This window comes from Octopus sinensis, linkage group LG2 (assembly GCF_006345805.1).
Source record: "Octopus sinensis linkage group LG2, ASM634580v1, whole genome shotgun sequence".
In the NCBI taxonomy this organism is placed as follows: domain Eukaryota; kingdom Metazoa; phylum Mollusca; class Cephalopoda; order Octopoda; family Octopodidae; genus Octopus; species Octopus sinensis.
Window position 1 is genome coordinate 20849930 of NC_042998.1, and position 72089 is coordinate 20922018.

General features: G+C 39.1%; 2 protein-coding genes across 3 annotated transcripts in view; both read left to right on the forward strand.

The window, feature by feature from the left end:
- Positions 1 to 4514: 4514 nt before the first annotated feature.
- Positions 4515 to 40192, forward strand: LOC115232676 (arsenite methyltransferase-like). The gene is made up of 10 exons (XM_029802694.2): positions 4515 to 4759; positions 15425 to 15575; positions 17696 to 17832; positions 24110 to 24179; positions 29879 to 29960; positions 31642 to 31773; positions 32959 to 33101; positions 35052 to 35141; positions 37141 to 37176; positions 38613 to 40192. The coding sequence occupies exons 1-10, from the start codon at positions 4587 to 4589 to the stop codon at positions 38691 to 38693; spliced, it is 1095 nt and encodes a 364-aa protein (XP_029658554.1). The 5' UTR covers positions 4515 to 4586; the 3' UTR covers positions 38694 to 40192.
- An 8737-nt stretch (positions 40193 to 48929) lies between these two features.
- LOC115229965 (arsenite methyltransferase) overlaps positions 48930 to 72089 on the forward strand; it is a 33455-nt gene continuing 10295 nt past the window's right edge. Inside the window, exons 1-6 of one of the 2 annotated variants that reach the window (XM_036511754.1) lie at positions 48930 to 49077; positions 54053 to 54224; positions 58544 to 58694; positions 64078 to 64214; positions 65777 to 65846; positions 68339 to 68420. In XM_036511754.1, coding sequence (XP_036367647.1) covers positions 54175 to 54224; positions 58544 to 58694; positions 64078 to 64214; positions 65777 to 65846; positions 68339 to 68420 — 490 coding nt within the window. In that variant the 5' untranslated portion in view covers positions 48930 to 49077; positions 54053 to 54174. The remainder of the gene's footprint in view (positions 49078 to 54052; positions 54225 to 58543; positions 58695 to 64077; positions 64215 to 65776; positions 65847 to 68338; positions 68421 to 72089) is intronic. The other variant, XM_029800226.2, reaches the window with a different exon arrangement.

Here is a 72089-nt window from a genome sequence, read left to right on the forward strand (position 1 = left end):
GCTCCTTTAAGCTTTTCGCCGACACTTGTAGATAATACCAACTGTTGTTTCTCTAGGAATAAATATAAACATGCGTGACGCAAGTGAAGGAAAAATCCACGATCAAGTGAAGGAATATTACGGGAAAACCGTTAAAACAACGGATGACCTAAAACTTAGTTCATGCAGTGTATCACTAGGCAAAAGGCTTAGCCCACGGGTAAAGAATGTCATTGCTATGGTCCACGAGGATATCCGTAAGAAGTAAGTAAACAATTATAAGATCGAAAATTACAAAGTTTGCCTTTCAGCTACTGAAATCGATAAAACAAATCCTATTTACCGTATTTTAACGTGTTAAAGGAACCCTCTTGTATAAGGAATCCCCTAATTTTTCGTGCTTAAAATTTGAAGAAAAAAGTTTTGTAAGGGATTATAATACTATCTATGTTTAAGAAACTCCCATATTTTTTTAACCTAATTTTTGACAAAAAAGGGTACCTTACGTTAAAATACGGTAAGTAGAGAGATCGATAAAAATAGACAAAGGTGATAGGATGACCGAATCGTTTGAGAATCGAACGAAATGTTCGTGGTTTTTTTAATTATAGCTGTTAAACGTTTTGCGTTCAAATCTCACCAAGGTTAACTTTGCCTTTCATTCTTTCGAGGTCGATGAAACAAAGTATCTGTCAAATACTGGAGTCGGTGTAATCGAATCAATAATACGGATTGGTAATCCGGTTAATATAGGGCGTAACAAATATCAGAAAATCAAAAAAAAAATGTGTGTAATAGGTGTAAAACAACTTCCTATGAACGAATATGAAAAAAAAAATTCGCGCACGCGAAAGGGGGGTGGGGGAGAGGCCTCGGAAAATTCACATCGGGAAGTTCCGAAAGCGTCTGAGGAGCTGACCCGGGCACCAAAACAAAAAAAAAATAGTGTAATATGTGTAAAACAACTTGCTCTAAACGAATATGAAAAAAAAAATGCGCTCTCGAGAAAGAGGGGTGGGGGAGAGGCCTCGGAATATTTATATCGGGAATTTCCGAAAGCGTCTGAACCGGGCACAAAAACAAAAACAAAAACAGCGTAATAGGTGTAAAACAACTTGCTCTAAACGACTATCATGAAAAAAATGCGCGCTCGCGAAAGGGGGGTGGGGGAGAGGCTTCGGAAATTTCACATCTTCAGTCCACGGCCTTTAAACTAAGAAAAAATAGTGTAATTGGTGTAAAACTACTTGTTCTAAACGAGTATCAAGAACACACACTCACACATGAATCATAAACTCCGTATTTCGCAAAAAAAAAAAATAAGAGAAGAAATTCTGGAAAAAGTGAAGAAATGTTGGATCTCCGCCATGTGAATCAAAATACGTGTCAGAAACATCTTGAAATACTACAGAAATTATGTTACGAAAATGATAATGTATACATACCTCTTTGAGTGGTCCATCGATAATGATGATAAAGAAATGAGTTGGATTTGAACTCAGAATATTGACTAACACAACTACATACTACAAGACTCAAAATATTCAGCCAAGTCACCACCCTTTAACTAGCAATAATAATAACATCAATAACATAACAGCCAAAAGATTTATCTGTTCTGAAAATAACAATCATAGTAAATAAATATGTTCTTTAATATTCACATTCATGTGCACAGTTAAACACACTTACATACAAACAGTCACGCATGCATAATACAGAACGGAACACATAAATGAAGGATGCATTACTTAGTATATATTACATCTAGAGAATTTTGATTAATAAGTCAAATATGCAAATTATAAAGATAATTAATTGCTTTACTAAACAGTGTTGTAAAGGTGAAAAAATAAATTTGGGAAAAAAACACGCCAAAACTAATTAATAAAGGATAATTAGGGAAGGATTGACACAAAATAATAATTTTTTCTGTCTCTTTTTTTCTGATAAATGCATCTTAATAAGTGAGAAGAATTGCATATATCTGAACTATTTCAAAGAAAAGCATAAATTTAATGTTTAAAATAGCTTTAACCAAGGAATGAGATCCAACATTTCTTCACTTTTTCCAGAATTTCTTCTCTTTAATTTTTTTTTGCGAAATACGGAGTTTATGATTCATGTGTGAGTGTGTGTTCTTGATACTCGTTTAGAACAAGTAGTTTTACACCAATTACACTATTTTTTCTTAGTTTAAAGGCCGTGGACTGAAGATGTGAAATTTCCGAAGCCTCTCCCCCACCCCCCTTTCGCGAGCGCGCATTTTTTTCATGATAGTCGTTTAGAGCAAGTTGTTTTACACCTATTACGCTGTTTTTGTTTTTGTTTTTGTGCCCGGTTCAGACGCTTTCGGAAATTCCCGATATAAATATTCCGAGGCCTCTCCCCCACCCCTCTTTCTCGAGAGCGCATTTTTTTTTCATATTCGTTTAGAGCAAGTTGTTTTACACATATTACACTATTTTTTTTTTGTTTTGGTGCCCGGGTCAGCTCCTCAGACGCTTTCGGAACTTCCCGATGTGAATTTTCCGAGGCCTCTCCCCCACCCCCCTTTCGCGTGCGCGAATTTTTTTTTTCATATTCGTTCATAGGAAGTTGTTTTACACCTATTACACACATTTTTTTTTTGATTTTCTGATATTTGTTACGCCCTATATTAACCAAAACTTTCTCTTGGCCTTTAGAAATTGATGATACGTTGTCAAATAATGTATTGTAAAGCGAAAGGACGAGGGGCGGGGTAAACGCCGGCAGAAGCACCAACGAGCGACGTGCTTGCTCTACTTTATTCTCCATATAAAGCTGAATTTCATTAATCGCTCTGTACTTATCTATTGTCGTGGTCCCGGTTTCGCACACGCGAATTCGCGCGCGCGCGCGCCAGACGTAGGTACTCGATACTCGAGATCCTACGAGGTGACTTGCGCATGCGCAGTGCAGAATTCGCGCATGCGCGTTAACGCCCCCCCTAAAAAAAAGGTGTTGGATTTCACTAAAAATATGTGTGTGTGTGTGTGTGTATATATAACATTTTCAATTTTACACAAAAAAATTACATAGTCGCTTTCCTCGCGGATTTACAGATAAATGAATTAATTACTATTTTACAGAATAAAATTAATGAATTAATTATATAAATTAAATAATTCTTGAAAATTAATTAATATCAATAATATTTTTTGAACAAAGTAAATAATTTATAAAACTTGGTTAATAATTTTTTTTACACAAACGCGAACGTATATAATTTGTGAAACTTTTTTTTTTTTTACAGACGTATATAATTTGGTAAACTTAATGAATTAATTTCTTATCATCATCATCATCGTTTAACGTCCGTTCTCCATGCCAGCATGGGTTGGATGGTTCGACCGGGGATCTGGGAAGCCAGAAGGCTGCACCAGACTCCAGTCTTATCTGGCAATGTTTCTACAGCTGGATGCCCTTCCTAACGCCAACCACTCCGAGAGTGTAGTGGGTGCTTTTTACATGCCACCCGCACAGGTGCCAGGCGAGGCTGGCAACGGCCACGGTCGGATTGGTGCCAGTCGAGGCGGCTCTGGCATCGGCCACGATTCGGATAGTGCTTTTTACGTACCACCAGTCCAGGGGTCCTGGCATTTGCCGGGTGTCACACTTGCCCCAACATGTCTTCGCAAGCAAAGGGGGTTGGCATGGGTGCCTGTCGTGGGATGAGGTTCGATATCAACTTCGCTTGCCTCAACAGGTCTTTGTGTATAAATGTATAAATTTTTCGCACTAAATTCTTTCCGTAGAATTTATCAAAAAACGCGCAAAATTATTCCGTAGAATTTATCAAATTAAAAAACGCAAAATTAATATATTTTTTGAAATTGCAAATTATTTAGAATATAAAACAAATGAAGTTAAATTTTAAAAATAAATGTCATATACTTATACTCTGTAAGGTGCTGTGTTCACACTTCAATTTACTATTTTCTAGAAATGTTGCTTTTCTAATTGAAACAATTTTTCTCAATCTCCATTTAAAAGTCCATCATGTCTCTTGAGACATATCAAAATGAACAACTTTGAATTACGTCTGTAAAAAAAAAAAAAAGTTTCACAAATTATATACGTTCGCGTTTGTGTAAAAAAAATTATTAACCAAGTTTTATAAATTATTTACTTTGTTCAAAAAATATTATTAATATTAATTAATTTTCAAGAATTATTTAATTTATATAATTAATTCATTAATTTTATTCTGTAAAATAGTAATTAATTCATTTATCTGTAAATCCGCGAGGAAAGCGACTATGTAATTTTTTTGTGTAAAATTGAAAATGTTATATATACACACACACACACACACACACACACATATATTTTTAGTGAAATCCAACACCTTTTTTTTTAGGGGGAGGCGTTAACGCGCATGCGCGAATTCTGCACTGCGCATGCGCAAGTCACCTCGTAGGATCTCGAGTATTGAGTACCTACGTCTGGCGCGCGCGCGCGCGCGAATTCGCGTGTGCGAAACCGGGACCACGACAATAGACAAGTACCAATCGCTCCTTTAAGCTTTTCGCCGACACTTGTTGATAATACCAACTGTTATTTCTCTACGAATAAATATAAACATGTGTGACTCAAGTGAAGGAAAAATCCACGATCAAGTGAAGGAATATTACGGGAAAACCGTTAAAACAACGGATGACCTAAAGCTTAGTTCATGCAGTGTATCACTAGGCAAAAGGCTTAGCCCACGGGTAAAGAATGTCATTGCTATGGTCCACGAGGATATCCGTAAGAAGTAAGTAAACAATTATAAGATCGAAAATTACAAAGTTTGCCTTTCAGCTACTGAAATCGATAAAACAAATCCTATTTACCGTATTTTAACGTGTTAAAGGAACCCTCTTGTATAAGGAATCCCCTAATTTTTCGTGCTTAAAATTTGAAGAAAAAAGTTTTGTAAGGGATTATAATACTATCTATGTTTAAGAAACTCCCATATTTTTTTAACCTAATTTTTGACAAAAAAGGGTACCTTACGTTAAAATACGGTGAGTAGAGAGATCGATAAAAATAGACAAAGGTGATAGGATGACCGAATCGTTTGAGAATCGAACGAAATGTTCGTGGTTTTTTTAATTATAGCTGTTAAACATTTTGCGTTCAAATCTCACCAAGGTTAACTTTGCCTTTCATTCTTTCGAGGTCGATGAAACAAAGTATCTGTCAAATACTGGAGTCGGTGTAATCGAATCAATAATACGGATTGGTAATCCTTAACCAAAGCGGTGTCAGTTTAAATGAAACTAATATTTCTTCTATAGTAGTTGTTTTCATTCTGGGTCCACATGAAATTTTTGGGGTCCACGCAACTAAATAGTAAATAGTAAACTGGGGATCTTCAATAGTATTTTAAGAGCCCCTGAAAAAATTTTGTATGTATTGTAAGAAGGAGCTAGGTTTCTTTCTCTAACATATGTAGTTCAACCTACACAAGTTAATGTATGAAAAACAAAAAAAGAATTTAGTAAGTTACTATAAAACTAGTTTTTAAACATCAAATGGCTATGGGGTCCACCAGAATAAAATAGTAATCAAAGGGTTTCATAGATAAAGAAAAATGGTCAGGAACCCCTGTTCTATTGGGGGATAGACATATGTAGAGGTATGGCATAGACATACGTCCACATGTGTGCCCCAACTGTTTTCTCTATTCACTGGTGTAGCCTCAGATTTACAGTGATATACTTATTTCAAAACTCCACTTTAGCATTATTACAAATTGGCTCCCAACCAGAATATTCTGAAACACCCCCAAGAACCGAAGTCTGGCGACGGGCCTGGTTGCAGAGTAAATTGAAAAATCTCATAAATTTTGAAATGCGTAATAGGACCGCCGTAAGCCTAGTTTGGCATAATTTCATTTATTATTTCGTTTTGGATTTGGTTTGCAAGATTCTTTATTATGGTCTCTAGATTTCCAGCTGGTTGTTCAGCAACTTCCGAAAGAAGTTATATTTAATTACTTTTGTTTTCGTGTCCAGTTTGAAGGCGACATTTGCTCTGAACTCGGTGAGATAGGTGAAAAGTCGAACTTCTAGGGAATGTCGCATTCAAGGGGACATGAAAACTGAAGTAAATAAATTAAAATTATTTATGGAAATAACCGAACAACCAGGAAATCTCCTGACCATAAACGAAACTATTTCGTCCCCACTTTTTTTTTTTTTTTTAATTTTATGAAATGAAAATATTTCAATTCATGATTTTTAAATGTCTGCTTCTCCCACTTCTCATACCTTTATGGCAGCTACGTTACTAAAAAGATTTTTCCCTTCACGTTGGTGTAAGTTTATCATATTCTGAAACGTATTTTAAACGTCGTGTCCTTCTTCACCCTCACTTATCATGCCTATAATAATAAACACTACTAGAATCTACAGGTACAAGGCCTGAAATTGGGGTGGAGGGTCTTGTCGATTATGTCGACTCCAGTACGCTAATGGTACTTAATTACTTAATTTTTTTTTGTCCATCTCGAAAGAATGAAAGGTTAAGTCGACCTCGGTGGAATTTGAACTCAGAACGTAAAAACGGATGAAATGCCGTTAAGTATTTGGGCCGCGTTTCTGCCAGCTTGCCGCCTTACACCTTAGGAAGAAAAAAAACTGAAATGATATCCAATTCAGTACCTAAAGGGTTGCAAAAAGAACTTAACCTTTTCGCCCTTCTGCACGTGTACACGCACAAAAACACATACAAACGTGTAAGTGCCCACTGGTGGGAGGGAACAAACACACCCACACAAATACATACACACACACACACACACACCACACACACACACACATATATATATATATATATATTTCTTTACTACCCACAAGGTGCTAAACACAGAGAGGACAAACAACGACAGACAAACGGATTAAGTCGATTACATCGACCCCAGTGCGTAACTGGTACTTAATTTATCGACCCCGAAAGGATGAAAGGTAAAGTCGACCTCGGCGGAATTTGAACTCAGAACGCAGCAGCGGACGAAATACCGCTAAGCATTTCGCACGGCGTACTAACGATTCTACCAGCTCGCCGCCTTCACACACATATATATACACACGATGGGCTTCTTTCAGTTTCCGTCTACCAAATCCACTCACAAGGCTTTGGTTGGCCTGGGGCTATAGTAGAAGACATTTGCCCTAGGTGTCATACAGTGGAACTGAACCCAAAACCTCATAGTTGTGAAGCAAATTTTGTAACAGCATAGCCATGCCCGTCTCAACGGACGTCGGAGATAGATAGCACCAAGTTGGAATTTCTCCGTTTTGACGGGGATTTTTCCGAAATTTCTTTCATGGAGTCTTTGGAAATGATCTGAAGCATCTTTTTACAGAAAATAAATTTTTCGGAAAATATATTTTTTAACCCCTTCCCCCCACAACTTCCCCTCTCTTGACCAATTTTGGTCGAATTTGTGGGCACTATGCTCTTAAAAAGACCTTTCAGTAAAAAAAAAAGTAGATATTTTTAGATGAATAGGTGTGTGATTTTAAGGGAGATTTGGTTGTTGTTTCCATGACCGGTAAGGTTGGTTTCATAAAAATCATAAATTTTCAAAAATATTCTTTTTAGTAGCATAAATGAGTTTAACTAAAAAGACTACAGCAACTCAGGGAAACTAAGCCAGAACAACCTGCCATCCTCTACACACCATCATAAACTGCGAGCAGGGTACAAATTGTTGTCCTTAAATGCTCGCAGTTTATGCAACAAAATACATTTGTTCAACGCCTACGTCAGAAGTGTTGACCCTGACTTCATCACTGTCACGGAAACATGGGCGCATTCCTTACTCTGTGATGGGGTTTTCAACATTACGGGGTACAACCTCTTCCGTAAGGACCGCACTAACTGCCGTGATGGTCTACGTTCGTTCAAATTTTTTGGTAATTCCTTGTGCCGATTTGAACGAATCACAAGAAGAAGTTTTTTTCTATGATGTGCGTATGACCATGTCAACACTCCTGCTTGGCGTTGTTTATCGTCCCCCAAGTTACCATCGGGACACACAGCTTTGCAATGTCCTCCGAGCTGCTGCCAGGAAAACAGCCACTTATGTGTTTATTGCAGGCGATTTCAATCATCCTGAGATCGATTGGGAGACCTTCCATTGGCCACAGAGTGCAAACGATTTTGTTGAGCTTGTGCTGGACTCAAACTGGTCACAAGTAGTCACCTCTCCAACAAGAGGCGACAACACCTTGGACCTGCTCTTCACCACAACTCCTGAAGCGGTTATCAATTGCACTACGGAGGAACCTCTAAGTGACTCTGATCATGCTATGATCATCGCCAATCTGGCTCTTGCGGGCAACAAAAACCTGAACCATCTCCAATCTGCTTCCTTCGATTGGAAGAGAGCAGATTGGAACCTGTACCACACTGAACTACAGCACCCAAACTGGCGTGAATTCTACAACTCTGAAGATGTGAATACTATACTCCAGAGTATCCTGGACTCAATATGGGCAGCATGTGCAGCATCAGTGCCACGTAAACAAAAAAAGAAGAACCGCCCCAAAAGGGCAATTTGGGAAACTTCAGCGGTCCGACTTGCCAGGAGGGAACGTCGGACTGCTGAACAGGAATACAGGTTGCATAAATCAGACACCAACAGGAAGAAGCGGAATAAATCCTCCAACCATCTCAAGCAAGTAACAAAAAAAGCAGTGCTTGAATTTGAACAGTGCATAGCAGCCAATCCTGACAGTAAGGTTTTCTGGAAATATGTGCACTCAAAGCAGAGACCTCACTCTCCAGTGGACCCTCTTCGCAACCCTCACACAAACCAGATCACTGACGACCCCAAGGAATGCGCAGAACTCATTGCCGAGTGCTATGCAAACATATTCACTGTTGAAAGTCAAGATGTACCATCTTCACCATCACTAACAGCAAACTCCATAACAACTATGGAATTTACACCTGCAATGCTGCGACGTCACCTTCAAAGTAAGCGCAACTATGCCTCCCCTGGTCTCGATGGAGTTACATACCTGCTTCTCAAACGTGGCAGGCACTTCCTTTTACACCAGCTTTCTATTTTCTTCCAGTACTGTCTCAACAATGGTGCTACTCCGGAGCAGTGGAAAACTGCCAGTGTCATTCCTCTGTTCAAAAAGGGCGACCGCACATCACCTGTCAACTATCGCCCAGTCAGTCTCACTAGCTGTATTGCAAAACTGATGGAATCGTGTGTCAGAGAAACACTCTGGAACTTCTGGAGCTCTCACAGTCTCATCCGACCCTCACAATATGGATTTGTCCCTAACTCCAGCTGCAGTGACCAGCTTGTCGAGTTCCTTGAGGACATTACTCAGATTACTGACAGTGGCTCATGGGTGGATGTTGTCTACCTTGACTTTGCTAAGGCTTTCAACTCTGTGCCACACAAAAGGCTTATGGTGAAACTCTCTGCAATGGGTGTGGGGGATGACCTTTTTAACTGGTTGAAATCCTTCATCCTCAGCCGAAAGGAGGTTGTCACAGTTCTAGGACAGCACTCTACACCATATGAGATGTCATCGGGTGTACCACAGGGATCTGTCCTTGGTCCCCTCTTGTTTGTGGCATACATTAACGACATAGATGCCAATTTAAAGAATGCCACAGTATTGAAATATGCAGACGACATCAAGCTGTACCTTGAAATCAAGAGGACAGATCCTGATGTCTACAACTCTTTCCTGCAATCAGACCTAGACACAATGCAGCAATGGATCACAGACTGGCAACTGAAACTGGCTGTGGACAAGTGTACCACCATGCATTTTGGGAGAAAAAACCCTGCGTTCACATACTCCCTCCACAACACTGATATCAAGAAATCCTCTTGCGAGCGTGACCTAGGCATCACTGTCAGCAGTGATTTGCGTTGGACAAAGCATATCTCTAAGATTGTCAGGAAGGCCGAGGGTGTCTTGGCATCACTCAGCAGGTCTTTTGTTAGCCACTCTCCAGCCATCTATTTAAAACTGTATACAGCTATGGTACGACCACACTTGGAATTTGCATCATCAGTTTGGAATCCCTATCTTGCACAGAACATTGACCTCCTGGAATCTGTCCAGAGACGTGCAACCAAACGCATACCCTCCATCAGACACCTACCATATTCTGAGCGCCTTGTTTCCCTGGGCATGGATTCACTGAAGCTCCGGCGTCTGGCGACAGACTTGGTAAACACCCACAAAGTTATCAACCACCTCACCAACAACAACACTGAACACCTTTTTGATCTCCATGTGTCTAACACACATGGACATGCCTACAAAGTCAGAAAACAATACAGCTCTCATGACTTTCGGAAACATTTTTTCACGCTCAGAGTTGCTGAAGCATGGAATAAACTGCCTGCATCAGTTGTTGACTGCCATGACACTGCATCTTTTAAGGCCCTCATGCTTTCCGAAATCCGCCGAAACTACACCTGATTATATATACACTTTAGATGAGTTGTAGTGCACCTGAGCACTGTACACAATTATTATTATTATTATTATTATTATGTTATTAATAGGAAGACAATATTGAAAAACACCAACACTTGTTAGAGTGAGAAAGAAACGAGGAAGGTGGTCATGAGATATGCTAGAAACAACAGCCAAATCTTCCTTTAATACCACATATTTTCGTCTGAAAATATATATTTTTTTTTCCTGGAAAGGCTTCTATAGTTAAGTGCATAGTGCCCACAGAATCGACGAAAACCGGTCCAGAGAGGGGAAGTTGTGGTGGTGGTTATGGTGGTTAAAAAAACAGATTTTTCAAAAAAAAATCTTGGTTAATTTTTCTGTCAAAAAGATGCTCCAGATCATTTCCAAGGACACCATAAAAAAACCCCCAAAAAACTGAACAATCACCATCAAAAGAGAGAAATTCCAACTTCTTGGTGCTATCTATCTCTGACGTCCACACCTGTCTCTTACGATTTATTGTATAAATGAAAATCATCATCATCATTTAATGTCCATTTCCCATACTGCATAAGTTGGACAGTTTGACCGGAGCTGGCAAGCTGGAGAGAGCTGTACCAAGTTCCAGCTTGATTTAGCTTGGTTTAGCTATGGATGCCCTTCCTAATGCCCACCACTTTACAGAGTGTACTGGGTGGCACCAGCATGGGTGCATTGTATGTGGACCAGTACAGGTGTAAGTTTTGAACTTGAGTTTTCCTTTGATTTATTGTCATCACTTCTGGTCATTTCTTTGTATTTTACTTGTACTTTTGTCACCTAAAAGAGGACACAGTGCTCGATTTAATATACAACTGGAAAAAGGGGAAACAAAAATTGATTCAGGTGCAGGAGTGGCTGTGTGGCAAGTAGCTTGCTTACGAACCACATGGTTCCGGGTTCGGTCCCACTGTGTGGTACCTTGGTCAAGTGTCTTCTACCATAGCCTTGGGCCGGCCAAAACCTTGTGAGTGGATTTGGTAGACGGAAACTAAAAGAAGCCTGTCGTATATATGTATATATATATATATGTATGTGTGTGTCTGTGTTTGTCCCCCCAACATTGCTTGACAACTGATGCTGGTGTGTTTACATCCCTGTAACTTAGCGGTTCGGCAAAAGAGTCTGATAGAATAAGTATTAAGCTTACAAAGAATAAGTCCTAGAGTTGATTTCTTCGACTAAAGGCAGTGCTCCAGCATGGCCGCAGTCAAATGACTGAAACAAGTAAAAGAATTAAGAGCCAAACTAATTCCAATCCTTAACAGCATTATAAGCCCTGGGTAAATTAATACACTGGACCCATTTATTGACAGCAAACAACAACATGTGTAGCTCAGAATTGGGACCCCTAAACCCATGAGGTCCCCAGTCAACTGTATTGTGTGCTCATGCCTTGATATGGCCCTGGACTGAGTACAATATGTGTCCACAGAGACTCTGCTTATAAATCTTTATATATAAAAGTGAAGTTGTGTGTCTGTCTCCTACGATTTAGATTCCTAACTACTCCCACATTTTGCGGTGCAGTGTAACCAAAAGTGGGTATCTTATAGTCGTGATTCATATCGAGCCCTTCTGGGTATTAGCATGAGTCTACGATTTAAAAAAAAAATTTAACATCATTTTTTCCCATTTTTAATGCATTTTTTAGCTATTATATAAGGGAAGTAACTCTCTAAAAATGTATTATTAAATCTCAGAATGTAAAAAGCTACAGTAACACCCCCCCCCCTTTGTGGTTAGCCATATTGAGATGGCTATTATACTTTACATCTCTAAAAATGCTTATATAGTTATTTCCCTTACAAACCCGAGCAACGCCGGGCGATACTGCTAGTCCATTATAAATTTCTTGTGCTTGAGCAGGTTTCACAGTGTGTCCTTTCAATGCTATGCTTGACTGCAGAATATATATATTCTTTTATTCTTTTAGTTGTTTCAGTCATTTGACTGCGGCCATGCTGGAGCACCGCCTTTAGTCAAACAAATCGACCCCCCCCCCACCATGACTTATTCTTTGTAAGCCTAGTACTCATTCTATTGGCCCCTTTTGTTGAACCGCCAGGTTATGGTGACGTAAACACACCATCAGTTGTCAAGCGATATGGGGGGGGATAAACAAACACACGAATACATACACATGCACACACACATATATATACACACGATGGGCTTCATTCAGTTTCAGTCTACCAAATCCACTCACAAGGTTTTTGGTTGGCCTGAGGCTATAGTAGAAGACATTTGCCCAAGGTGTCATACAGTAGAACTGAACCCAGAACCATGTCATTGGGAAGCAAGCTTCTTACCACACAGCCATGCCTGCTCCTATGACTGAAACAAGTAAATGGAATTTTATGCATTTCAGCTTATAGGCGCAGGAGTGGCTGTGTGGAAAGTAGCTTGTCTACCAACCACATGGTTCCGGGTTCAGTCCCACTGCGTGGCACTTTGGGTAAGTGTCTTCTACTACAGCCTCAGGCTGACCAAAGCCTTGTGAGTGGATTTGGTAGACGGAAACTGAAAGAAGTTCGTCGTATATATGTATATTTATATATATATATATATATATATATTTGTGTGTCTATGTTTGTCCCCCTCGCATTGCTTGACAACCGATGCTGGTGTGTTTATGTCCCCGTCACTTAGCGGTTCGGCAAAAGAGACTGATAGAATAAGTACTGGGCTTACAAAAGAATAAGTCCCGGGGTCGAGTTGCTCGATTAAAGGCAGTGCTCCAGCATGGCCGCAGTCAAATGACTGAAACAAGTAAAAGAGTAAAGAGTATAGTTCGCAACAACAACATCAGCATTCTTCATAGAACACAGATGCTCCTCAATCAATACTGTGTAGACATATTTGCTAAGGTAGATATTCTTATTTTGTGATTTCTTCCACAAAATTTCCTTAGCCAGGTCACTAACTATTTACTCCACACATTTCTTCCCTTTCCCGATTGACACTGAATGCCACCGATGGATAAGACACCATCAAAAGGAATTGTGTACAGAAGAATATGGCAATCTTCATGACGAAGTAAGACGAAATGATCAGGTTGCTGCTTTGAATATTGGACGTTCTGTCATTCTCCTATCATCATACACTGAAGGCCCCTAGTACATGCATGAAAAAATGCAGGATGCTCTCACTTATGTCCACCACAGTGGCTGTCCAGATTTTTTCCTCACCTTCTCTTGTAATCCCAAATGGGTTGACAGCCAGTCTCACTTTACGGCCCAAATACTCCAGATAGGCATGATATCACATCTAGAGTGATATCACATCAAAAGGCGGCGAGCTGGCAGAACCGTTAGCATGCCGGGTGAAATGCGTAGCCATATTTCATCTGCTGTTACGTTCTGAGTTCAAACTCCGCCGAGGTCGACTTTGCCTTTCATCCTTTCGGGGTCATTAAATTAAGTACCAGTTATACACTGGGGTCAATGTAATCGACTTAATTCGTTTGTCTGTCCTTGTTTGTCCCCTCTGTGTGTAGCCCCTTGTGGGTAATAAAGAAACAGATATTACATCTAGAGTGTTTCATCTGAAGTTAATGAAAATGATGGACGTTATAAAACACGGATATGTTTTTGGACCATTAAGTTGCTTCATGTACACTGTAGAATGGCAGAAAAGAGGACTCCCTCATGCCCATATCCTCCTCTGGCTTCAAAACAAACTCATGTCAACAGATATTGACTCCGTTATTAGTGCTGAGCATAGCAATTTAAAAATATCACGATTTTTTTTTTAAAGTTGCCAGATCTTTCATCTACAAAGTTTGTAAGGTGCTGGAGACTGAAGATGGAAATGTATCACAGCATCAAAGCATAAAAAGCATTTTGAATGCTCTGAAATCATCAGACCACCTGAATTTATCCAGCAAGTTCAACAGGTCATTGATTACAATCCCAGAAACCATTAAGGTCAATTGCAAAAGATCTCCATGTGTCAGAAGGAACGATCAGAAATGTTGTCCATGAAGACATCAGATATAAGTCTTATATGATGAGGAAAGGTCAATTTGGCAGAAAAAAGCAAAAGAAAATCACTACATCAGATCTAAAAGGCTCTTAAACAAACTGAAAAATCCAGCAATATATTTTTTTGGTTTTTCTCAAACAAGAAAATCTTCGACCAAGATCAAAAAGTTAACAGAAGAAATGACAGATGGTTATGTGCAGACCCTTCTGAATTTCCAAGTGTTATGCATACAAAATTTCCTGCCACTGTCATAGTTTTAGGGGTTGTCAGCAATAAAGGACATGTGATGCCTCCTTACTTCTTTTCAGAAGGCCTTTGAGTTAACTCTGATGCCTACATTGAGGTCCTGGAAATAATTGTTAAGTCCTGGATAGACAGTGTATGCAATGGAAGGCCATGTGTGTTTTAGTAAAACTCTGCACTATCACACATGGCTCCAGTAGCACAGGAATGGATGGCTGAAAATTTTTATGATCACATAACCTCTAACGTTTGGCCTTCTAATTCCCCAGATCTCAATCCATTCGACTATTACATGTGGAGCATTGTTGAAAGAGAGATCAATGAACACGCCCATAACACCAAAGATTCTTTGAAAGCTGCCATAGTCGGAGTAATGTCCAAAATGAATCAGGACCACTTGATTTGAGCATGTAAGCGATTTAGATCTCATATAGAAGCAGTTGTTGAAGCTGAACGTGGCTTTATTGAATAACATTATAGAAAAGAAGGTTTATTGTTATTGTCATAGTATTTTTTGATAAAATTATCTGTCATTGTATATCTGGTTTTTTTTTATAAACATAAATCTCTGTCATTGTATATCTGTTTTTTTCTTATAAACATAAATCTCTGTCATTGTATATCTGTTTTTTTTTATAAACATAAATCTTCCCTGTATATTTATATAGATAGATACATAGATGCACACAATCACACCATATATGTATTTTATTCAGATATTATGGATGTGGACTTGTGATTCCTGAAAGCCTGGAAGGTATGAAGATCCTTGATTTGGGAAGTGGAAGTGGACAAGATTGTTTTGCATTATCAAAACTGGTTGGAGCTGATGGTTATATAGTTGGTGTTGATATGACACAAGAACAGGTAAGACAATTCTAGATTATTCTTTTATTTTTCTAGGACTTGGCAATTTTAGTTGTACTCTTGCACAAATTTTGTAAAATGCTGCACTATTTTTGATGTGCTCTGAACATGTCCTAATGCTATTAATAACTTGTAGGGACATGATATTTCATTATGCAACTATAATATAATTGGTTGTCTGGAAAGTTTGTGCCGATTTTTAAAGGAAAGAAAAAGGTTAATAAATACTTGCTATTACATTATTAATCAACCAAATATGAACCATTTTGTTGCACAATGCGTTTCCATCTTTCCTTTAACTTGAAAATACCCTCTTCCCAGAATTGAGGTGGTTTCATGGCAAAGAATTCATCAAGGTGTCTTTTTACATCGTTCAAGGAATTGAAATTTTTACCATTAAGACTATTCTGAAGAGACCTGAATAAGTGGAAATCCGAAGGAGCAATATCTGGTGAATATGGAGGGTGGGGTAACACATCCCAGCCGAGCTGCAGCAATTTTTGTCTGGTTCCCAAAGCATCAAGTGCCAAAAATGAATTTTCTTATCTTCCATTTTAAAGGGTTACAGAATTAACACAGGTTATAGGAACGTAAACCTTCTTCCACGAAAAGATAGCTTAAACTGTGGTCTAAATGGAGGTGTAGTCAAATCCTATTTTATGAACTCAACCATGTTCTAAAATAAGTAGAAAGGTAAGCTACTATAAATCGGCATGAACTTTCTGGACAACCCAGTACTACAAAGTCTATTAAACGTTTTTATAAGCCAGTGCGCCTCGACTGGCTTCTATGCCGGTGGCACTTAAAATGCACCAATCCGACCGTGGCCATTGTCAGCGTCGCCTGGCACCTGTGCGGGTGGCACGTAAAAAGCACCCACTACACTCACGGAGTGGTTGGCGTTAGGAAGGGCATCCAGCTGTAGAAACATTGCCAGATAAGACTGGAGCCTGGTGCAGCCTTCTGGCTTCCCAGATCCCCGGTCGAACCGTCCAACCCATGCAAGCATGGAGAACAGACGTTAAACGATGATGATGATGATGATGATGATGATGAGTTCTGTGTTCTCCTATGTTAGCAGTGTTATTACATCACTTGTTAAGATTGTCTCTACAGATTTTTGTATAGAAATTATAGCCAACACTGAATTTGTTTTAACATTTCATATCTGGCGTCTTGGATATGAAACATAACACAATCAATGCTGGCTATAATTTCTATAGAAAATCTGTAGAGACAACCTCAACAAGTGACCCAATGCTACTGAATGTGGCCAGTTGTCCTATGCCAAGTCTCCATTGCTTTCACAGTAATGTGCTTGCTCCAGCATTCAATCCTCAGAAGAGTAGATGTTGGCAAAAAAAAAAAAAAAAATTTGTTATCTTCAGTTCAGTTTCCATGCCTATTCTCATCTATGGTCATGAATATTGGGTAATGACTGAAATTGTATTATGTTATACTAGCAGTATCGCCCGGCGTTGCTCGGGTTTGTAAGGGAAATAACTATATAAGCACTTTTAGAGAGTTATAGCCAAAAAATAGCAAAAAAATGTATTAAAAATGGAAAAAAATGATGGTAAATTTTTTTAAAAATCGTTGACTCATCGTAGACATTTTTAGAGAGTTACTTCCCTTATATAATAGCGAAAAAATGCATTAAAATGGAAAAAAATGATGGTAAATTTTTTTTTAAATCGTAGACTCATCGTAGACGCGTGCTAATACCCAGAAGCGCTCGATATGAATCACGACTATAAGTTACCCGGTTTTGGTTAAACTGCACCGCAAAATGTGGGAGTAGTTAGGAATCTAAATTGTAGGAGACAGACACACAACTTGACTTTTATATATAAAGATTTACAATAATAATAAAGGACGTTAGCGTATACAGTTTTACAAACCTAGGACGTTATATAGACCTCCCTGACTCAAGTTAGAGAAGGGATGCGTATTATACACAAGGTTTAGGTTTTTCAGAGGTACAGCCCCCTAAAAATCCCCTGCATATTATACTTAAGAGCGGACTATACTCGAGGATTTACGGTACTTACAAGTAAAATTATTCATAAATGCACCTGAATTTCAATGTCATATGCATATATTTTTTCTCCTTATTCCAGCTTGATATTGCTAATCAGTATATAGACTACCACACCAAACTCTTTGACTACAAAACCCCAAATGTTAAATTTGTTAAGGGCTATATTGAGCACCTTACAGATGCAGGCTTCAAGGAAAATTATTTTGACATCATTATGTATGTATACAGACTTTAATTTTAATCACTTCAAAATTGTATTCCAAAATAATATTTACTGGGGATTCTGTAACCCTTATTTTATATGTCAAAGTTTATATATAGCCCTGAATAGAAAGTGTTCCTTGTTAAGATATTTTTGCTGGCTGTTTGATCTAACTGTAGAGTGGTTGTTGTTGCTTAGAGCTAAGTTAAATGTTGACTTATAATAAAAGAGTAAACTTGATGGAGTAGGCTCATGATAAAAACAGGCTGTTGTTGGAGGTGATGGCAAATTGATCACTGATGTGTAGGATGTGGGCTACAAACCCTTGGCTACACCTGAGCTGATAAAAGTATTTTATGTGCATGGCGGCACCATTCAAGCATGGTCGATGCCAGTACCTCCTGACTGGCGCTCATGCTGTTGGTACATAAAAAGCACCCACTACACTCTTGGAGTGGTTGGCATTAGGACCCTTTTAAAAGTATGCTTCAGTTGTCAGGCAATATACTCTGCATGAGAAGACCTGTTGAGTCAAGTGAAATCGTTGTCGTGGCCATTGTCAATGCCGCTGACTGGCACCCATTTCGGTGGCATGTAAAAAGCACCATCCAAGTGTGGCCAGTGCCAGTGGCACATAAAATGCACCATTTGAGCTTGTTGATGTCAGTGCCTCTTGACTGGCCCCTGTGCCAGTGGAACATAAAAAGCACCCACTACACTCTTGGAGTGGTTGGCATTAGGAAGAGCATCCAGCTATAGAGACCTTGCCAGAACAGATTGGTGCCTGGTGCAGCCTTCTTGATTGCCAGTCCTCAGTCAAACCGTCCGACCCATGCCAGCATGGAAAGCGAATGTTAAACGATGATGATGGTATGTAACCTGGTTCAGAATACAACCAATGATTAACTAGTCAATTGTGTTGTAAATGCTTTTATGATGATGATGATGAAGCATTTGATAAAAGCTGAAAAACTCTTTTGAATACGTCTTTCCTCTGACATTAATTTTGCTTTCATAGGTGAACAATTGTGAGAAATTTCTCACACTTGGGAATGAAAGGGCATAATGTCCTTAATCAGAAAACTATTAAGATGTGTAGTAAATGTTATTTCGACTTTTTGCATTCATTACACTATAAATTCTGTTTATATTTTTGGTTTCATTGTATGGTTAAGGTTCATAAACAAGTAACACTCAGATATTCAAAATTGTATTCCAAAATAATATTTACAGGGGATTCTGTAACCCTTATTTTATATGTCAAAGTTTATATATAGCCCTGAATGGAAAGTGTTCCTTGTTAAGATACTTTTGCTGGCTGTTTGACCTTGCTGTAGATCGGTAGAAATTACAATAAATTATTTGAGTTCAGCATATATATAGTCAGTAATAAATTACTGTGACTCTTTGTTACACGTGTCTCTTGTTTCAGGTGGATTACCTGAAAAAAAATCACACTTTTTCTCCTACCATTTCCCATCTTCCATGACATTTTGATATCATATATATGTAACTCAAAAGGCGCAGGAGTGGCTGTGTGGTAAGTAGCTTGCTAACCAACCACATGGTTCCGGGTTCAGTCCCACTGCGTGGCATCTTGGGCAAGTGTCTTCTGCTATAGCCCCGGGCCGACCAATACCTTGTGAGTGGATTTGGTAGACGGAAACTGAAAGAAGCCTGTCGTATATATGTATATATATATATATATATATATATATGTATGTGTGTGTTTGTGTGTCTGTGTTTGTCCCCCTAGCATTGCTTGACAACCGATACTGGTGTGTTTACGTCCCCGTCACTTAGCGGTTCGGCAAAAAGAGACCGATAGAATAAGTACTAGGCTTACAAAGAATAAGTCACGGGGTCAATTTGCTCAACTAAAGGCGGTGTTCCAGCATGGCCGCAGTCAAAATGACTGAAACAAGTAAAAGAGAGTAACTCAAAAGGCGGTGAGCTGGCAGAACTGTTAGCATGCTGGGCGAAATACGTAGCTGTATTTCATCTGCCGTTATGTTCTGAGTTCAAATTCTGCTGAAGTCGACTTTGCCCTTCATCCTTTCAGGGTCGATAAATTAAGTACCAGTTACGCACTGGGGTTGATGTATCGACTTAATCCGTTTGTCCTTGTTTGTCCCCCCTATGTTTAACCCCTTGTGGGTAATAAAGAAACATATATATGTAACTCATCATCACATGAGTTGATCAATGTATGTCATTCTGGGTTGTCCAATATAATCATTCCTGTGGTTTAGGATCCACAAAAGGAGCTCACTCACTAATTTATCTTTGCTTCAATAGCAGTGACCATTATATCTTGTCCTCAGCTCATGAATGATTGATGATGTGTTGGAGGTATTTCCATAAAGCTCATCTTACATTGGATGTTGTTTCCATGATTTGTTGAGAGCAGCATGCAACATATGTACATAGGTCCCATCAAGCTTGCTTTCTTTATTTGTCAGCTAAAATAGCTAAGATAATGCACGGAACGGCGAGCGCGCGCACATGAAGAGATAAAGTACATGATAGCGAACGTAAACATACGTCAGCCGCTAAAAAGTCCGTGATAGATGTAGGGCAGCTCTACATCATATATTTGCGTTAGCCGTGGGTAGGCAAGCAAAAGTGTGATCGCATATTTGCATCGACCATTGTCAAGGGGTTAATAATCTGTAATTCATTGATATAATAACAATAATTCGAATAATTTTGATTGTCTTGAGATTTGGTTATATTTAACTCTCTTGGAACACTTAGGCTGATTGATTGGCCCAAGCTGAAAGGACTTTGAGGCTGATCCATCGGCCCAATGAAACAAACGTTTTGAAATGTAATAACCAATCAGAGATCATCTTTCAGTAGATATAATATAAAATTATATAATATATATAATTTTACATACTAATAAAGTAATTCTAAGTACTTTATCCTTTGTTTTCAATATGTACAACAGGAAAAAATTTTGGTCTTTTTGGCTACACATACCAAAACCCTGTATGTCTCAAAAGGGTTACACATGAAGTACTGACTACTGTCATTTAAGTCTGTTCTATATTGAATGAAGTCCAGGCTTTCTGGGGAGACTTGCATAAGTTGAAAAGGGTGGACAAATTGTTATTCTTAATAAAGCTAATAGAATTTTAACTAATACAAAATCACAACAAAAGTTTAATGATGGTTTGGATGTGAATTCTGTTTTTACTTTTCATTAATGAAAAATATGAGGAGCTGATAAAATTGCACTTATATTTTTGGGGAAGACTTGGTCACTTTGAGAACTGCTGATTCAAACACATGAAAGCAAGGGCTTCTAAAATGGTCTCTACAACCACTGGCGGCACCATTTTGGAGGGAACTGTTGCTGCTATCACATTTGCCAGATAAAAGTGGGTCACTGTCTGTTTGGCAATCAAAATAGCTGGGTCTCTTAAATTTACATTTCTAATCCTTTCACTTCTGATGATAGGCCTTTGTGCTTGAAAGGTTACTCAACCTTCATCACATTGCTAGAAGCTCTCTTTTTTCAGTATTTGTTATTTTGCTCTTGTATCACAATGCTTCAAGCAAACAACAACACACTACTTTATTCATATCGAAGCTTAATTTCATTTCATCATTTAAAAAAAAAATTATTTGCATATGAAATTAACTTACCAATTATGATTTAACAGCCTTCCTACTTACTAAGACTTTGGCTTTGGCTAGGTTAACCCTAAGGACCTCTGATTCTAGACCTTGCTTCCACACCCTAAACTTTGTCTCCAGTTCTGGCAGTGACTTGGCTATTAGAGCAAGGTCATCAGCATAGAGGAGCTCCCAGGGGCAGCCTGTCTTGAATTCTTCTGTTATTGCCTGGAGGACTATAAAGAATAAGAGGGCACAGAGGACTGATCCTTGGTGGACCCCTACTTCTACTTGGAATTCTTCACTATATTCATTTCCAACCCTCACCTTACTGATAGCATCCTTGCACAGTTCTTACCAGCCACTTGTCTATCCCCAGTTTCTGCATTGACCACCAGATAAGGGATTGGGGGACCCTGTCAAAGGCTTTCTCCAAGTCAACAAAAGCCAAGTACAGAGGTTTATCTTCGGCTAGATATTTCTCTCCTGCAGTTGCCTTACCAGAAATATAGCATCAGTGGTGCTTCTGCCTGGCACAAAACTGAACTGCATCTCATCTAGGCTAACTCTCTCCCTAATTAATTGGGCTATGACCCTCTCTGTAACTTTTGTCACCTGATCCAGCAGTTTGATACCCCTGTAGTTATTTCTATCTAAAGCATCACCTTTTCCCTTGTAGCAGTTGACTATGGCACTGCTGCACCAGTCATTGGGTATGACTCCTTCATAAACTACCTGATTTACAATGTGGGTGACAAGACCATAACCCACACTGCCCGATATTTTAAGCATCTCTGCAGTGATTCCTGATGGGCCATGTGCTTTCCTTGTCTTCATATCCTTAATTGCTTTATCTACCTGGGTATTGTTGATTCAGATAGCACCTGGGTACTGTCAGGTGCAAATAAGTGGAATTAATTGTAAAAGCTACTGCACCATAAGTATAGTAGCTTTTATGCTTCACTTAATACTGCTGTTCTCAAAATATGAAGTATAATGCATCTATTATATTTTTAACATTAGTAATTGTTTCGTTTTTAGATTTGGTTTGCAAGATTCTTTATATGAGTTTGTGTTGAAGCATATTCTCTTGTGTCTGGGGAGAGTCATTTTCTTTTTGTGCCTTATAATGTAACACACTCACCAGTAAAATTTCCACTTATTTCTTATTTTTATTTACCTAAAATTTTCGTTGTGTCTTGCAACCTTTTCAGTACTCTTGATAAGACATAAGTGGAAATTTTACCGGTGAGTGTGTTACATTATAAGGCACAAAAAGAAAATGACTCTCCCCAGACACAACAGAATTAGTAATGGTGTTTCAGATAAAGTCATCTTGTATGTTTGTCTTTATTTTTTAGCTGTTCTATTTTTGAAAATAAAACACTTAATTTGTATTAGTTTTAGCCAAAAACAGGCTAGGCCAACTAGAATTACAATGCGGGCCACTTTAGTCATAGAAAGTTTTCTGAGGGCTGCTTATATACTGACAGAATTGAAAGCATTTTGCTTTCTCATGCTATTATTACAATAATGAATCAATGATCGTTGGTTCAATATGAAATATTATCGTTGCAAAAACAGTACTATCTTTCTTCTTTTACTTTACATTACAATCTTTAATTTTTGATGAAATTTTAAAACTGTTTGTTTAAATAAACCCATTTGAAGAAAGTATCAAGTGGGCTGCGAAATACTAGTCTGCGGGCCACATGCAGCCTGTGGGCCTCAGGTTGGCCAACCCTAGCCTAAAACTTTTCAAAAGCTAGGTGTCTATGTTTTTATTCAATTTATCACCATCTTGAGCTAGACATGAAAGACTAATTTTCTTTTTTCAAGAGACTGTGTGTGTGTGTGTGTGTATGTGTGTATGTATGCATTTTTCTTTTTTAATTGAGATTTAGCCACCTTTCATTTTTACAGGGTTTAAATATTCTTTTCTTTTAAATCTTTAAAAAAATTTTTTTTTTTTTAATATCCTGTTAAAATAGGTCTTTCTTCAGTTCAGAAATGTCAGGAGGTTTCATCACCTAAAAATTAAAAAATAAAGGTTCTTAGTTTAAAATTCATCTGGAAAATATGCATATATGGAGAAATAAATCATTTATAATTATCTTGATTATAGTGCTTTGTGTGGAAGCGTGTGGCTTAGTGGTTAGGGTGTCAGCATCATGATCGTAAGCTTGTGGTTTCGATTCCTGGACCGGGCGACACGTTGTGTTCTTGAGCAAAACACTTCATTTCACGTTACTCCAATCCACTCAGCTGGCAAAAATGAGTAACATTGCGATGGATTTGCGTCCCGTCCAGCTGGAGAACACATACGCCATAGAAACCAGGAAACCGAGCCCATGAGCCTGGCAAGGCTTTAAAAGGGCACATTTATTATTATTTATAGTGCTTTGTATCATAAAAGTATTGTCTATACTTATGAGGTGACAGTTTTTTTTTTATATATATATCTTCATTAAGAAACATTTCTCATGGCCCCAGCAAACAAAATAGAAAAGGTATTGTCCCAATGGCAAAGAAGATGTGTATACTTTCAGTAAATATGCTGAATTGATATAAGTGAAGCTAAAACATTAATAATTCACAAACTGTAATATAAACAATATATGGCAGCCTAAACAGAATTCTTTTTGTTTTTTTATGTTTTAATTTTAGCTCCAACTGTGTTATCAACCTGTCAGCTGACAAAAAAGCGGTGTTGGCACAAGCTTATAAGATTCTAAAAGTGAGTTTTTGCCTTTATTTAAAAGTATAATCCACTTTTTTTTCCCCAAAATTTAACGGTCAAAATCCCTAGTTGCATATTATATACGAGGTTAAAAATGAAAATTATTTTCTAAGCAATGTCCGAGTCTCTATTTGCTGTCCGGCAATATTTTATTCAGACGCATTTTGTGATGTCAGGAGCAAAAATACCTCAAGCTAAGCCTGAAAGCAATGAAGTCATAAAAGGATCATCCAAAACTTGCAGTAACCAATATTTATTAAACGTTATTACTGTTATTACTGTTATTTCTTTATTTTCTGCAAACAAAATGCACAAAAAAGCTACACGTTTGCATTATGTTATATATACAACTAGCAGTATCGCCCGGCGTTGCTCGGGTTTGTAAGGGAAATAACTATATAAGCATTTTTAGAGAGTTATAGCCAAAAAAATAGCAAAACAATGCATTAAAAATGGAAAAAAAAATGACGGTAAATTTTTTTTTAAATCGTTGACTCATCGTAGACATTTTTAGAGAGTTACTTCCCTTATATAATAGCGAAAAAATGCATTAAAATGGAAAAAAAATAATGGTAAATTTTTTTAAAATCGTAGACTCATCGTAGATGCGCACTAATACCCAGAAGGGCTCGATATGAATCACGACTATTAAACTGCACCGCAAAATGTGGGAGTAGTTAGGAATCTAAATCGTAGGAGACAGACACACAACCTTACTTTTATATATAAAGATAATAATAAAGGACGTTAGCGTATACATTTTTACAAACCAAGGATGTTATATAGACCTTATTGACTCAAGTTAGAGAAGGGGTGCGTATTATACAGAAGGTTTAGGTTTTTCAGAGGTACAGCCCCCTAAAAATCCCCTGCGTATTATACTCAAGGGCTGACTATACTTGAGGATTTACGGTAACTGAAATCAGAAACAAATTTTTATACATTTAAACCAAAATGGAATCTATTTGTGTTTTACAAACACTCGCAGGCATGGCTGTGTAGTAAGAAGTTTTCTTCTCAACCACATGGTTCTGGGTTCAGTTCTGCTGTGTGACACTCTGGGCAGATGTCTTCTACTATAGACCAAGGCCAACTAAGGCCTTGAGAGTGAAGGATTTGGGTGATGAAAACTAAAAGAAGCCCATTGTATATATATATATATATATGTATATGTGTGTGTATATGTTTCTGTGCCTGTGCTTGTCCCCCCCCCCCCAAATCGCTTGACAACCGATGCTGGTGTGTTTACATCTCCCGTAACTTAGTGGTTCAGCAATAGAGACCAATAGAATAAGTACTAGGCTTACAAAGAACAAGTCCTGGGGTCGATTTGCTCGACTAAAGGCGGTGCTCCACCACAGCCACAGTCAAATGACTGAAACAAGTAAAAGAGTATATAGAAAAACTAGGAGCAGAATATAGCTTTAGCTTTTGATTGAGTGCAGAAAAATATTTAAAAAGAAATGAAAGACATTATGTAAGATAAAGAAATGGAATAATAATAATTATAAAAAGTAAACTATAAAGGAAAAAGTAATCTTTATATATAAAAGTCAAGTTGTGTGTCTGTCTCCTACGATTTAGATTCCTAACTACTCCCACATTTTGCGGTGCAGTTTAACCAAATCGGGTATCTTATAGTCGTGATTCATATGGAGCCCTTCTGGGTATTAGCGCGCGTCTACGATGAGTCTACGATTTAAAAAAAAATTTACCATCATTATTTTCCATTTTAATGCATTTTTTCGCCATTATATAAGGGAAGTAACTCTCTAAAAATGTCTACGATGAGTCAACGATTTAAAAAAAAATTTACCATCATTTTTTTCCCATTTTTAATGCATTTTTTTGCTATTTTTTGGCTATAACTCTCTAAAAATGCTTATACAGTTATTTCCCTTACAAACCCGAGCAACGCCGGGCGATACTGCTAGTAATAATTATAAAAAGGAAACTATAAAGGAAAAAGTAATAATTATGATACAGCAATGAAACATTTTAGTTACAAAGGGTGAGAGATAAAAATAACCATAGTCAAGAAGTGCCAGACGTTTGGAAAGAGCAGAGAGAGGAAGGAGAAGAATATTACATGTACTCATTCCCAGCTTAGCAATTTTAAGCCAAGGTCAAAGGGACAAGCAGGTTACTTAGAAACAAGGTCATAAACCAGTATTACTGATTTTTTATATATATATATATATACAGCAGGAGTGGCTGTGGGGTAAGTAGCTTGCTAACCAACCACATGGTTCCGGGTTCAGTCCCACTGCGTGGCATCTTGGGCAAGTGTCTTCTGCTATAGCCCCGGGCCGACCAATGCCTTGTGAGTGGATTTGGTAGACGGAAACTGAAAGAAGCCCGTCGTATATATGTATATGTATATATATGTATGTATGTGTGTTTGTGTGTCTGTGTTTGTTCCCCTAGCATTGCTTGACAACCGATGCTGGTGTGTTTACGTCCCTGTCACTTGGCGGTTCAGCAAAAGAGACCGATAGAATAAGTACTGGGCTTACAAAGAATAAGTCCTGGGGTTGATTTGCTCAACTAAAGGCAGTGCTCCAGCATGGCCGCAGTCAAATGACTGAAACAAGTAAAAGATTATATGTGTGTGTGTGTGTGTGTGTGTATATACACTCTCTTTTTATTCTTTTACTTCTTTCAGTCATTTGACTGTGACCATGCTGGAGCACCGTCTTTAGTCGAGCAAATCGACCCTGGGACTTATTCTTTGTAAGCTTAGTACTTGTTTTATCGGTCACTTTTGCTGAACTGCTAAGTTACGGGGGATGTAAACACACCAGCGTCAGTTGTCAAGCGATGTTGGGGGACAAACACACACATATATATGTGTGTGTGTGTATGTGTGTGTGTGTATATATATATATATATATATATATATATATATATATATCTCATCATCGTCGTCATATATATATATGTATATATACATATATACGACGGGCTTCTTTCAGTTTCCATCTGCCAAATCCACTCACAAGGCTTTGGTGGGCCCAAGACTATAGTAGAAGACACTTGCCCAAGGTGCTACACAGTGGGACTGAACCCAGACCAACGTGGTTCATAAGCAAGCTACTTACCACACAGTCACTCCTATGCCTATAAATATATATATATATATATATTCATATAAACATATACTGTCATCTACACATATACATACATACATACATACATACACACACATACATGCAGATATTTGTATATACAGATATATAGATGTGCACATATGCATACAGTCGCACAAGTAAGTATGAAGAGATGTGTCGTATATTACTCTTTACTCTTTTACTTGTTTCAGTCATTTGACTGCGGCCATGCTGGAGCACCGCCTTTAGTCGAGAAAATCGACCCCGGGACTTATTCTTTGAAAGCCCAGTACTTATTCTATCAGTCTCTTTTGCCGAACTGGGGACGTAAACACACCAGTATCGGTTGTCAAGGAATGCTAGGGGGACAAACACACACACATACACATATATATACATATATACGACAGACTTCTTGAAGTTTCTGTCTACCAAATCCACTCACAAGGCATTGGTCGGCCCGGGGCTATAGCAGAAGACACTTGCCCAAGATGCCATGCAGTGGGACTGAACCCGGAACCATGTGGTTGGTAAGCAAGCTACTTACCACACAGCCACTCCTGCGCCTATCTTTTACTTGTTTCAAGCATTAGACTGTGGCCATGCTGGAGCATCACCTTTTTTTAATTGAATGAACTGATCTCAGTAACTTACTTTCTTCTTTTAAGTCCGGTTCTTAATATATTGGTCCCTTTTGCTGAACTACTAAGTTAAGAGCACATAAGCACGCCAACACTAATTGTCAAGTGGTGGTAGGGGACAAACACAGACACCCCGTCTAAACCTATGCAATTTCAGACGCCCAACCTCTTGTTCTTTATATAATCGCTGTCTCACAAAAAAAAGAAAATAGTTTACAAGTGTACAGTTTCAGCTGCCAACTGTCAGTACATTCATATCAGATCATGCAGCACGACCTTCAAAGTTAGAGTGAGCAACCACTACTCCAAGTTTCAAATCCCAAACAAAATCCAACAGTACATCGTTATCTCAGCTTATCAATGAACTAAAAGATTGATTCAACTTCTTACACTCTCAAGTGGTCCATAGTCGCCTACGCCAAACCATACAGCTGCTGTAATAACAAGTGTGATCACTGCATAGCCGAGGTCTTGGCTATTTTGCAATCCGTGGATCATCTTAATGAACGCAGCAGCATAATTTTTACCTTACTCTTTACTCTTTACTCTTTTGTTTCAGTCATTTGACTGTGGCGGTGCTGGAGCACCACCTTTAGTCAAGCAGATCGACCCCCCAGGACTTATTCTTTGGATGCCTAGTACTTATTCTATTGGCCTCCTTTGCTGAACTGCTAAGTTAAATGGAAGCACTCCGTCGGTTACGACGACGAGGGTTCCGGTTGATCCGAATCAACGGAACAGCCTGCTCGTGAAATTAACGTGTAAGTGGCTGAGCACTCCACAGACACGTGTACCCTTAACGTAGTTCTCGGGGATATTCAGCGTGACACAGAGAGTGACAAGGCCGGCCCCTTGAAATACAGGTACAACAGAAACAGGAAGTAAGAGTGAGAGAAAGTTGTGGTGAAAGAGTACAGCAGGGATCACCACCATCCCTGCTGGAGCCTCGTGGAGCTTTAGGTGTTTTCGCTCAATAAACACTCACAACGCCCGGTCTGGGAATCGAAACCGCAATCCTATGACTGCGAGTCCGCTGCCCTAACCACTGGGCCATTGCGCCTCCACTACTAAGTTACGGGGACGTAAACACACCACCATCAGTTGTCAAGCAATGTTGGGGTGATAAACACAGACACACAAACATATAGCACACACACACACACACACACACACACACACACATATATATATATGTACATATATACGATGGGTTTCTTTCAGTTTCCGTCTAACAAATCCGCTCACAAGGCTTTGGTTGGCCCGAGGCTATAGTAGAAGACACTTACCTTGCTCAAGGTACCACGCAGTGGGACTGAACCCAGAACCATGTGGTTGGTAAGCAAGCTACTTACCACACAGCCACTCCCACGTCTATTGGGAAGCAAAATAGAAAAAACGTATTCTTAAGTAATGATTTATAACTGGAATAGGAAAATTCAATACCTCCCAATGACCATCATTTTCACTCCTGTATGGGGATGTCAGGCTATCAGGCCAGAGTATATATGATATAACACCCACAAAGTTATCAACCACCTCACCAACAACAACACTGAACACCTTTTTGATCTCCATGTGTCCAACACACATGGATATGCCTACAAAGTCAGAAAACAACACAGCTCCCATGACTTTCGGAAACATTTTTTCACGCTCAGAGTTGCTGAAGCATGGAACAAACTGCCTGCGTCAGTTGTTGACTGCCATGACACTGCATCCTTTAAGGCCCTCATGCTTTCCGAAATCCGCCGAAACTACACCTGATTATATATACACTTTAGATGAGTTGTAGTGCACCTGAGCACTGTACACAATTATTACTATTATTATTATTATAACCAGTTTCATGTATTATTGATTTTGGCTTTTCATTGTAATGCATTGGCATATTTTTGCTTGTTCTTGTAACAAATGATTTTTAAATTATTCATCTCTGTACTGTTAGGAAGGCGGTGAACTATACTTCAGTGATATGTATGCTGACCAAGAGGTTCCTGCTGATATACGCACAAATAAGGAACTCTGGGGTTTGTATTTCTTTCTTTCTTTCTTTCATTCATTTTTTTTTAATTTCTCATTCTTAATCATGTAACTCATAATTATCTATTTACTGTCATCATCATCACCATCATCACATACCATATGCATGCACTCATGTGCAGAAATGTAAAAATACAAATAGAAGCGTGTAAGAGAGAGAGACATTACAATTTATTATTTACAGAGATGCTCTCGTGCTGGTGGTATGCAATAAGCACCATTCATGCATGGGTCATTGCCAGTACTGTCTGACTGGCTCCCCGTGCCAGTGGCATGTAAAAATTACCATCAAAATATGATCGATGCCAGCCCCGTTGCTCTGGCTGGCTCCTGTGCTGGTAGCATGTAAAAAGCACCATCTGAATGTGGCTGATGCCATTATATGTTTCTTCATTGCCCACAAGGAGCTAATCATAGAGGGGACAAACAAGGACAGACAAAGGGATTAAGTCGATTACATCGACCCCAGTGCATAACTGGTACTTATTTAATCGACCCCAAAAGGATGAAAGGCAATGTTGACCTCGGTGGAATTTGAACTCAGAACAATTTGAACTCAGAACATAAAGACAGACAAAATACCTATTTCTTTACTACCCACAAGGGGCTAAACACAGAAGGGACAAACGAGGACAGACAAACAGATTAAGTCGATTATATTGACCCCAGTGCGTAACTGGTACTTATTTAATTGACCCCGAAAGGATAAAGGCAAAGTTGACCTTGGCAGAATTTTAACTCAAAACGTAACGGCAGACAAAATATCGCTAAGTATTTCGCCCCATGCTGGAGGCATGTAAAAAGGACCTGCTACACTCTGAAAGTGGTTGGCATTAGGAAGGGCATCCAGCTGTAGAAACATTGTCAGCTCAGACTAGAGCTTGGTGCAGTCAAAATTTGAAACCAGTAGTTAATTACACTTGAGGGTAGCGAGTTTGCAACATCGTTAGCTCGCTGACCAAAGTGCTTAGTGTGGTATTTCATGCATCTTTATGTTCTGAGTTCAAATTCTGTCAAGTCTGACTTTGCCTTTCATCCTTTCAGGGGTCAATACAATAAGTACTAGTTGAGTACTGGGGTTGATGTAATCAACTTACCTCCTCCCCCAAATTGCTGGATTTGTGTGAAAATTACAAAAAGATATTTAATTATACTTTATTGATTTGTGGGTTTTTTTATTTCAATGTTAGGTACTATAAATTCTCAGTGTTGATGCTGTGGCACTGTGGGTGATGAACCAAAAGAGAGAGAAAGTGACACAAGGTAACAGGGCAATTTAAGTATCCTTTGGCGTCCATGCCGGTGGCATGTAAAAAGCAGCAAACAATCATGGCCGTTGCCAGCCTCCTCTGGCCCTTGTGCCGGTGGCACATAAAAAGCACCCACTATACACACGGAGTAGTTAGGAAGGGCATCCAGCTGTAGAAACACTGCCAGATCAGACTGGATCCTGGTGCAGCCTCCTGGCTTCCCAGACCCCAGTCAAACCGTCCAACCCATGCCAGCATGGAAAATGGACGTTAAACGATGATGATGATGATGTCACTTTCTTTCTCCCTTCCAATGCATCACTCGCTAATGTCCTCTTTCATTTTGGTGTATCACCTGCTTTATCCACTGATGCTTTTATAAATTTCCAATAAACCCCAATTTTTTTTTAATCCAAAGGTGAAGGCCTTTCTGGGGCACTTTATTGGAAACAACTCCTAGAACTAACTCAAGAAATTGGATTTAGTCAAGTTCATATTGTCAGCATTTCCCGTATTCCTGTTGAAAGGGAAGATTACAAAAAACTTATTGGTAAGAAAGCTTTTTTTATTGTATTTATTTTTTACTCAATTAATTTCTACTTGATTTGTTCCATTATTTAATTGAAGGATATTCTCTGTGTAATCTTGTGTAAAAAAAAAGTATGGAGTGCAAGTGTAATTTCAATAAAGAACAAAATAAGAATTTTTAACACTAACGTAAAAGGGGTGTTATTGTATGGGGCTGAGACATGGCGAACAACAGTTAAGTCAAATAAGCAAATACAATCATTCATCAACAGATGCTTGCGTAGTATGCTTAAAATTAGATGGCCCCAACACAGAAGCAATATGGAGCTATGGCAAAGAACAAATCAAATTTCGATTAGGGAGCAAATATTTTTTAAAAAGTGGAAGTGGATTGGTAGCATAATTAGAAAAGAAACACACCAAATGTAGCGAAAAGTGCTTTAAAGTGGAAACCGGTTGGATATAGAAAGAAAGGTAGGCCTAAGAACTTGTGGCGTAGATCAACACAAAAGGAACTAGAGAAAGGGGGACAGTCATGGCAGAGTATAAGTACAGATGCGAAAAATTATGCAACATGGAATTCAATTATAAGTGGCCTATACTCTGCGTTGGAGGGTTAAAGGCAGAAAGCAAGAATCTTGTGTATGTATTAAAAAATGATCAGACTTGTCTTGGTGACATACCATTTCCATTAGATGGCTAAAAATGATGATCATCATGTTTGTTTGAATGCTCACTTTTCTATGCTTGTATGGATTAGATGGGATTATCATGATGATGATGATGGTCACCATCGTTTAATGTCCATTTTCCATGCTGGCATGGATTCGACATTTTGACAAGAACTGGTCAGCTGGAGAGCTGCACAAGGCTCCATTTATCTGTTTTGGCATGGTTTCTATGACTAGGGTGGGTGTAAGAGGCCAAATCCTGTCAATCTGAATGTGAGATGGGTAGAATATTTGAGCCCGGTATGACAAGTTCAAATACTAAAGGTTTAAGATGGTAGTGTGTGATTTGAGGGATAGTTTGTTACTATTTCTAGCAGGGAAATTGACTGCATAGAGGTTTGTCTTTAATTTGTCTATTTTTTAGGTAACTCATTCAAAGGAATTGGTAACATTTGCAAAAAATTTATTTGCTTATCCCTGAATAAAATAAATTTTATTTCAAGAATAAAAAAAAATCCCATTCTTTAATTTTTCAGGTAACATAAAGTATGCTGCTGTTACATGTCGTCTTTTTAAGTTACCAAAGAATTCCAAACCATCTTCTGCCCAAGTAGTCTACACTGGAGGTATTGTGGATCATGAGGACAGCCTGAAATTTAGTCGTCACATAACATTCTCTGTAAGTAAATAATTACAAACGAGGCACAGATGGAAATTTATGTAGATTTAAAGTTGTGTATAAAATATGCAAAACAGTATTTGAAACACTATTATTTTACGTCCATTTCCCTATGTTCTTTTCTTTTTCTTTTCTTTCTTTTACTTGTTTCAGTCATTTGACTGTGGCCATGCTGGAGCACCGCCTTTAGTCGAGCAAATCGACCTCAGGACTTATTCTTTGTAAGCCTTGTACTTATTCTATCGGTCTCTTTTGCCGAACCATGAAATTATGGGGGCATAAACACACCAGCATTGGTTGTCAAGCGATACTGGGGGCACAAACACAGACACACAAACATCTACACACCACAAACATACACACACAAACATATATATATATATATATATATATATATATATCACATGATCACGTGACCGACCAGACCATCATGTTGCTACACATCGCTGGTCACAATGCATTCGCATTGTTTTAACCTTCGAATGACGCCACCCCGCTGGCTAAGCAAGCAGGCCATATATATATATATATATATATATATATATATATACACATATACGATGGGCTTCTTTCAGTTTCTGTCTACCAAATCCACTCACAAGGCTTTGGTCAGCCCGAGGCTATAGCAGAAGACACTTGCCCAAGGTGCCACGTAGTGGGACTGAACCCGGAACCATGTGGTTTGTAAGCAAGCTACTTACCACACAGCCACTCCTACTCCTATGCTTACTAATTTGGATGAGCCTCCTCTAGCACAGAATTCCATTATTTGCTGCAGCTCTTTGTTATCTCCTTCACAACATTGTCTCTTGAGATCAGCTCTCAACATATCTGCCCATTCTTTTTTGGCCTTCCTCTTTCACATTTTCATTCTACAGGTTCTTTGCACTTTGATTGCTTGGCACTTCTTTTACCCAATCTCATTCTCCATAAACATCATCATAATCATCATCATTTAATACCCATTTTCCATGCTGGCATGGGTTGAAGTGTTTGATATGAGGTAGCAACCCAGAGGGCCACACCAAGCTCCAGTTGTCTATTTTGGCATGGGTTCTATGGCTGAATGCTCTTCCTAACATCAACCCCTTCACAGAGTGTACTGGGTGCTTTTTAGGTGGCGCCAGTACATCTATATTTTTACATGGCACTGGCATGGGTGGATTTTTATGCATTGCTAGCGTGGTTGCTCTTTTATGTGACATCAACATCATCATCATCATCATCGTTTAACGTCCGCTTTCCATGCTAGCATGGGTTGGACGATTTGACTGAGGACTGGTGAACCAGATGGCTGCACCAGACTCCAATCTGATCTGGCAGAGTTTCTACAGCTGGATGCCCTTCCTAACACCAACCACTCCGAGAGTGTAGAGGGTGCTTTTACGTGCCACTGGCACGAGGGCCAGTCAAGCGGTACTGGCAACGGCCATGCTCAAATGGTGCTTTTTATGTGCCACCTGCACAGGAGCCAGTCCAGCGGCACTGGCAATGACCTCGCCCGAATGTTTTTTTCACGTGCCATCAGCACAAGTGCTAATAAGGCGACACGGGTAACGATCACACTCGAATGGTGTTTTTAACATACCATTGGCATGGAGGCCAGCTTGTTGCTCTGGTATCGATCTAAATGAGTATGTTTATACTTGGTGCCAGCACAGCTGTTTTTTTTTTTACATGGCACCAGCACCTTCCTAATGCTAGCCACTTTACACTGTGAACTGGATGCCTTTTTCATGTCACCAGCACTAAAGAGGCTGTCATGCAGTTTGCGAGACTGTGAACCCTGGGTAAGCAAGACTATGGAACCTTGAGGTAAGACTACAAACCCTAGGGTAGTGGCCTACCTCTTTGGTCATAAGGCTTTTCAAATGAACCTTTTTTTTTATTTTAATTTTTTCAATTGACCTTTAAATGAGTAAATGGATTTAAATTATTTTCTATTTTCAGTCCAACAAACCTGTGACTGTTGACGCGGATTTACATGCTATCCTGAAATATTCTCGTTTTGGAGAAAAATTCCAAATTACTGAACAAAATGTAAGTTTTAATGACTTTTAGGGACACCATATTTTGTTATGCAACTATAATATACTACAAGGTCTATTAAACGTTTTTATAAGTCAATACATTGTTCTACTGTGTTAGCAGTGTTATTATTGGGTTGTCCAGAAAGTTCATGCCAATTTATAGTAGCTTACATTTCGACATAATTTAGAACATAGTTGAGTTCATAAAATAGGATTTGACTATACCTCCATTCAGAGCACAGTTTAAGCTATCTTTTCGTGGAAGAAGGTTTATGTTCCTATAACTTGTGTTAATTCTGTAACCCTTTAAAATAGAAGATAAGAAAGTTCATTTTCAGCACTTGATGCTTTGGGAATCAGACAAAAATTGCTGCAGTTCGGCTGGGATGTGTTACCCCACCCTCCATATTCACCAGATATTGCTCCTTCGGATTTCCACTTGTTCAGGTCTCTGCAGAATAGTCTTAATGGTAAAAATTTCAATTCCTTGGATGACATAAAAAGATACCTTGATGAATTCTTTGCCATGAAACCACCTCAATTCTGGGAAGAGGATATTTTCGAGTTAAAGGAAAGATGGAGATGCATTGTGCAACAAAATGGTTCATATTTGGTTGATTAAAAATGTAATGGCAAGCATCTATTGACCTTTTTTCTTTCCTTTAAAAATCGGCACAAACTTTCCAGACAACCCATTATATTATAGTTGCATTATGAAATATCCCAATACATCACTTAATTTCATAATAAAAAGTTCAGAGTTCATAACTTACATTTTATTAAGATTATCTCTAGAGATTTCCTATGGAAATTATAGTCAGCTCTGGATTTGTTATAATATTTCATATCCAGAACACCTGATGTAAACATTTCATTGTTTACACCAGTCCTAGCTATAATTTCAATAGAAAATCTCTAGAGATAATCTTAACGAAATGTAAGTGATGAACTCTGAACTTTTTATTGTGGAATACAGAAAAATATACTCTACATTTTGAGTATATTTACCTATGACATTAATCCACTGTATTATGTTATATGTTAATTTATATATTGTCGTAGTATATTATAAAGCAATACTTCTGTCTCTTGAATGTATATTACATGTACACACAAGAAACTTTAAAAAGTGACTGAGTGGATCATTAGCTTTGAATGAAATACCTATTTCTTTACTAACCACAAGGGGCTAAACACAGAGGGGACAAACAAGGACAGACAAACAGATTAAGTCGATTACATCGACCCCAGTGCGTAACTGGCACTTATTTAATCGACCCCGAAAGGATGAAAGGCAAAGTCAACCTTGGCGGAATTTGAACTCAGAACATAGCAGAAGACGAAATACCGCTAAGAATTTCGCCCGGCATGCTAATGTTTCTGCCAGCTCGCCACCTTTGAATGAAATACACTTACATGCACACAGACACACACATGCATACGTGTGCGAAAGATTTTATGGCATAAAAGCTACATGGGTATATTAGATGCACCCCATTTCAGCCATATTCAGGTGAAAAAGTTTTTTGTTCATTAAAGGTTGTAATATAGGCCCAACTTTGCACATACGAGGTGAAGTTTTGAGACATTTTTTTTCCCAAAAAATTCTCTTATATGCCATCAAATACATTGTGGGAGTGTGTAATCACTTCTGTAAGTTTTTTTCATATAAATGGTGAGTCTGATAGGGTCATGTATGCTGTCACAACTCCCTGTCCAAAACCATTCTTCAGGGCACAGCTGAGGGAGGGCAAAAGAGAGGCACACAGACAAAATCCTGGTTTGATAACATCAAGGACTGGATGGTTCACAACACAGCAAAACCTGCTATGCATGACAGAGAACAGACTGACTATGAAAGCAACTAGAGTGTCCCCCCCCCCCAATGACTGGCTGCATCAGTTAAGGGATATCTTGATGATGATGAGGCTTCAATATAATATTTGAATAATAATAAAATCTTCTACCTTGTGACATATTTAATAACTATCCAATGTATATTTTTACAGGACCAAACAGCTGCAACTGAAAAAGTTTCCTGTGATGTAAGTATTTAACAAAGTTTCTAACATTTTGTGGGGTTTTAGTCAAATGACTGAAACAAGTAAAGGATTTTATATATATGTATGCATGTATATATATATATATATGAAATTGTAGTTGTGATACTGTGCCGGTGCAATGTAAAAAGCACCATCTGAATGTGGCCGATGCCAGCGCCACCATGACTGGCTTCCATGCCAGTGGCACATAAAAAGCACCAACCGATCATATATATATATGGATGTAACCCAATTTTAACCTCTGACGAGGCCCTATGGTTATATATATAAGTACCCTATTTTTAAATGCCTATAACCTCATTATGTTGACAACTATGGGCACCAATAATAAAAATAAAAATAACTACTTTTAACCATAGGCTGAAACAGCTGTAAGTAGTGATTTTAATGATTTCAATAATTTATATTATGATTTTTATAATTTGTATTCTTATATGTATTGAATTATAAAATATATATGTATGCTATTAAGGTTCTTATTTTGTTAAATGAATAAATAATCCAACATTCTAATATCCGAAAGTTGATGAACAAACTAAATTTGTTTCTCCATTTTCTTATTTGTATTATATATATATATATCATCATCATTTAGCGTCCGTTTTCCATGCTAGCATGGGTTATATATATATATATATATATATATAGTCAAGCATGACCTCAGAGTGTTGGGCCTCACTGAGGCAATGGCGAAGGACCGAGATCTCTGGAGATATGCTGTGACTGCAAAGACCCGGGCTGCTTCCTGCACCAGTCCCGCATAGCCCTTGCCCATTCAAAGTACCTTGGATTCCAGAACATCCCGCTGTGCTTGAGGAGACCTGTTGAGTCAAGTACATGAACATTGAAATAAATATCAATGGAAATAGTAGTTGTGATACCCGTGCCGGTGGCACATAAAAAGCACCATCCGAACGTGGCCGATGCCAGTGCTGCCTCGACTGGCTCCAGTGCCGGTGGCACATAAAAAGCACCATCCGAACGTGGCCGATGCCAGTGCTGCCTCGACTGGCTCCAGTGCCGGTGGCACATAAAAAGCACCATCCGAACGTGGCCGATGCCAGCGCTGCCTTAGATGGCTTCCGTGCCGGTGGCACGTTAAAAGCACTAACTGATCGTGGCCAATGCCAGACCCCCCTGGCACCTGTGCAGGTGGCACGTAAAAAGCACCCACTACACTCGCGGAGTGGTTGGCGTTAGGAAGGGCATCCAGCTGTAGAAACTCTGCCAGATCAAACTGGAGCCTGGTGCAGCCTCTGGCTTCCCAGACCCCGGTCGAACCATCCAACCCGTGCTAGCGCAGAAAACGGACGTTAAACGATGATGATGATGATGATGATGATATATAAATGTATATATATTATTGAATATGTATATGAATGTATATATAAATAAGTTTTTTTTCTCTTTTTGTTCAGATTACCAATCCATTTGATTTACTCGACAATCAAGAAAAGCAATTAAAATCATCAGGGAATTGCTGCAATGGCGCTAACTGATTCGTTCTCTGTATTTGGTTATATGTAATTGCTTAATAAGCAAAACAATTTGATACAAATTTCAGTTATTCTTCAATTTTTTGTTAACCATCAGTTGTAATAATAATAATAGTAATAATAATATCTTTTAGACTAATATGAATACTACTGTGCATGAAATCACTATATTCTACCAAATAATACATTGAAATACTTAATTTGATGAGAAATCAATAATATGATCAACTAGCAAAGAGCACATATGAACATTAATAAGTTTCAGAGCAAACAAGAAAGCCTTTATGTTTCTCCCTGATCTGTTGGAAATAATAGCTAAATCTCCCTGAAATCACACCCTGCTTTTCTTAAAAACAGAAGGCCACATTGGATTATGTGGTCTTAGATATATTATTCGAAAAAAGAAAAATTGATTGGATGGTCATGTCAGGGATGTCTTTGGGATTGACCTTTTAAGGATTTAAATCAGCTGTATCCAGCTAAAATATTTTACCTGTTTTATGTTCAAACTAACTAGATTTGGCATTTCACACCTGTTCTACAATGTCATTCTGAAAGTAAACAATCTTACCAAAATCTTGAAGTTGATGTATAGTTAAAGCAATGAATGAATAAGCATTAAATTTGACAGAATAGTCTGAATGCTAAAGGGATAGACAGGAAGTTTGTCAGTTGGATTTGAATTTGGCTATAACAATTCCACATCACTTGTTTCACAAAATACCTTTTGAGAAAAGCATAAACATAATAGTTTATATTTATCTTGTCTTTTAGTGGAGCAAACCAAGCTTTGATGGAGATTTGAGAGTTGAAAAATAAAAGATATAATAATTTGTCTATAATCCTTTGAGTATCAGATGAATAATACCAAATTTGGTTAGTTATAGGCAATGTAGAATTTAAGGTGGTTAGACATTGGTCTACTCTGGCAAAAGTAAAACAAGACAGGCAAAATTGTGATAAAAAGAAAAAGTAATTTTTCAAAAGTTAGAGTATTAGAATGTGAGGAAAAGAAATGGATTTTAATATTTTGAGCGGTATGCTCTTTAACAAGATAAGTTGTTTGGAGTTACCCATACTAATACAATAAGGGAAAATAATTTAGGCAAATAATTTGAAAAGTAAAACCCAGGAGCAAAACCCTAAATAGTTAAAAGGGAAGCATTTTATTTCCTTAATATTTAATTTTTTTTTATTATTTGTCATAAGTAAGATAATCCATATTACATATGCGATTATCCTTATGGTCAGCCTTTCTTATGTTTTTATTCAATTCAATGATAGGTACAGTCTACTACAGGGTTGATTTCTTGTAATCTAATTCCAAATATGTAATCCTAAATACCCGAATGATGAATGTGTGTAACACATAATAAAAAATTGCTTTTATAAAACTATATAACACCAAGCTAAAGTAATAGCAGTTTCCTTCTGTCTCCTAACACATCGTATCTCACAGTACAATGCATACTCTAGTGAATAAAGCCGTATTTTGTTTTTTTTACTATCTGTATTCTTTCTTTTTTGTGAAATACATTTTTTTAGTGTATAATTTTTGTGTTTCAGAATAAAATAGTTCTTGAATTTTATTTTTGTTAGTTTAATTTTTTATGCAATAATTATTACTTTTTATCTTCTCTCAGTAAACAAGAGAAAGAAATTTGAATGCAAAATTTTCTCTCTCATTCTCCTTCTGTTACAAGGAAACACACACACACATGCATGTACACACACACACACACATACACACACAAACATACACACACATGCACCCACACACAGGCACACACATGGTGGACTTTCAGTTTCTGTCTATCAAATCCACTCATGGTTTTGGTTTGCCCTGGTACCTAAAAGAAGACACTTGCCCAAGGTACCATGCCCTGAAATTGAACCTGAAACCAAATGGTTGGGAAACACATATTTTAACTTCACATTCACACCTGCATTATGATGTATAAAAAATATATATTTACAAACTTTTAGATTTAACAATTGAGTCTTTAATAATTCGGGTGTATATATAGGCGTAGGCATGGCTGTGTAATAAGTGTATTGTTTCCCAACCACATGGTTCCAGGTTCAGTCCCACTGCTTGACACCTTGGGCAAGTATCTTCTACTATACCCTAAAGCTGACCAAAGCCTTGTGAATGGATTTGGCAGATGGAAACTGAAAGAAGCCTGTTGAATATATGTGTGTGTTTTTGTGTTTGTTCCCTACTGCTGCTTGACAACTGGTATTGGTGTGTTTACATCCCTGTAACTTAGTGGTTCAGCAAATGTGACCAATAGAATAAGTATGTGGCTTAAAAGAAAAAAGTACTGGGATTGATTCATTTGGCTAAAAAACATTCTTCAGGCATAGGAGTGGCTGTGTGGTAAGTAGCTTGCATACGAATCACATGGTTCCTGGTTCAGTCCCACTGTGTAGCACCTTGGGCAAGTGTCTTCTACTACAGCCTCGGGCCAACCAAAGCCTTATGAGTTGATTTGTTAGACGGAAACTAAAAGAAGCCTGTCGTATATATGTATGTGTGTGTATATGTTTGTGTGTCTGTGTTTGTCCCCACCAATTATCGCTTGACAACCGATGCTGGTGTGTTTACGTCCCCGTAATTTAGTGGTTCGGAAAAAGAGACCGATAGAATAAGTACTAGGCTTACAAAGAATAATTCCTGGGGTCGATTTGCTTGACTAAAGGCAGTGCTCCAGTATGGCCACAATCAAATGACTGAGACGAGTAAAAGAGTAACTGATTCTCCTGATGTTTCTTTTACCCAAAGCCAGTAACTTTTCAGCACCCCCCCCCCTCATAGTAGCTATGATTCTTTGGAAGTAAGCAATGGTGATGAGGAAAGAAAGAACCTGTTTGTTGTGTTAAAGTGATAATGGTAGTGAGGGAGAATGGCCTTCTCTATAATGCTGAAGTTGCAGTTGTGGTAGTGAAGGCTCTGTCTCTCAGCATTGGTTCTTTCTTTGAAAATTGAGGTTAAACGTGGTGGTGATCGCTGTTGTGTCAGTCAGAAAGTAGGATACAAGCTGTCAGTGTTGACCTTTCTTCAGCATAGTAATATTGCGAAATTAAAAAAAATATGTTAATGAGGTTGCAAAAGGTCGAATTGAATTTTCTGATTAGTTGTAAAGTACACGTTACATTCATCATGGGGAAATAAGCTGATACCCACTCTGAGAGAATCAAAGAATTAGTAGATCAAATCCTAGCTGAGTTATTTACTACACACACACACACACATTATTTCTATTTGTCTGTTTCACTTTCAGTTGTGTGTGTGTATATATATTTATATATATATATGGTGTGTAGGTGTGGTTGTATATGCATATATATATATATATATACAGGTAAGGTAATCGAGGTAGTCAGAGTAAGTGACAGAATAATTAAAATTAGATTAGTCCTTCACCATAGGACAGCTACCATCATCTCGGCATATGCCCCTCAACCAGGGCTACCGGAAGGACAAAAAGACCAATTCTATGACACCCTATTGCGGACTACCTCATTGACAAATGACAGTGACCTTCTCTTCGTGGCAGGTGATTTCAATGGACATGTTGGACGACATGTCGGGGGCTTCCATGGCGTCCATGGAGGCTACGGTTTTGGCTCTCGTAATGAGGAGGGAACCAGGCTGCTGGAGTTCTGCGATGCAAATGACCTTATGGTCTGCAATACCAACTTCAGGAAACTCACCTAGTCACCTACCGTTCTGGCAGACACACCAGCCAGATTGACTACATCCTTGCCAGAAAAAGGGAAAGAGGGCTGATTATAAATGCCAAAACCTTTCCAGGCGAAGAATGTACTCCCCAACATAGATTAGTGGTTAGCGACTTCAGGATCAGAGCTAAATGGTTGCCCAGAAGAAGACCAGCTTGGAGGAGAAGGGTCTGGAAGCTTAAACATCCTGCAAATGGACAGAGATTTAGAGACATACTACTCGAGGCCTTTGACGAAATAGAAGGGGATATAGCTTCACTAAATGTGGAAAACAACTGGAGATTCCTACGGGACAATCTGCTGACAGCCACTGACCAGATCTGTGGATGGAGCAAAGTACCATCTCGACCCAGAGTAACATGGTGGTGGAACACTGTGGTTGACAGGGCTATTAGACAAAAGAGACAGGCTTGGAAGGACTGGAAGAATGGTGGTAGCAGGGAATTGTATCAGACAGCCAGAAGGGAAGCTAGGAGACAGGTTTATCTAGCCAGAGGGGAAGCGGATAAGAAAAAATTTGCCAATATTCTGAGCCGTGAGGATGAAAGACTTGAGGTATTTCGTGTTGCAAGACAGTGTGTGAGAGAGAATCGTGATGTGGTAGGAGAGAAGTGTGTTCGCATGGATGATGGTTCACTTGTGCTAAATGAGGATGCAAAGAGAGAGGTTTGGAGATGCCAGTATGAAAGGTTGCTGAATAAAGAAAATGAATGGGATAAAGAGAGTCTGCCGAATGTTGACCCAACAGAGGGACCAGCTATCCGAGTTGATAGTTCCGTGGTAGCTAAGGCAATTAGAAGCATGAAGACAGGGAAAGCCCCAGGCCCATCAGGAATTACTGCAGAGATGCTCAAAATATCTGGCAGTGTCGGCTATAGCCTGGTCACCCGTATAGTCAACCAGGTGATACACGAAGGAGTCATACCCAATGACTGGTGTAGCAGCACACTAGTCAACTGCTACAAAGGTAAAGGTGATGCCCTAGATACAAATAATTACAGAGGTATCAAGCTGTTGGATCAAGTAATGAAGGTTACGGAGAGGGTCATAGCCCAACTAATTAGAGAGAGAGTTAGTTTAGATGAGATGCAGTTTGGGTTCGTGCCAGGGAAAAGTACCACTGATGCTATATTCCTGGTAAGGCAGCTGCAGGAGAAATACCTAGCCAAAGATAAGCCCCTGTACCTGGCTTTTGTTGACATGGAGAAAGCTTTTGATAGGGTCCCCCGATCCCTTATCTGGTGGTCAATGAGGAAACTGGGGATAGATGAATGGCTGGTGAGGACTGTGCAAGCCATGTACAGAGATGCCGTAAGTAAGGTTAGGGTTGGCAACATGTACACAGAAGAATTCAAAGTAGAGGTTGGGGTCCACCAGGGTTCAGTACTCAGCCCCCTCCTATTTATCATAGTCCTCCAGGCAATTACGGAGGAATTCAAGACAGGTTGTCCCTGGAAGCTCCTCTACGCTGACGACCTTGCTCTTATTGCTGAGTCACTATCAGAGCTGGAGGAGAAGTTCCAGGTGTGGAAGGAGGGTTTAGAATCGAGGGGCCTTAGAGTCAACCTAGCTAAAACCAAAGTACTAATAAGTAGGAAGGTAGACAATCCACAAATGTCTTCAGGAAGATGGCCCTGCTCGATCTGTAGAAAAGGTGTAGGTAGAAACTCTATAAGATGTACCCAGTGTAAGCTATGGACACATAAGAGGTGCAGCAATGTCAAAGGTAGGCTAACTGGGAAGATAGTTTTTGTATGTGGCAAATGCTCTGGAGCATTAACCTCCGAAAATCTGCAGAAAATAACTTCCGTCACTTTCCAGGGGGAAAACTAGAAGTAGTTGATAGCTTCCGTTATCTAGGTGACCAAGTCAGTAGTGGGGGTGGGTGCGCTGAAAGTGTAACTGCTAGAATAAGAATAGCCTGGGCAAAGTTTAGGGAGCTCTTACCTCTGCTGGTGACTAAAGGCCTCTCGCTCAGAGTAAAAGGCAGACTGTATGATGCGTGTGTACGAACAGCCATGCTACATGGCAGTGAAACATGGGCCGTGACTGCCGAGGACATGCGTAAGCTCGTGAGGAATGAAGCCAGTATGCTCCGATGGATGTGTAATGTCAGTGTACATACTCGACAGAGCGTTAGCACCTTGAGAGAAATGTTGTACCTAAGAGGCATCAGTTGTGGTGTGCAAGAGAGACGATTGCGCTGGTATGGTCATGTGGCGAGAATGGATGAAGATAGGTGTGTGAGAAAGTGCCAATCCTTAGCAGTTGAGGGAACCCGTGGAAGAGGTAGACCCAGGAAAACCTGGGACGAGGTGGTGAAGCACGACCTTCGAACTTTAGGCCTCACTGAGGAAATGACCAGCGACCGAGACCTTTGGAAATATTCTGTACGTGAGAAGACCAGGCAGGACAAGTGAGCCCAGCCCACTTATGAATGCCTTCCTCCCTTGGACACAAAGACCTGTTGAGGCAAGCGAAGTCGATATAGAACCTCATCCGACGACAGGCACCCATGCCAACCCCCTTTGCTTGCGAAGACATGTTGGGGCAAGCGAAATCGAATTGAACCAGCCAGGATTCCTGGTCTGGTGGTACGTAAAAAGCACTATCCGACTCGTGGCCGATGCCAGCGCCGCCTCCACTGGCTTCCGTGCCGGTGGCACGTAAATTACACCAATCTGACCGTACGACAGGCACCCATGCCAACCCCCTTGCTTGCGAAGACATGTTGGGGCAAGCGAAATCGAATTGAACCAGCCAGGATCCCTGGTCTGGTGCTACGTAAAAAGCACTATCCGACTCGTGGCCGATGCCTCCACTGGCTTCCGTGCCGGTGGCACGTAAAATACACCAATCTGACCGTACGACAGGCACCCATGCCAACCCCCTTGCTTGCGAAGACATGTTGGGGCAAGCGCAAACGAAATCGAAATCGAATTGAACCAGCCAGGATCCCTGGTCTGGTGGTACGTAAAAAGCACTATCCGACTCGTGGCCGATGCCAGCGCCGCCTCCACTGGCTTCCGTGCCGGTGGCACGTAAAATACACCAATCTGACCGTACGACAGGCACCCATGCCAACCCCCTTGCTTGCGAAGACATGTTGGGGCAAGCGAAATCGAAATCGAATTGAACCAGCCAGGATCCCTGGTCTGGTGGTACGTAAAAAGCACTATCCGACTCGTGGCCGATGCCAGCACCCCCTCGTTTGGCTTCCGTGCAGGTGGCACATAAAATACACCAATCCGACCGTGGCCGTTGCCAGCCTCGCCTGGCACCTGTGCAGGTGGCACGTAAAAAGCACCCACTACACTCACGGAGTGGTTGGCGTTAGGAAGGGCATCCAGCTGTAGAAACACTGCCAGATAAGACTGGAGCCTGGTGCAGCCTTCTGGCTTTCCAGATCCCCGGTCGAACCGTCCAACCCATGCTAGCATGGAGAACGGACGTTAAACGATGATGATGATGATGATAGATATATATATATATATAGATAAAACTTACAAATATAGCTATATATATATATATATATATATAGATAAAACTTACAAATATAGCTATATATATACACACATATATATATATATATATATATACTCTTTACTCTTTTACCCTTTTACTTGTTTCAGTCATTTGACTGCGGCCATGCTGGAACACCGCCTTTAGTCGAGCAAATCGACCCCGGGACTTATTCTTTGTAAGCCCAGTACTCATTCTATCGGTCTCTTTTTGCTGAACTGCTAAGTGACGGGGACGTAAACACACCAGCATCGGTTGTCAAGCAATGCTAGGGGGACAAACACAGACACACACACCACACACACCACACACACACACACACACATATATATATATATATATATATATATATTATATATATATATATATATTATATATATATATATACACACATATATACGACAGGCTTCTTTCAGTTTCTGTCTATCAAATCCACTCACAAGGCTTTGGTCAGCCCGAGGCTATAGTAGAAGACACTTGCCCAAGATACCATGCAGTGGGACTGAACCCGGAATCATGTGGTTGGTAAGCAAGCTAATTACCACACAGCCACTCCTGTGCCTATAGTTCGTTAACTCCTCCTAGACTGTTGGTGCAAAGACAACGAAATTCAAACCAGCAACTCCCCTAATCCAAGGGAATGTCCAAAGGGTGGGGGTGGGGTCTATTTTTTTAAGAGCCACCTAATTGGGGTCCCACTGACCCCCTCCCCCTATTTTTACTGCACTTTAAACTAAATACATGGCAGTAAAGACTGTTTGTCAACATAACATGGCAGTCCTGGTTTAGGACTAATGTTGCTGTAATTTAGCCCCAGGAGACATCGTCTACATCAGCTGGCTATACGACACGATCTGTGTCCTTATATTTTCGAACAAGGGAATCAATCACCCCAAATCAGCTCAAAACAATATCTGTATATCGCGATTCCTGGGTTATTTCCTATCATCGGCACAGAATAACTGCATAATTATTCTGTGCTGATGAAGGGAAATAACCCAGGAATTGCGATACACAGAACCTGGTGCATGCATTTATATTTTTTTACATACGGGGTTGTGGGGAAAGGGGATCTTTTTTAAGTGAAAGCGAAAGAGACAGAGAGAGTGTGATTTAGGAGGGAGGTTCTTTTGAAGCTGGCGTGAATCGGAACAATTGATGTGTGTGTGTGTGTGTGTGTGTGTGTGAGTGAGTGAGTGAGAGAGAGAGAGAGAGAGAGAGAGAGAGATTGATAGATGGAGGATGGAGAGAGTGAATGGGTGAGTGATTAACAGAGAAAAAACGAGAGAGAGCGAGGTTATTTATGTACGTATGAATGGCTTCAGTGACACACACACACACACACACAGACGGCCAACTTCAAAAGAACTTCCCCGATCCAATCGCGCGCTCTCTCTGTCTCTTTCGCTTTTACGCCGACTTGAAAAGATACCATCCCCCACCCTACATATATAAACAAATTATTTTAAAATTTTACGGAAAGCGACGATCTTCTTCACAAACATAAACAAAAACACGTGCACCATAGTTTGACAATTAGTCTTCAGTTGATCAAGAAATCACAGAGTGATTTATATAATAATAATGAAATCTTTATATATAAAAGTGAAGTTGTGTGTCTGTCTCCTACGATTTAGATTCCTAACTACTCCCACATTTTGCGGTGCAGTTTAACCAAAACCGGGTATCTTATAGTTGTGATTCATATCGAGCCCTTCTGGGTATTAGCGCGCGTCTACGATGGGTCTACGATTTAAAAAAAAGATTACCATCATTTTTCCCCATTTCTAAAATGCATTTTTTGGCTATTATATAAGGGAAGTAACTCTCTAAAAATGTATTATTAAATCTCAGAACGTAAAAAGCTACAGTAACACCCCCCTTTGTGGTTAGCCATATTGAGATGGCTATTATACTTTACATCTCTAAATATGCTTATATAGTTATTTCCCTTACAAACCCGAGCAACGCCGGGCGATACTGCTAGTTATTGTATACAATGCTCAGGTGCACCACAACTTGTCAAAAGTGCGTATAAAGCATATGCAGTAATGTACAAATGCCTGGAAAGTGAACAGTGTATGAGTCAGATACATGCTTGCGTGTGTATGGAGGGGAGAAAATCAGGTGTAGTGTTGACGAATCTCAGGAAGCATGAAAGTTTTGAAGGATGCAGTGCTCCGATAACTAATTTATATATGTTTCTTTACTACCCACAAGGGGCTTAAACATAGAGGGGACTAATAAGGACAGACAAACGGATTAAGTCGATTACATCGACCTCAGTGCGCAACTGGTACTTAATTTATCGACCCCGAAAGGATGAAAGGCAAAGTCGACCTCGGCGGAATTTGAACTCAGAACGTAACAGCAGACGAAATACCTATTTCTTTATTACCCACAAGGGGCTTAAACATAGAGAGGACAAACAAGGACTGACAAACGGATTCAGTCGATTACATCGACCCCAGTGCGAAACTGGTACTTAATTTATCGACCCCGGAAGGATGAAAGGCAAAGTCAACATTGGCGGAATTTGAACTCAGAACGTAACAGCAGACGAAATACCTATTTCTTTATTACCCACAAGGGGCTAAACATAGAGGGGACAAACAAGGACAGACAAAGGGATTAAGTCGATTACATCGACCTCAGTGCATAACTGGTACTTAATTTATCGACCCCGAAAGGATGAAAGGCAAAGTCAACCTCGGCGGAATTTGAACTCAGAACGTAACGGCAGACGAAATACCTATTTTTTTTTTTACTACCCACAAGGGGCTAAACACAGAGAGGACAAACAAGGACAGACAAAGGGATTAAGTCGATTACATCGACTCCAGTACGTTACTGGGACTTAATTTATCGACCCCGAAAGGATGAAAGGCAAAGTCGACCTTGGCTGAATTTGAACTCAGAACGTAACAGCAGGCGATATATTTAAGTTTAGATCCAGAAATGAAAAGTTCTCCAAAACTGCAACAAGTAGAAAGCCACGCGCATGTAAAATTGACGTCACTTCCTGCAAAAGACCTCGGAAGTCTGTTAATTACATGTGCAAGTCTGCAGGTGCTCGCTGTTAATTTAGTTTGTTTCAAGTGGTTTACGCATCGTATCTAAGGTATGCTGTGTTGTTTTATATATTGTCAGTAATGTGACTTTCGCTTAATGTTATTGCTTGCCAATCAATGAGCGTAATCGATATTATTGCGGCGAAACCGAAACTATGCCTATTAAGCCCTAAAACTTAATTACTTTAATGCTTTTTAAGTATTAATTATGTATGCCTCTTGATAAATATAACGCCCTTGTATATATGTGTATATATATATATATATATATATGCACACATACACACATAAAGTATATATATACTTTATTTAAAAGCAGAAATATAACAAAAGCTGTTACTCAGTTTCACGCTCCCGTTCGTCGAACAGTTTTGTTAAAATAGAACAGAAATATATATATATATAATATATATATACCGGAGTAAACACATAAATATGAAACAAAGTGGAAAAAAGAGTACTCAAATACTGGCAGTAGGAAAATTCCCAGGATCAACCTGGAATCTAAAATGTGTAACAGTTGTAAGGCATCGTATATTGACGGAATAAGACGTAAAAAAAGGGCGCTGACGAACGGGGGTGGGGTGGGGGGGGGGTCGGAAAATTCCCAGGATCAACCGTAGAGGATCCACGCCCAGGTGGCAAAAATGGAAAAAAAATATGTGCAAGAGGTGTAAGGCATCGTATATTGAAGGAATATGACGGAAAAAAAGCGCGCTGACAAACGGGGGGGGGGGCGCTCGGAAAATTGCCTACGATTTAAAGAAAAATTTACCATCAATTTTCACCATTTAAACGCATTGTAACTCTCTAAAAATCTCTATATATAAACGGCAGTTTTTCTGTGTGTCTGTCAGGTTGTACCCTCACCCTGACCACGGCTTTCAACCGATTCTGATGAAACTTGACACCCCCCCCGTTTGTCAGCGCGCTTTTTTTTCGTCATATTCCTTCAATATACGATGCCTTACACCTCTTGCACATATTTTTTTCCATTTTTGCCACCTGGGCGTGGATCCTCTACGGTTGATCCTGGGAATTTTCCGACCACCCCACCCCACCCCCGTTCGTCAGCGCCCTTTTTTTACGTCTTATTCCGTCAATATACGATGCCTTACAACTGTTACACATTTTAGATTCCAGGTTGATCCTGGGAATTTTCCGACCCCCTCCCCCCCCATTCCTCCCCCCTCCCCCACCCCCGTTCGTCAGCGCCCTTTTTTTCCGTCTTATTACGTCAATATACGATGCCTTACAACTGTTACACATTTGCGTTTCCATTTTTTCCACCGTGTAAACGTGTAAACACCCCTATTCTATGTTTTCTCCGTGAAGTCGATGTTATTTCATTTGTTGTTCACTTATTTTCCTTTTGGCGAAAGTAAAGAATACGTACATTCGGTGTTTAGTGGTTAAGGTAATTGTTACGCCGAAAACGGGTGGTAGATGTATTCTTTACCACTGCCCTTTCTTTGAATCTATTATGATTTTTACAGAACTATCTTTGACTAGAGATTATTCGGTCAGACACCCGTATTTTAAAAATTTTGTATTATTTGACTGTATTGAACGGGTGGTAAGTGTACCATCTGCCCTTGTGCTTCTTTTGTGTTCATATTAAAAAAAAACATGAATATCACAACTTTGTATTCGTACTCCCGATACATTACAGAAATATTCAGCACCTGTGTGTCTCGTCGGAAGAAGCATGTAAGCACACGCTATTTGTTATTAGTTTTTACCTGTTCTCTTAAAACCAGAACCTACCTGTTGACGAGAATACACGTTCGTATTGTGAGAAGTTAAAAACTATTGAAAGCCTGGTAAAATTAGTTACTTGAAACATAACCGAAAGAATATTTTTTTTTTTTATCAAATATAATTAGGACCAAATTAATTTACGTTGAGTATTACGTGCTTAATTTAGGGAATCGACTTCTTGAATAACATTTGTGACATTAAGTGGGCTTGTCACCCCAACTGCATGCCCGCAATTTGAGTACAGTACTCGGCACAGTTAATTAGTGCGTATGCAAATTTTAAATAATAGACACATCTGTTAGTATGCGTACTATTATTTGCATTGGATATGAATTTGCTGTCTATCGTCTACAAAAGCAATAGGTATGGTGGACTTCTGTTTGGTATTTTGTGTCGTCAGATGTCCATAAGATCACACTACCTTGTTTAGAAAAGTACATACTGCATAATGAAATCATGCATACGTTCCACCTTCATGCAAAACTGGATGCTATGATTTTGCTCAATCAGGGATGGCTTGCGGCTAAACAACATCTATAAACTTCTGTTTTATCTTGTTCACCGTTAGTAACAAAAACATTCTTGTCTACTGGAATATCAAATGATATTGGCATTCCCAGAAAATACTGATGATATGCAATTGCTATCACTATTTTGTGATAAGGTAAATGAAAGCTGTTTTCGTAAGTTTAACTGTAGGGCAGTGCTTTTCAAACTTTTTGCTGGAGCGGAACCCCAAGGAAACATTCCACTGGCTCGAGGAAACCCTGTGCAATAATTTAATTGTCTTAAGCACATATATCTGCACAGGAGAATTAAAAATTACTGTCGATTTTAGCATTTTTGTAACTTCTTGCGGAACCTCTGGACTGTACTGGCGGAACCCTCGTTGAAAACCACTGCTGTAGGGGCTTGCGTTTGAGCCGAGAGAAAATGTAGAAGTTTTACAAGATTGCATTACAGCTCTTTTTACAAGCTTTAGCGTTCCTTTGAGTTGCAGATGAATATTTAAGTTATTTTATGAGTTAGTCAGAGGTAACTGGAGAGTGCTCATACTCTTTCCAGGGCCTTCAAAACTGGGAACCTGCCCCATATGCTTGCAATGGAGTATACTCTGCTAAAGGCACCAAAGGACATAGGCAATCAGTGTATTTTGATTATCAAAGATTTAGTAGTTGGTTCTATAAGCCATCCTCCCATGGAGAAAGCTTCTGCATATTATACACAATTCCTCCCATACTTTTCTTCTCCAATCCACCAATCTCACAATTGTGTTGGCAAACATGTCACTTGACCTTAATAAAGAGCATCTATATTTCCCTTAAATTACACCTTAACATCTTTAGAAATGAAAGGGTACATTAGATAATGTAGCCTTAAGTCACACCATTCATCCAAGATATTGTAGTTTTATATATATTACTAGCAGTATCGCCCGGCGTTGCTCGGGTTTGTAAGGGAAATAAATATAAAGCATTTTTAGAGAGTTATAGCCAAAAAATGCATTAAAAATGGAAAAAAAATTATGGTAATTCTTTTAAAAAATCGTTGACTCATCGTAGACATTTTTAGAGAGTTACTTCCCTTATATTTAAAAAAATATGCATTAAAATGGAAAAAATGATGGTAAATTATTTTTAAAATCGTAGACTCATCGTAGACGCGCGCTAATACCCAGAAGGGCTTGATATGAATCACGACTATAAGATACCCGGTTAAACTGCACCGCAAAATGTGGGAGTAGTTAGGAATCTAAATCGGAGTAGACACACACAACCTTTCTTCTATATATAAAGATATCTTAAACAAAGACCAAATGATCATGGCTGAAATGCTTTTGTTTATAAAACTTCTCACTCAAGACTGTCTTGGATCTAAACAACAACTGTATCTTTAAGTACTTTAAACTAATAAGGACACTGCATAAATTTCCAGCTTTGATTGAACCATGGAGAAATACAATAAAGTGATTGGTTTCTTATTAGACACTATCTTCCTTCTATTCTGCCTTTCTAAATCATCGTCCAATTCAATATTCCCACGTTTATCCAAAATTTCTTGTTGTTCTCAACATCCAGTTGTAGAAAATCTGCTTCAATAAACTCCAACCAACCCATGGAAGCATGGACAAATGGATGTTAAAATTAAATGATGAATATACAACAACACAGGAGTGGCTGTGTGGTAAGAAGCTTGCTTCCCAACCAGTTTCAATCCCACTGTGTGATATCTTGGGCAAGTGTTTTCTACTATAGTTTTGGGCTGACCAAAGCCTTGTGAGTGGATATGGTAGATGGTAACTGCTTGTCATGTGTATATATATATATATATATATATATATATTATATATATATATATATACAGTAGAAATATGTTACAAAAAGAAAATATAAAATACACGTGGAAAGGTAAGGGTAAAATATGAAAAATCAACGAAAATGCATATTGCTTATAGAAAAAGGCTATTTACGACAGGTAGCAACAAATATATACATTTAGATTGACTGAGGTAGTAATATGAGTCATAAAGGTCATTATTATGAGATGATTATAAGATGATAAATAAGAGAACAAAATGAACCAATGGTTTACATGAAGCTATTCATCGTTTGAACAACACCGGTTAATATATATATATATATATATATATATATGGCCACAGCTCATTAGCTGAAACTAGAAAAATCAAAATCAAAATCAAAAATCATATATGTGTGTGTGTGTGTGTGTTTGTCCCCCCACCATCACTTGACAACCGATGTTGGTGTGTTTACATACCTGTAATTTAGCGGTTTGGCACAAGAGACCTATAGAATAAGTACTAGGCTTACAAAGAATAAATCCTGGGGTCGATTTGTTCGACTAAAGGTGGTGGTCCAGCATGGCTGCAGTCAGACTACTGAAAAGTAAAAAAATTAAGAATGAAAGAAATACTGCAGCCTTTTAAAATTTTGAATACAACTCATGGATCCCCCAGTACTAACTTTGTGGAACGTCAGGTGTTCGTACACACCAGGCTGGGAAGTACTGGTTTTGTCAAAGGCGTTAGGAAGGGCATCCAGCTGTAGAAACTCTGCCAGATCGAGATTGGAGCCTGGTGCAGCCATCTGGTTTGCCAGTCCTCAGTCAAATCGTCCAACCCATGCTAGCATGGAAAGCAGACATTAACCCTTTTGTTACCAACCTGGCTATTTTTCCTATTAAGCTCAAAATATTTCTCTCTCTCTCTATTTCTTTCTCTCTTTGCATTTATTGTCGCCAAAGCACAATGTGTGACGAAGCTGTTCATGACCAAGTCAAAGACTATTATGGCAAGAAGGTCCAAAAGACCACAGATCTAAAGCTGAGCGCTTGCACAGTTTCTACTGGCACCAGAATGAGTAAACATGCCAAAGAGGCTCTTGCATCAGTACACGAAGAAGTCTGCAAAAAGTAAGTACAATAAATTATAACAAAATCGCCTGTTAAACCCTTTTGATACCAAACCATCTGAGACTACTCTTGGTTTTTGTGATACAAACTGCCTGTTTTAACTCTTTCATTACCGTATTTATTTTGAGATGCTCTGTGTTTTTTTTCAATTATTTTATATACTAGCAGTATAGGCCGGCGTTGCTCAGGTTTGTTTCGACCCTTTAGAATTAAAATTTTTGAAAAGTAAAAATTTTGCATTATGTAGCTTGTGATTCTCTTTAAGGGAACATTTTTCTGGTTGAAATACACCGAAAAATGGCGACACAGTAGTAAAAATATCGTAAAAAATAGGGATTTTTATAGAAAAAAAAACCACCTTTTTGATGTAAATAATTTTTGGTGTTAACATGGTCCGATTTGAATTTCTTCTTCTACGGAAGGAAGAGCAAGCCTTCTATCATACTCTCAATTTTTGTCAACTTGCGCCGCAGGGTCTCGGAGGAGATAGTGTTAGTTGAAGGCTACCAAACCTGCCATACACAGACAACTTCAGCTTTATATATAGAGAGATAACAAAGAATTTAGTAAAATAACTTAGTTATCATTAAGCGAGTGTTGGGAACATGAATTGTGACTAAGGTTTGGTGGAAGATTTTAATTCAAAACTTATGAAAGCAAGACATTTGTACTACAGATCCAGAGCTGGTTTCAGCCGGGTTGGTAACAAAAGTGGTCAAAATTAAAACCTTCAATCAGAATTTCATGTTAATTTCTGTTGCAAATCAAAGCTTAATAATAACAAAATCATTTTAAAAATTCTTAATTTAAAAAAAAAAAAATAATTGAAATAAAAAAAAATAAATAGAAATACATTGCCAGTACCGCCTGACTGGCCCCTGTGCCGGTGGCACGTAAAAAGCACCCACTACACTCTTGGAGTGGTTGGCATTAGGAAGGGCATCCAGCTGTAGAAACTCTGCCAGATCAAGATTGGAGCCTGGTGCAGCCATCTGGTTCGCCAGCACTCAGTCAAAATCGTCCAACCCATGCTAGCATGGAAAGTGGACATTAAACGATGATGAGAAATATGGTTACAAAAAGGTTAATGCTTTATTTACTAGAATTTAGTAAAAATCCCTAGTATTTTATATTAATTTCAAATTTTGGCACAGGCCAGCAAATTTAGGGCATGGGTTAAGTCAATTACATTGACCACAGTGTGTAACTGGTACTTATTTTATTGACTTTGAGAGGATGAAAAGCAAAGTCGACCTTGGACATAAAGATGGACGAAATGTTGTTAAGCATTTTGCCTGGCCTGCTGATGATTCAGCCAATTTGCTGCCTTTCTTGTGTTTTATATTAGAATCACCGTAGAGACTAGTGCAATAGTATGTATGTGCTGTTAGTGCTCTGTATAGGTTATATGATTTGTAGTTATCATCATCATTGTTCAACCGTGGTCGAGACAATGGAATTTACCGCGTTACGCCAGACTTCACGGTCCATCATAGCATTACGGAGGTCCTGTTGCTGGATGCCTGTATCCCTGGAGATTACATCAGGGTAGGAGAGTGTGTGCCCTCTGGTATTGCGAGCAGATGGCTTCCAGAGGAGAAGAGTAGAAATTTCCTCATTTTCAGCTCTACAGCAATGTCCAGCAAACTGGACTCTTCTACCCTTCACAAGAGATGATACAGGTGGTAGTTTCCCATATATTTGTACTTTGGTTGGATGACGCTTCCACGAGAGATTTTGAGCTCTCATAAGGAGGCAAGTGTAAGTTCCATCCAACCGCCTCTCAAGCTTTTTTGATAACGTCCAGGTTTCTGGGCCATATAGTAGAATTGGTTCGACTGTCGCTTTGAAGTCTCTACTTGGATTTGATGACCAGATCTTATGCATATCATTACATTAATTATAAGATTCTTATAACAGTGTTACTATGTATGGGTGAAGTAGTAACTTTTGATACTATTCCAGTTGCCCCTTGTTATCTAACCCTAGATAACTTTGATCAAAGGCATTCCATATATGACTGCCTTGTCTTTTTTTCCAGACAGTATTTTTAAGTTTGTGGAAGCACAGTGGCCCTGTGGTTAGGATAGTGGACTCATGGTCTTTAGATTGCGGTTTCGATTCCCAGACGGCATTGTGAATGTTTATTGAGCGAAAACACCCCAAAACCCACAAGGCCGCGGTAGGTGTTGGTGGCAAACCCTGCTGTACTTTTTCACTATAACTTTCTCTCACTCTTTCTTCCTGTTTCTGTTGTACCTGTATTTCAAAGGGCCAGCCTTGTCACATTCTGTGTCACGCTGAATATCCCCAAGAACTATGTTAAGGGTGCATGTGTCTGTGGAGTGCTCAGCCACTTGCACGTTAATTTTACAAGCAGGCTGCTCCATTGATTGGATCACCTGGAACCCCCATCGTTATAAACAACGGATTACCATGATATTTAAGATTACATTATCCAATGTAATTTGTTTTTAAGATGGTAGCTTGTGATTTGAAGTAAGATTTGACTGCTATTTCTACCAGGTTAATCGACCACATAATGGCTCTCCTGTTTTATTATTGTTGCTGCTTAGCTCCAGTTCAAGCAAATCTATGGTCAGAGACTTTCCAAATGTGACCATCTCATCTTATTTTTAGATATAGTGTATCCAAGTCTATAATCTTTCTTTTTTAAAATGGTAGGTTGTGATTCCTTGTTTGTTCACACAAAACGATAAACGTCGCTCTTTTCAAGACTAGCCAGGCTCATGGGCCCGGTTTCTGTGGCGTATGTGTTCCCCCCAGCTGGACGGGACGCCAGTCCATCGCAGCATTACTCAAGAAACAGGAAGAGAGAGTGAGAGAAAGTTGTGGCGAAAGAGTACAACAGGGGTCGCCACCACCCCCTGCCAGAGCCTCGTGGAGCTTTTAGGTGTTTTTGCTCAATAAACACACACAACGCCCAGTCTGGGAATTGAAACCACGATCTTCCGACCGTGAGTCCGTTGCCCTAACCACTGGGCCATTGCACGTCCATGACGGGACGCCAGTCCATTGCAGCGTTACTCAAGAAATAGGAAGAGAGAGGAGAGAAAGTTGTGGCAAAACAGTACAACAGGGGTCGTCGCCACCCTTTGCCGGAGCCTCGTGGAGCTTTTAGGTGTTATTGCTCAATAAACACACACATTGCCTGGTCTGGAAATCGAAACCATGATCTTCTGACCACGAGTCCGCTGCCCTAACCACTGGGCCATTGCGCCTCCATGTTTGTTCACACAAGTTATTGTTTATGTATTACGCATGCGTAAGAAACCCTCTGAACTTTAACATCATCAAAATTATTTTACATACACTTTCATTGCTTGCATTGGATGCATGAGTTTTCAGGGAGAGGCAACTCTGTAAAATGTTTGGAATTAGGAAGGGCATCCAGCCATTGAAGCCATGCCAAAGATGATACAGAAGCTTGATGCAGCCCTGCTGCTCACTGGTTCCATGTCAAATTGTCCTACCCACGCCGACATAAAAACTGGACATTAAATGATGGTGACGATATCATTAGTATATATAAATGATGATGATGATATCATTAGTATATATAAATGATGATGACGATATCATTAGTATATATAAATGATGATGATGATATCATTAGTATATATAAATGATGATGACGATATCATTAGTATATATAAATGATGATGATGATATCATTAGTATATATAAATGATGGTGACGATATCATTAGTATATATAAATGATGATGATGATATCATTAGTATATATAAATGATGATGACGATATCATTAGTATATATAAATGATGGTGACAATATCATTAGTATATATAAATAATGGTGATGATATCATTAGTATATATAAATGATGGTGACGATATCATTAGTAAGTATAAATGACGGTGATATCATTAGTATATATAAATGATGGTGACAATATCATTAGTATATATAAATGATGGTGACAATATCATTAGTATATATAAATGATGGTGACGATAACATTAATATATATAAATGATGGTGATATCATTAGTATATATAAATGATGGTGATATCATTAGTATATATAAATGGTGACGATAACATTAATATAATAAATGATGGTGATGATATCATTAGTATATATAAATGATGGTGGTGATATTAGTATATATAAATGATGGTGATGATATCATTAGTATATATGTCACTGGAATTTACATAGTATCTCATATATCTAATATTCATTTCGCTTCATTTTTCTCTCTTCCTCTCTGTGTATTCATGTATGTGTGTATATCTCAGCATATTGTCTATTATTATGTAAACTATTATACATTTAGATATTATGGATGTGGACTTGTGATTCCTGAGGGCCTGGAAGGCATGAAGATCCTTGATTTGGGAAGTGGAAGTGGACAAGACTGTTTTGTTTTATCAAAACTGGTTGGACCCGAAGGTTACGTAGTTGGTATTGATATGACACAAGAACAGGTAAGACAACCCTGGATGTTTCCTTTACTTTTCTTTTAATTTCAGAGTCATTAACTGACAAGTGTCTTGGTCTAAAAACATTCTTTCACAATCTTCTATATATATAAAGCTGAAGTTGTCTATGTGTGGCAGGTTTGGTAGCCTTCAACTAACACTATCTCCTCCGAGACCCTGCGGTGCAAGTTGACCAAAATTGAGAGTATGATAGAAGAAGGCTTGCTCTTCCTTCCGTAGAAGAAAAAATTCAAATCATATGGGGCAGGTTCCCAGTTTTGAAGGCCCTGGAAAGTTCATACAGTTTCATTTAGCCGTTAGGCCACTTGTATGTGATAAGGGAGATAATGCCCCTCACCAGGTGCATAAACAAAGACATGATAAAAAGCACACACATATATTTACACACACATATATTTACACACACATATATTTACACACACACATATGCAGATACGAGTATGTGTGTATGTATATATATGAATAGATAAAAATGAGGCGGGGTTTATTTACACTTGAGAAGTTTGTGTACATATTCAGATGTATAGGTGTAGCTGCTTTCCAACCATGTGGTCTCGGGTTCAGTCACACTGAGTGGCACCTTAGACAGGTGTGTTATACTGTAGACTTGGGCCGACCAAAGTCTTGCGAGTGTATTTGTTACATGCAAAGTGTAAGAAGTTCGTTGTGTGTGTGTATATACACCCTTGTTTTGGAATCACGTGATGGTTGTAAACGAGCATCACCGTCATACAGGCAACGTTGTTCGTGTTTCTAGTCTTCTAAAACACATCTGACCACAGGGGAAATATTACCTTTCCTGGAAATAGATGAGGGTTGGCGACCGGAAGGGAATCCGGGTACTATTTAAGAAGAGTGGTGCGCGCACTTGCGTACTCGCGCATCCACGCTATCTAGTCGTGACTAGTCGATCCTACAACGACTACCTAGCAAAGTAAATAAAACACAAAATAAATAATTTTTTTACACAAAGTAAATGATTTTTTAAAAACAAAGTAAATAAAACACAAAACCGCAAAATTAAATAATTTTTTAAAACGAATTAAATAATACTCAAAAACACAAAGTATGGATCAACTAGTCACGACTAGCTTACGCGAGTACGCGAGTGCGCGCACCGGGACCACTCTTCTTAAATAGTACCGGGAATCCGACCACTCTTCTTAAATAGTACCGAAAATCTGCCTCAACAAAATTCCGTCTGATCGATGCAAGCGTAGAAAAGTAGACGTTAAACGATGATGATGATAAAATGATCCGCAGAAAATAACTCAACTGGGTTATGGGAGTTACTTCCCTTAGTTCATTTTCTTGTATTTTTAATTTGGCAAAGTACAATTATTGCTCGATGATGTTCGTAACTCTTATTCTGTATTCAAAACTCTTACGAAGTGAAATACAAGTTGGTTAGACTACACTGATGAGGACCAATAGATCAAAACGTCCATAGTGTCCCTTGTTTGCAAACTAAATTTGCCTGTCTTAGAAAAACTAATTTCAAATCTCTCCTTGCGTTTTAGGCTTTATAATTATCATACTCTTTTACTTGTTTCACTCATTTGACTGCGACCATGCTGAAGCACCGCCTTTAATTGAACAAATCGACACCAGGACTTATTCTTTTGTAAGCCCAGTACTTATTTTATCGGTTTCTTTTGCCGAACCGCTAAGTAACGGGGACATAAACACACCACCATCGGTTGTCAAGCAATGCTAGGGGGACAAACACAGACACATACACACACACACACACACACATATATATATATATATATATATATATATATATATATACATATATACGTCTACCAAATCCACTCACAAGGCATTGGTCGGCCTGAGGCTATAGTAGAAGACACTTACCCAAGGTACCACGCAGTGGGACTGAACCCGGAACATGTGGTTGGTAGACAATCTACTTACCACACAGCCACTCTTGGTTTTGTTTTTCCACCCAAAAAGGATATTTTAATTTGGTTAACTTTTTTTGCACCTATTAACTTTATACACCCACACACATTGATAAATGGACTTTATTCTTGTGGTTAAGAAACTTGATCTCCAACATGGTTGTATAAGATTAGATAATAAGCATGCTGATTAAAGTACTGAAGTAATTAATTATTTAATTTCATTCGTTACCTTCTCAAGTGATTCTTTCTTTCTTTCTTTCTTTTACTTGTTTCAGTCATTTGACTGCGGCCATGCTGGAGCACCGCCTTTAGTCGAGCAAATCGACCCCGGGACTTATTCTTTGTAAGCCCAGTACTTATTCTATCGGTCTCTTTTGCCGAACCACTAAGTGACGGGGACGTAAACACACCAGCATCTGTTGTCAAGCAATGCTAGGGGGACAAACACAGACACACAAACACACACACACACACATACACACATATATATATATATATATACATATATACGACAGGCTTCTTTCAGTTTCCGTCTACCAAATCCACTCACAAGGCATTGGTTGGCCCGGGGCTATTGTAGAAGACACTTGCCCAAGATGTCACGCAGTGGGACTGAACCCGGAACCATGTGATTGGTTAGCAAGCTACTTACCACACAGCCACTCCTGCGCCTATCGTACTACTTACGATCTTCCACGATAAATCTTGGTTTCTAGGCTACAGTTTCGGGCTTTGAATTTCTGGGACCACCGTTATCATTGGGTTATGCTTATTGTCTGATCCCCATGCATTAATATTTCTTGCACTTTTCATTGTGCTGTTGCCTTTATTGAACTCCTGTAGCAAAATATTCCAAATATGCTTCTTTGTCACTTCTATTATAGCTTTGAAAAAATAAATGTTTAAATCGAACTGCACTCTTTAAAACTTGCACTATGAATAAGTATTAGCTAAAAGTACTACCTGCTTTTGTAGCAAGTTGATGCAGGTACTTTATCATATCCCCCTCCAAATTTTAGTTCCTACTGTTTGAAAAACTGCATTATATATGGGGTGACCCCATGTATGTATATGTATATATATATTTTACCTGTTTCAGTCATTAGATTGCGGCCATGCTGGGGCACCGCCTTGAATTTTTAGTCGAATAAATCGACCCCAGTACTTATTTTTTAAGCCTGGTATTTATTCTATCAGTCTCTTTTGCCAAACTACTAAGTTATGGGGGATGTAAACACACCCACATCAGTTGTCAAGTGGTGATGAACAAACACACACACACACATATATATATATGTATTTCTTTTATATGTTGAAGACAATGGTAATATTTATATATGATGAAATGTATGGAAGTGTGGTGCTATATAAAGTGTTTGACCCGACTTTGATGTTTGTTCCCTAATCAATGTTTTTTGCCTCTGTCTCAATTTCATTTGAGCACTTCTTTTTTGCAGTCCTATAAACCTTTTTTGTTTCCATAAAAAGAAGTAAAAATTCACCCAGTCTCTATCTATTAAATCCACTCACATAGCTTTGGTTAACCCGAAGCTATAGTAGAAGACACTTGCCCAAGGTGCCACACAGTGGAACTGAACCCAGAACCTTGTGGTTGGGAAGCAAACTTCTTACTACACATGCACCTAACCCATGCCAGCATGGAAAATGGACGTTAAATGATGATTATGAAATGCATATATATATATATATATATACATACATATATATATCATCATCGTTTAATGTTCGTTTTCTATGCTAGCATGGGTTGGACAGTTCAACCAAGGTCTGGTAAGCCAGGAGGCTGCACCAGGCTCCAGTCTGATCTGGCAGTGTTTCTACAGATGGATGCCCTTTCTAATGTCAACCACTCCATGAGTGTAGTGGATGCTTTATACGTGCCACTGGCACAGGGGCCAGAGGAGGCTGGCAAACGGCCACGATTGGTTGGTGCTTTTTACGTGTCACCGGCACGGACGCCAGTCAAGGTGGCGCTGGCATCAACCACATTCAGATGGTGCTTTTTACATGCCACTGACATGAGTACCACAACTACAGTTTCCATATGATTTTTGCTTTGATGTTGATGTACTTGACTCAATAGGTCTCCTGAAGCATAGCAGGTCACCCTATGATCCAAGGTTAGCACAGCAGGCCATCCTACAAGCCATGAACTCACTTTATTTGTCGGGTCTTAGCAGTCACAGCATATCAAAGACTTTATATAGCACCACGCTTCCATACATTTCATCATATATAAACATTACCATTGTCTTCAACATATAAAAGAAATATATATATAAAAGCACAGAAGGTAAAAAATACAAATATTCAGCGGAAGTACCCCAGCATGGCCGCGGCCTTCTAGCTAAAACGTTTTTAAGGATTTAAGGATATATAGAAAGGCCTATCAAGAAAAAGATACGTATAATCAACTAAAATAGGTAATCAAAATGAATTACTAAAACATGTCAAGCGAAAGCATATTTTAATTCAAGAAGAATTTTGTTTATCTTAATTTTTAAATATAAAAGAAGTATAAAAGAACCACATTATTTATGAGATGAACCAATATTTATATATTTATGTGTGTGTGCCTTTGTGGCTGCATATCTCTCTCTCTCTCTCTCTCTCTCTATATATATATATATATATATATATATATATGATAATAAATTAGAGACAAAACCACTATTATGCAAATCAAATTTGGATTTATTCCCTAATATTTATTATTATTATATATATATATATATATACATATATATATATATATATATATATATATATATATATGCATCAAAATCGAAATCAATCAACATCAATGGAAATTGCAGCTGTGATACCAGTGCCGGTGATACGTAAGAGAACCATCCAAATGTGGCCGTTGCCAGTGCCATCCTGACTGGCCTTGTGCTGGTGGCGCATAAAAAGCACCATCCAATCGTGGCCGTTGCCAGCCTCGCCTGGCCCCGTGCCGGTGGTACGTAAAAAGCACCATCCGACCGTGGCCGTTTGCCAGCCCCGTCTGGCACCTGTGCCGGTGGCACATAAAAAGCACCCACTACACTCACGGAGTGGTTGGCATTAGGAAGGGCATCCAGCTGTAGAAACACTGCCAGATCTGACTGGCCTGATGCAGCCTTCTGGCTTCCCAGACCCCAGTTGAACCGTCCAACCCATGCTAGCATGGAAAGCGGACGCTAAACGATGATGATGATGATGATGCATGTTTGTTTTTGCTGTATCTCTTTCTGTTCACCTGCAATGTAGCTGCTTGACAGATAAAAGATTGGTAAATATTTACCAAACTGAAATAAAACTGTAGTTCCTATGATTAACAACACCCATGTAGGCAGTGTCACAGAAATGGCTGCAGTTCAATGACTGAAACCAATTTAAGAAAATGCAGTATCTCATTAAGATAAATTCACATACATTTGTCATTATTTCAGCTAGATGTTGCTAACCAATACATAGACTATCATACCAAACTGTATGACTACAAGAAACCCAATGTCAAATTTGTGAAAGGATACATTGAACGCCTTGTAGAGGCAGGATTGGAAGAGAACTCCTTTGATATAGTTATGTAAGTATTTCAGTTTATCATAAAATGTTGAGTTGTCTGGGGAGAGTCATTTTCTTTTTGTACCTTACAGTGCAACAGACTCACTGGTAAAATTTCCACTTAATTCTTATTTTTATTTTCCTAAAATTTTAGGAAAATAGGAAATAAGAAATAAGTGGAAATATTTTCCTAAAATTTTAGGAAAATAAAAATAAGAAATAAGTGGAAATTTTACCGGTGAGTGTGTTACATTATAAGGCACAAAAAGAAAATGACTCTCTCCAGACACAACATAATATGCTTACACACGAACTCATATAAAAATCTTGCAAACCAAATCCAAAAACGAAATAAAATGTTAACTTTGTTACTTTGTCATTCATTCCAGTTTCATTTCTAGAATAATCTGAATACTAAAAGAGTTAATCGCATGTTCCATGCTTGAATGAGTTATTTGGAATTTGTTGAAAGAGATTTTCTTCAATCTGACGCTCTACATGTTGCCTGTTGCCAACACTTACCATGACTCTTCGTGGCCTGGCATGGAAGACAGGAAACAAACAACATTTCTTGCATGCTGTCGATTCTTATTTACACTTATCATATGATGTTGAGACAAGGACACACACATGCACGTGTGCACATATAAGATGGGCTTCAACACAGTTTCTGTCTACCAAATACACTCATAAGGCATTGGTCGACACTTGCCTGAGAAGACACTTGCCCGAGGTGCTGCACTTTGGAATTGAACTTGAAACCACTTCGTTACGAAGCAAACTTTTTAATCACACCGCCATGCTTGCATCTATAGATGTAATAATTTATACACTATAAAGTAGTGCTCCAGCTTGCTCTTAGTCAAATCACTGAAAGCAGCCAAATAATAAAAGAATTGTGGCTGTGTGGTAAGTAGTTTGCTAACCAACCACATGGTTCCGGGTTGAGTCCCACTGTGTGGCATCTTGAGCAAGTATCTTCTGCTATAGCCCCGGGCTGACCAATGCCTTGTGAGTGGATTTGGTAGACGGAAACTGAAAGAAGCCTGTCATATATATGTATATGTATGTGTATCTGTGTTTGTCCCCCTAACATTGCTTGACAACCGATGCTGGTGTGTTTACGTCCCCGTCACTTAGCGGTTCGGCAAAAGAGACTGATAGAATAAGTACTGGGCTTACAAAGAATAAGTCCCAGGGTCGATTTGCTCAACTAAAGGCGGTGCTCCAGCATGGCCACAGTCAAATGACTGAAACAAGTAAAATAAAAAAAAAGAGTAGTGTATATAAGGATTTCATCATCTGATACAAGATCTCCTCCTCCAATGCCCCATCCTCTCTTGAAAGTTTTTTTTTTTGCCTTGTAAGTACTTGGTGACCCTATCAGTGCAGGTGCTGCTTAAAAGCACCCAGTCCACACTGTAAAGTGGTTCAGAAGAGCATCCAGCTGTAAAAGCCTTTTATAATTTGTATTCTTATATGTATTGAATTATATGGTATATATGTTAGCTATTAAAGTTCTCATTTTGTTAAATGAATAAATAATGTTTTCTATGCTATAATTATTTCATATTTTTGTTGCAGATCAAACTGTGTCATTAATTTGTCTCCTGATAAAAGAGCAGTTTTATCCCAAAGTTACAAGATACTTAAAGTAAGTTATACACTAAAACAAAACCTATAACAAAAAGGTTTATTTCCTTTGTCGTTATTCCTACTAGGTTTTTCTATGTGATGTTTTATAGGTAAAAATTAATCCTAGGGAAAATATTCAAAATGTTGAATCAAGATAGGGCATCCTGTTGTATAAAGATTAAATATTAGTTGAGAGGGCACCATTCGAGCGTGATCATTACCAACGTCGCCTTACTGGCAACTGTGCTGGTGGCATTTGTAAAAAGATTCGAGCAAGGTCGTTGCCAGTACCGCCTGACTGGCCTCCGTGCCAGTGGCACGTAAAAAGCACTCACTACACTCTCGGAGTGGTTGGCGTTAGGAAGGGCATCCAGCTGTAGAAACTGCCAGATCAAGATTGGAGCCTGGTGCAGCCATCTGGTTTGCCAGCCCTCAGTCAAAATCGTCCAACCCATGCTAGCATGGAAAGCGGATGTTAAACGATGATGATGAAAAACCACTTCTGACTCTTTCTGCCAAATACTGCTGCCATATATAGGAAGGGGTGCTGAAAGTTGCTCGTTTTAAGGGCATTGTGAAAGGCCTGGTTGGTGGGGCACAACCTTCTGAGATCTTTTACAGGGTTTGGAAAAGCTGAATGACCACTGCAATAAGTGTGTGAATCTGAGAAGGGGACTATGTTGAATAAAATTATAATTAACTGATCCTCCTGTATTTTCTTTTACCCAAAGCTGGGAACTTTTCAACACCCCCTCTTATGACCCTTTAGCAGCAACCCACCCCATCCAGGATATGACCACACTTTTCAGCAGTGTCACATAGCTGTCTGAGTTAATCCTAGAAGTGAGGTAAATACTTGGTATTGCTGATAACACATTTATAATTAATTTTCAGAGGTGAAAATTGGGATATTTTCAATAAGTATGATATATATATAATCTAATTTGCATCAGTAGGCTTAGGAGTGGCTGTGTGGTAAGTAGCTTGCTTACCAACCACATGGTCCTGAGTTAAGTCCCACTTCGTGGCACCTTGGGCAAGTGTCTTCTACTATAGCCTTGGGCTGATCAAAGCCTTATGAGTGGATTTGGTCGACGGAAACTGAAAGAAGCCCGTCATATATATATATATATATATATATATATATATATATATATATATATATATATGTATGTATGTGTGTGTATATGTTTGTGTGTCTGTGTTTGTCCCCCCAACATTGCTTGACAACTGAAGCTGGTGTGTTTACATCCTCGTAACTTAGCGGTTCAGCAAAAGAGACCAATAGAATAAGTACTAGGCTTACAAAGAATAAGTCCTGGGGTTGATTTGCTCGATCAACTAAAGGCAGTGCTATTCAGTCAAATGACTGAAACAAGTAAAAGTTGACCCCTGGACTTATTTTTTGTAAGCCTAGTACTTATTCTATTGGTCTTTTATGCCGAACCACTAAGTTATGGGGACGTAAACACACCTTCATCGGTTGTGAAGCGATGTTGGCGGGGCAAACACTGACACATAAACATATACATATATATATGTACATATATATGACGGGCTTCTTTCAGTTTCCGTCTACCAAATCCACTCACAAGGTTTTGGTCAGCCCCAGGCTATAGTAGAAGACACTTGCCCAAGGTGCCATGCAGTGGGACTGAACCTGGAGCCATGTGGTTGATAAGCAAGCTACTTACCACACAGCCACTCCTGCACCCTTATATATATATATATATATATACAGGGTGATTGAAAAGTAACTCCCTATTTTAAAATACTTATAATTTATTTATTAATATAATTTTTAGAAAAAACAAATATGTAAAGAAAGTGTATAGCATGGAATTTTATTTAAAATTTGATATAGGCATCAGCATTTACCACCAGCTTCTGAAGCCGTCTGGGAACCACATCAACTGATTTCATCAGGAAGTCTTGTGGAATGAAAGACATAACTTCTCATATTCACCCTTCAAGTTCTTCCATAGTCATTAGTTTGGTAGAGAAGACTTCCTCTTTTAACCAACCCCAAAGAAAACAGTCTCAGTGTGTTAAATCAGGGCTTCTGGCCAGCCAGTCATGCGACCTTGATGAATTGGAAGGATGACCATTTCAAGTATCAGCTACAAATCCTGTAGTCAGGAGTTTTGCATGGCAATTCTTGATTATCTTTGCATCAACTTGAGCATGTCTTCCTCTAATGGTCCTCCACCTTCTTTGCACTTGAACAACTGATCTCCAAACTTCGTAATGTGCAGCTAGCTGGGCATGCCCCTGCACAGTAAGACATCCAGCCATGTTTGTAGAGCTTCTAAATTTCAAACAAAATAATCGATCGATCTGAAAAAATACAACTTGGAATCAATTCCCATACATTAAAGAACATACACAACAAATTTGAGAAAAAAATTATAGTTAATAAATGAATTATAAGCATTTTAAAATAGGGAGTTACTTTCCAATCACCCTGTATATTAATCATCGTTGCCCTTTTTTTTTGTTTTTAACTCTCAGGAAGGAGGAGAATTGTATTTCAGTGATGTCTATGCCAGTCAAGAAGTTCCCGATGAGGCTCGCAATCATAAAGATCTCTGGGGTGAGTTATTTCCCCTAAACATTTTCAATTTGTTTTTTTTTTTAATATGTATTTAAAATGCTGAGCTCTCTACATTTCGTTCAGGTTGAAATTAATAAAAGCTTTGAATATTCTCCTTATTGGAGGAAGCACTCCGTCGGTTACGACGACGAGGGTTCCGGTTGATCCGAATCAACGGAACAGCCTGCTCGTGAAATTAACGTGTAAGTGGCTGAGCACTCCACAGACACGTGTACCCTTAACGTAGTTCTCGGGGATATTCAGCGTGACACAGAGAGTGACAAGGCCGGCCCCTTGAAATACAGGTACAACAGAAACAGGAAGTAAGAGTGAGAGAAAGTTGTGGTGAAAGAGTACAGCAGCGATCACCACCATCCCCTGCCGGAGCCTCGTGGAGCTTTTAGGTATTTTCGCTCAATAAACACTCACAACGCCCGGTCTGGGAATCGAAACCGCGATCCTATGACCGCGAGTTCGCTGCCCTAACCACTGGGCCATTGCGCCTCCTCTCCTTATTGAAGAGCATGAATACTGTGTTAGTTTCATCTCTCCCTGTTTCCCTCTCTCTCTTCTTGTTGATGGGGTCTCAGTTTAAATCAGTTCAGCTATAAACAAAATTCATGAAAATAGCTTGAGTTTCCTGAATAATCTAACCCGCGAAAAATTATAAAGAAAAAAGATATCAATTAGTAGCCCCAGCATTCTACAGTTCTCAGGCTTTGATGGCTAAAAGTTAATTATAGTAAAATAACCATTTTTGTAGCTGTTTTCAGCATAGGCACAGGAGTGGCTGTGTGGTAAGAAGCTTGCTTCCCAACCACATAGTTCCTGGTTCAGTCCCACAGCGTGGCACCTTGGGCAAGTGTCTTCTACTATAGCCTGGGGCCAACCAAAACCTTGAGTGGATTTAGTAGACAGAAACTGAAAGTAGCCCATCGTATATATGTATGTATTTGTGTGTCTGTATTTGACAACCAATGTTGGTGTTTTACGTCCCCGTAACTTAGCAGTTTGGCACAAGAGACCGATAGAATAAGTACCAAGAATTCAAAGAAGTCTTGGGGTCAATTTGTTCGTCTAAAGGCGGTGCTCCAGCTTGGCCACAGTCAAATGACTGAAACAAGTAACAGTAAGCAAGGTCAGGTTTTGTGAACAGTTGTAGTATAAGTTTCGAGTTATCTCCCTTTAGTTTGTTTTTTTTTCACCTAATTTTTAACACGCTCCTGACTAAGAGTTTCTTTTACTATTTATTAGGGTAGATAATCTTTGTTAGTTAAAGTTTTTCAGCTGTATTATTACTGTATGTATGTGAGACTGTTAGTAAGACTGAATTGAACTCTCCTTTCCAAAGTATTTTGCTGGTACTTACTTCAGCATTGCAAATTGGAATTCAGGCTGAAAACTCGGAGATATTCAACTGTGTAATAAAGAACATCTTAAGTAACTTCATATCTGATATGAGTTGATGTTAATAAGACTATAATTTTCTATGCTCTGAACCTCTGTCTCCAATATTAAACATCTTAAAAATATTTGAGTAACTGATGAATGAGGAGAATCGTCATCATCATCGTTTAACGTCTGCTTTCCATGCTAGCATGGGTTGGACGATTTGACTGCGGGTTGGCGAACCAGATGGCTGCCCCAGACTCCAATCTGATCTGGTAGAGTTTCTACAGCTGGATGCCCTTCCAAACGCCAACCAATCTGAGAGTGTAGTGGGTGCTTTATGTGCAAACCGGCACGGGTCCAGTCTGGCGGTACTGGCAACGACCTCGCTCAAATCTTTTTACACATGCCACCAGCACAGGTGCCAGTAAGGTGACGCTGGTAACGATCACGCTCGAATGGTGCCTTTTACATGCCACTGGCACAGAAGCCGGTTAGCCACTCTGGCAACGATCATGCTCAGATGGTGCTCTCAGCACCCTACTAGTACAGGGCACAAGTGCCAGTAAGGCGATGGTGATCTTTGCACCCCGCTAGCACAGATGCCAGTCATTAATAAAACCGGAATTCTGTTTGTTTGGGACTTATTGTGGATAAATGCTCAAGTGCATTACAACTCATCAGAAAAAGTAGCCAAAAGTGCATGAATAGTACATAGAATAATGTACAAGAAGTGAATTGTGAATGAGTTATTTAAAAAAAAAAGTGGGATGGAAACAAGGTGAATTTTAGACAGAATAATGACAGGATATCTGAGGTAGACTTGACAAAGGGTCAATTATTAAGGCTTACTGCTAAGCAATTTTCAAATCCTGTTATCATCATCATCATCATCATCATCATCGTTTAACGTCCGCTTTCCATGCTAGCATGGGTTGGACGGTTCAACTGGGGTCTGGCAAGCCCGAAGGCTGCACCAGGCCAGTCAGATCTGGCAGTGTTTCTACAGCTGGATGCCCTTCCTAACGCCAACCACTCCGAGAGTGTAGTGGGTGATTTTATGTGCCACCGACACAGGTGCCAGACGAGGCTGGCAGACGGCCACGCTCGGATGGTGTTTTTTATGTGCCACCGACACAGGTGCCAGACGAGGCTGGCAGATGGCCACGCTCGGATGGTGTTTTCTTATGTGTCACCGACACAGATGCCAGACGAGGCTGGCGAACGGCTACGCTCGGATGGTGTTTGTTACGTGCCCTCAGCACGGAGGCCAGTCGATGCGGTACTGGCTACGGTCACGTTCGGATGGTTTTCTTATGTGCCACCGGCACTGGTACCACAAGGATACAAATTCCATTGATGTTCATCTATTTTGATTTGGTTTGATTTGGTTATGTAATAAATAATTTGTGTGGCCTGATGGCCTCATAGATTTTTCTAGCATGCCAGTGGAACGTTAAAAGCACCATCCAAGCATGATCGTTGCCAGGGCCGCTGACTGGCTCCTGTGCCTGTGACTCATAAAAACCACTATTTGAGTGTGATCATTACCAGCATCGCCTTACTGACATGTGAAAAACAACATTTGAGCGTGGTTGTTACCAAGTGCCACTGGACTGGCTCCTGTGCAGGTGGCACATAAAAAACACCATTTGAGCATGGCCATTGCCAGAACCACCTGAATGCCCTCATGCTAGTGGCACGTAAAAGTACCCATACACTCTCGGGGTGGTTGGTGTTAGGAAGGGCATCCAGCTGTAGAAACTCTGCCAGATAAAATTGGGGCCTGGTGCAACCATCTGGCTCACCAACCTCCAGTCAAACCGTCCAACCCATGCTAGCATGGAAAGCAGACGTTAAATAATGATGATGATGATGTAGCAGGGTTTGAAGAAGGAGAAAATATCAGTGTTATTAGGGATAATCATTGAACTGCTGAAAATAATTGAAGTTAAGACATATGCTGGTTTTTCACTTGAGCAGTCAAAATGACTGGCATAGCAGCATCATTGTGATTGACTGCAAAAGCATTGGAGATGTTATAAAGAGAAATAACTGTTGCAGACATTTAACCCTTTAGTGTTTGCATTATTCTACCAAAATTAATGCCTTTTCATCCACTTTGTTTTGAACTAATCATGCATTATCTTGTAACTATGAGAATTTGATGAGGTAGCTGTTAATTTTTAAAACGATGTTGTAGGGTTGGTGTAAGAGACCAGATCTGGCCAGTTTGAACATAAAACAGGCAGAATACTTTTGGCCGGATATGGCCGGTTT

Coding starts and splice junctions, on each gene's coding strand:
- LOC115232676 (XM_029802694.2), top strand. CDS start 4,587: ATGTGTGACTCAAGTGAAGGAAAAATCCACGATCAAGTGAAGGAATAT. Junction 4,760..15,424: donor CACGAGGATATCCGTAAGAA/GTAAGTAAACAA, acceptor TATTTTATTCAG/ATATTATGGATGTGGACTTG. Junction 24,180..29,878: donor AAGCTTATAAGATTCTAAAA/GTGAGTTTTTGC, acceptor CTGTACTGTTAG/GAAGGCGGTGAACTATACTT.